The sequence below is a fragment of the Lissotriton vulgaris genome, chromosome 7 (assembly GCF_964263255.1).
Source record: "Lissotriton vulgaris chromosome 7, aLisVul1.2, whole genome shotgun sequence".
NCBI lineage: Eukaryota > Metazoa > Chordata > Amphibia > Caudata > Salamandridae > Lissotriton > Lissotriton vulgaris.
The window spans coordinates 711,981,361-712,053,449 of record NC_141695.1 but is presented as its reverse complement, the minus strand read 5'-3'; positions in this window follow the sequence as shown (position 1 = coordinate 712,053,449).

Genomic DNA, 72,089 nt, shown 5'->3' with positions numbered 1-72,089 from the left:
CATCATCTTCACGGTGTCTATTCTCCCCCACCAGGTGAGGAACTTGGGCGACCAGGTTTCCAGGAGCACTTTGATCTTTTCTAGGGTGATTTTCTCATTCTGTTCTAGAGTGATTCTTAGGCTTTTCCCAAATTGGATCCCTAGAAACTTGACAAACCCTGGTTACCAGGCTAGCCCTGAGTCTCCTATTACCTCTCTGGTTGTGTGTATGTTGAGGGGCATGCATTCTGATTTATCTCTGTTGAGTTTGTATCCTGAGTGTCTAGCGTACGTCTCTATGGTGTGCATGAGTGATTGTATGGAGTGCTCAGGATCCTCCGTTATTATGAGTAAGTCATCCGCACAGGCTGCGAGTTTGGCAGTGGTATTGTTGATGGTAACTCCCGCTATATTTCTGTTTGTTAGGATGTACTTAATCAGAGGTTCGATTGCTAGTAGGAACAGCACCGGAGATAGCGGGCAGCCTTGTCTCGTACCCCGCTGGAGGCTAAATTGGCTTGATGTTGTACCATTATTAGCAATCTGTGCTTTAGGGCTTTTGTAAAGTGCCATGACTTTCTCCGTGAATCTTTTTCCCAGGTTGTACGCTTGCATGCTCTTTTCTAGGAAATGCCAGGATACTCGGTCAAAGGCCTTTTCTGCGTCTAGCGTAATTGCTACCTCCTAGTCTTATGATTTGGAGGAGTGCTCTATTACCTGGCATAGGAGTCTTGTGTTGTCATGAGACATGCGTGTCTTCAGGTAACCTACCTGTGTATTTCCAATCAGCTGTGGGAGCACCTTGTTTAATCTTATGGCAAGGATTTTGGCATATATCTTGCAGTCTATGTTGATTAGTGAGATAGGGCGGTAGTTTTTGGGCCACTGTGTGTCTTTGCCATCCTTGGGTATGACTATTATGTTGGCTTGTGGCATAGATTCTGTTACCTCCCCCTCCCTTTTGCAGTGGTTAAAGACTTTAATCAAGACCGTAAGTAGCTGGTCTTGGAAGGTTTTATAGAAGGGGCTGTGTATCCATCTGGCCCTGGGGTTTTGTTATCCTTTAGGGACCTAATAGCTGTATTGATCTCATTGGTTTTTTATGTCTTGACCTAGTGCTCTTGCTTCTTCTTTTGTTATCTTGGGTAAGTTAAGTCTGTCTAGGTAGGCCATACAGCTTTCCTGCTCCAGATTGTCTTCTCTTTTGTAGAGCTCTTGGTAGAAATCCATGAACGTGTGTAGGATATACTTATGTCGGGTGTGTGCAATGTTGTTTGCATCTGTGATTGTTGAGATGCAGTGTTGTCTTTGTTTATGTTTGAGATATGACGCTAGGATTTTCCCTGCCTTATTTGCCTCGCATAAGATGATTTGTTTGTATTTTCCTATCCATAGTTCTGCACGTTCACTAAGAATCCTGTTGAATTCGTACTTTTTCCCTGTGAGTTCTACAAGCGCGACAGTGTTTGAAGTGTCCCAAATATGCTTAGTTTCTAGTTGTTTGATGTCTCTTTCCAGTTGGTCTAGCTGTGCTTTTGTTTCTCTGTCATGTCTGGCTTTGATCACTATATATAAAAATATGATCTTAGATGCTAAGAAGAAGTTCTTTTCAGAGAAAATTGAACTCTCTAAAAACTCAAGCAAGGCTTTGTTTGAGACCACTAAACAGTTGGCCGGATGCTTACCTAACCTACAACCTCCCTCTTCCCAATCATTTTGTGATGCATTGGCTAATTATTTTTACAACAAAGTCAATGATATTTACGCCGTCTTTGCCAACTGTGTAGAAACACAACAAAACATTGCTCCTGAGATGGTGAGCTCCTCCATGGCTGGCCCATCTCTTCCACAGTTTAAAGAGGTCTCTATTAATCAGGTCAGGGACATTGTGTCATCCATCAAATCAGGCTCTGCCCTTGATCCCTGCCCCTTTAAAGTACTGCTCCCAGTCTCAGAAGTACTGCTTCCAGCTATTACAACCATCTGTAACACCATGATTAACACAGGTGTTTACCCCTCCGACCTAAAAAAGACGCTACTAAAGCCGCTACTAAAAAAACATAACCTAGATAGGAACGAGCATAAAAATTACCGACCGATTGCCAATCTGCCTATCTTGGCTAAAGTTGTCGAGAAGGCCCTAAATATTCAACTATCAGCCTTTATAGAAACCCATAATCTACTGGATGACTCCCAGTTTGGTTTCCGCCTAAATCATGGGACAGAGACGGCCCTAATCAAGGCTACAGAGGACATCAGAACCATTCGCGACGTGGGTGGTACAGCAGTCTTGATACTGCTGGACCTTTCAGCGGCATTCGACACGGTCGATCATGCCATCTTGATCGACCGTGTCGAAGCACTGGGGATTAGACACAGGGCTAGGACTCTCCTGGCTTCCTTCCTTGCCGAGAGAACTCAGGTAGTCACCATAGGGCCTTTTCAGTCCACCACCCTGTCCTTGCCGTGCGGTGTACCTCAAGGCTCATCCCTGAGTCCGACACTTTTTAACATATATGTGTCGGACCTTGCCAAAACCATTCGTGCCCATGGGATGAGCCTTACATCTTACGCCGACGACACTCAGTTGGTTCTGGCCATCAGAAATGACGGCCAAAAAATCGCAGATAATTTCAATCTGGGCATGCAGGCCATAGGGAACTGGATGGCATCCAATTGCCTCAAATTGAACTCGGATAAATCCGAGGTGGTCATCTTTGGAAGCTTAACCCCTGAATGGTCCTCCCGCTGGTGGCCACAGTCTATGGGTCCCCCCCCATCCCTGTCAGCAAAGTGAGGAATCTAGGTGTCATGTTTGACGATCGTCTCACGTTTTTCCCCCATGCAAATCAGATTGCCTCCTCTGCTTTTTATAAACTACGAATCATTAAAAAAATTCTCCCCTTCCTTCCTGTCTCTGCTGGTAAAACCCTGATCACGTCCTTGGTCCTGTCCACCTTGGACTATTGTAATGCCCTATTTCTGAATTCCCAAGAAAAAGTTCTCAATAAGCTGCAAACCATCCAAACTGCGGCTGCTAGACTGCTGGGTGATATCCCCAAGTTTCAATCAGTCTCAGGAACCATCAGAGAACTTCACTGGCTTTCCATCAGGAACAGATCTAAATTCAAAGCTTTGTGTATTGTTTATAAGGCGTTGCATTACCAGGGACCAGCCTTTCTTACGCAACAACTTGTTCCCTATCGGCCCACCAGATCCCTGAGGTCTTCTGACCTCCTTCAACTGGAAATACCCCGTACCAAACTGGTTTCATGGGGCGACAGAAGATTTCTCGTTTCAGCACCCAAGCTCTGGAATACTTTGCCACTATCTATGAAGAGCAGCCCCTCTCTGTGGTCTTTCCGAAAGCATCTTAAAACGTGGCTATTTGATCAATAATTACATCCCTCTCTAAGGCAGATTTCAGCAAATACTTAGCGCCAAGATGCCCACGGGCCTTCGCTGCGCTTAATAAGTGTTTAAATAAATAAATATTAGCGTGACTCTGATCGTCGCTTTAAGCGCGTCCCACAAGCTTTTAGGATCTATGTCTGGTGTGTCATTGTCCTTGATATAGTTCTTAATGGCATTCTCAATTCTAGTTTTGTCCTCCTGTTTTGTCATGACTATATTATTGATTCACCATCTGCGGGTGATGTGTTCATTGTGTCGACCAGTTAGATGTAGGCTGATGCATGAGTGGTCGGAGATTGTTCTTGCCACGATTTCCGTATGTTCTGTCAGATGTGTGTGTGAGCCTGAGATGAGGATGTAATCTATTCTACTATAGGAGTTGTGTGGGTTGGAGTAGAAAGTGTAGTCCCTGGTGTCGGGGTGTTTTAGACACCATGGATCTTTCAGGTTGAATCTGTTACATAAGTTCTTTAGAGTGTTGTGGGATGCGGGAGGCCAGGCTTGGGACATCGATTGCCTGTGATCTAGTGCTAGGTTGAAGTCACCTGCCAGTACAGTCATGTTGTTCGATTGCCTCTAGTTCCCTCGTTACTCCCTCCCAGTATGTTGTGTCATCTGTGTTCGGTGCGTATATGTTTGCTACGAGTATGGTTTCATCACCTCTTTTCAGCTGAGTTTTCAGTAGTCTCCCTTCATTGTCGTACTGTTCTTTCTCAATGATCATCTTGGAGTTTCTGTTTATCAGTGTGATAACTCCTCGTTTCTTGCTCACCGCCGGTGCGCAGGCTACCTGACCTATCCATCTCGCCCTAAGCTTGTTCGCGTCCTCCTTGGACTGTTTGGTTTCCTGAAGTAGGATAATGTCCCCTTTAGTCTTTGCCAGGTAGTCTAGTACTTTCTTTCTCTTAATCGGGTGGTTTAGACCTTTCACGTTGAGGGAGACAATCTTTAGGTCTGCATGCAGGGCTGTGTTGTTATTCAGAGCCATGACTTATGGTGCGTGGGATTTGCTATCCACCTCTTCTCAGGCTCTCCATGGGTGTGGTGTCTGCCGCATTTGGGCATGTGTGGCCTAACTGCGTGTGACAGGGTATCTGGTTGTAGTGGCAGCTTTGATCCGGTCGGTCTGCCTGGAAATTTGGTGTGGTCAATAACGAAGACGTGGACCAGACATACTTGGTGTACAGAACAGACAGGACAGACATGACAGACAAGATAGCCCCTCCTCTCCCTCACCCCCTCACCCGCTCCCAACCCTCCCCCACAAGCTAAAGTGTCGTACTGTAGACGTGCGACAGCAAGGTCCCTCCCGCCCGCTTCTTCCCCGGAATAGTCTATCGCACTGTTATAATTTGCTTATTCTAATCTTTCAACATTATTAGACAAGTTTATCTATTACGCTTATCTGTGTAGTAGCTCTTAATTAACATAGAATTAAAGGATATAGGCAGTCTTATATTTGATCGAGTGTTTTTTTCAATGGTCTTTCCATGAGGTAGTTTCTGTTGTAATTTGCTTTGCAGTCTTGGTATACACATGAGGTAGATTCCTTTAGTTGTCTTGAGGTGTTGTGTTGTTCCTTACGTTTGTTTCCCTTTAGGCCGTTTGATCGCTGTCCTTGGCCCCAGGGCTCGCCCTGAGATGCTCTCGTATTGCACCGTGTGGGTTTTGCCTAGTCTGTCGTGAGGTCAGCTGAGGCGCTTCTCTTGCTCGACATGGTTGTCGCCTCCATTTTCTGTAGGGCTGGACCCAGTAGGTATCTTGACAGTACCACTGGATCCTCGAAGGTCTGCATGTTTCCTTTGTTGTTTGTTCTGAATCTGGTTGGGCCGGTGAAGGAGAAGGTGATGTTTTCTTTCCTTAGCTTATCTCTCGGGGCAAGAAATCCTTTACTTGTGTCCAGTTGGGTCTTCGAGTAGTCCTGAGTGAGGATAATTTTGTGTCAGTTCTATTGTAGATTTGGGTTTTTCCTTGCAACCCCAAAGATGGCGTCTGTTTGATGTGAGCGAAGTGGTTTGCATATTATGGGTCTTGGGCGAGATCTGTTAGTTGTTCAGAAGGCTGGGACTCTGTAAGCTTTGTCAAGCTCGAAGGGGTTCTCGAATTTGAGGTTTATCAGCTTAGGTATGAGGTTCTGTATGAGTGACACACACGAGCCAGCTTTTTCTTCCTCTTCTTCTGGCACCAAGAGAATTCTTATATTTCCTTTCCTGCTTCGATCCTTGAACTCCGCTGCTTGTTTTCGGAGCTCTGTGGTTGCCTTTGCAATGGTGCCGATCGCCTTGCCTGTGTGCTGTGCTCTGTCCACTGTATCGCTGACCCTCTGTTCCATTGCTGATAACCTGTTGTTTGCCCCATGGATGTCCACTCTGACTGCAGCTAGTTCGAGTTGGATTGCGTCCGTGGTTTTTTTTGTGGTTTTGGCCAAATCATGGACTTCAGCAAGTTTTTTAAGTATACTGTCCAGTGTGCTGCTGATGTCCGACTTTTGTTTAATGGGAAACTCTAAGTGACCTTCAGGCTTAGTTTTTTTCGGCTGTTGAGATAGTTTCCCTTCATTGCCGGCCATTTTTGTTAGCCCTGTCTTTGCTTGTAAGAGATTGAATCTCCTGTTGCTGCTCTGTGGAGTAGGCTGGTTTGCTTTCCCCTGTGGGAGTTCGTACTGTGGCACGTTGTCACTCTGCTTGTGTAGCTTTCTAATGGATTTTGGCTTCAGTCTTTTTTGCTTGGCTCTCCTTTTTGGCTCTGGCACCCCAGGTACGTTTTTTTTTTCCTTATGTGATTGGTCTCTTTGATACGTGTTCTCTGCCGTGACTGGGCTTCTTTGTTGGTGTGGGGAAGACTTCTCCTATTAGCAGCCCTGTTGGCTTTGGCGCTTACCACGTACCTCCTGTGTTTGTGTCGGCTATGGTGGGCTCCTGGATGTGCCTCTGTTTATAACTTTCTTATGTTCCCCTGTAGCTGTGGAGGCTCTGCACCTTGTGTCCTATAGTACCCTTGTCAAACACCCTCTCTGCGGTTGTTTCACTTATTTATCTTTGTGGCGCTTGTTGCAGCTGTGCTTGAGTGAGGTTATGTCTGCCTCTGTTTGGCTTTTTGGTGCTTTTTCTCTTGTGGGGTATTGTTTTGTATCTGCAAGATGGCCGCAAGATGGCGGCCCCCAACGCACCCCTGACCAGTTTCGGTTTTGGCTTTACGGGTGTTTCCATTGTTTTTCCAATGCTTGGGGGTGGCCGACTTGTGGTTATTATGGTCTGGTTTCGTAGCTGGTCGGATTCATCAGATTGCCATCTTAAACCTGTACCCGTCTGCACAGCTGCCCTGCTGTGTCTAGCACATTGCACCGCAGCAGCTTGGCGCCATCTTACTGGTGAGTTTTCAAGGAAGGTCTCTTTCGTTACGCCACACGATTTGCTTGCTCTCTGGTTTGTTTTCCTCCCCGGTTGTAAGCGCTAGCGCTGCCTGCCCTTTTTTCTTTGTTCTCTTGTCGTTCACAACCTTCATTCCATGCTGAGGTTTCCTCTGCTGCTGCTCCGCCCCCCTACACAAAGATGGCCGCTCCCTTCTGCTTTCGGTTTCGTCTTTGTGCGGCGCTTTGCACAGGGCACGGGGGGGGGTTTATCACTGACCTTGCCTGCTATGTGTGCACCTTTTTGCTCTGTCATTGCTATTGGGCAGACCTTGTAGATCCTTTCACTTTCCTCGCCTTTGAGCGTCTCTTGGGCAGTCGTTACAGCTCCTCAACGCTAGCGTATGCAGCACTGTTTTCCCTTGTGTCTTCTTCCACGCAGTTTTCCCCCTTATTTTTAAGATTTAATTTGGCGTCCACCTCTCTCGTACGGCTTTGCTGCTCCACAATGCCCCTCACGTCCGCACTTTCAGTTTCGCTCTTGCTCACCGTTCTGTCACAGGTTTGGGGGGCCTTTTAGGGTCTTTCTTAGTCGGGCGGCGGTGGTGTCGGGGGTAGGGAGATGTTAGCACTGACCTTGCATGCTGTGGGGACTTTCCTTGTCTCAGATGACTGCGCGTCATCACTCGAACGGGTCTCTTAGATCGCCACATTCACAATTTTGGATCTCTCCTTTCTCCAGGGCAATCAGTTTCGTTAAGTCGCTTTTTGGTGCCTTCCCCGATTTTTTTTTGCTGTCGAGTAGGTCTTGATGTTCGCTGGGCTCTCCAATTGCCTCAGCGCTAATTCGGTTTTTTAGGGTGTCTTGGAGCATCGCTTAGACTCGCTTTTTATCCCGGGGTGTAGCGGAGCTCCGGACTCAGGCAACTCTACTCATTGCCGTCCAAGCCACACCCCCGGAGGCACATGTTGACTGTGTGGAACTGCTATATGCAGGAGTTATGCAAGCACTGTAAGGATGTCAGAAGTATCAGTAGGAGTATTTAAACGAATAACTATTTATATAGCACTCGCTACTTTATTTCTTAGTATGTTTCTTGCTTTTCATACAATCAATGTTAATTACAAGGTGCCGGAGTCACGCATCCAAATTAGTAGGTATTATATGCTAAGAGTGCTTGACCTGAAGAATACAAAGACAGGATTAAAAAAAAAAAGTAGTGACCCAGTGACAAAAGCAGTGACCCATTGAGCTATCCATAAAACACAAATTTGTGATCTTCATGTTGCAGGTTGTGTTTTATAGCATGTGCATTAGCAAACCAAACATCCAATGACTTCAGCAAATGCATTAACAACCAGAATGTTAAGTCCACAGACTTCGAGGTGGGGTGTGGAGGGGTGAGCCGGTTATTCCAAGCAGGAAAAAACACATTAGACATTTCTGTCACAGCACAGGGAAGCAGGACACCACAGAAGTGATCCAGTGTCTGCTTGTAAACTCAACCATCAGGCACGAGGACAAATCAATAGACTGAAAGAGGAAATCTTGATAGTGTTGAGAGCTGTCTGAGCTGAGGGGGTGGATTAGACCAGGGATTAAAAACCAGTATGTCAGGTTGTATTAAACGGCAGATTTGTATCACTAGGGGCATGTCGAAATATGTATGCTTTGAATCATGTAGAGATTGATGTGGTCCCCATCCATTTGTGGAGCAGAAAACGTTATCCCCAGATTTCTCCCTCGTTGAACAATGGATTTGTTTTTATTATAGGTTGAAAGACCCGGTTTAAACTATGTACAGCTGAAGGGAGTTTGTGAGTGCTTTCCCCACACTTGGAGTTTTGGGAACTTTTGCAATTTATTGTAAAAATTGTTTAGGCTTTTAAATAATAAGGGTTATCATTTTTTGTAGCATTTGTGGGCCACCTGAGCAGTGGGGGTGAATGGAGAGACGTCCTCGGTGCTGAATTACAATTAGAACCAAAGGCCATGAGTGGAGGCCTGCATCAGAACTGGAAGCACTCAAACCCTTGAGTATTGATGTCTGAGGGGGTGGAGGGTTTGAGAGTCTCTACTCTGCAGACTAGAGGCCGGACGTAATTTAGCTTGGGACAAAGTACAGTCCCTATTCAGGTCTGCTGGGAGAAGTACACATGGGCCTGGAGCTGTTACACTAATAAAGCTGCAAGGAGGAAGGGTCAGCTAGCTCACTCAGTCAGTTCAGATCGATATTTGGGCAGTGAGCGGTTTGGCTTAACACGAAGCCTGCAGCCTGCCGTCTTCAGTTGAGGATCAACACCACTGATTGTATATAAACATAGGAAGAGAAGGCCCTTGTGTGGTAAGGGACTACACGGCCCAGAACAACACCCTCCTTTCTTTGCTCAGTTGTGTCAGTCTTGCCAAGTGGCGCAATGCGCACATCAACGTGCTTCTAACACACACTGTGCAAGCTATTTAAGTGGGCCATAAATAAAGTGAACAGACCAGCATGGCGAGTGCTTAAATGCTTAAATATGTCACGTGCGGGCATGCACGTGTGTACTCTGGGTAACAGCACACCAATGTCCTAGGGACACGCACTGTGCAAAGCATAGGTATATGTAGACACATTGACATGCTGGTGCACACACTGTGCAAGCCATATACGTAATCCATAAATAAAGTGCAGAAGGAGGAGTTGGAAGTTAAGAGGGGAAGAGAGTAATAAAAATAAACAAGAGGCCAGGAAATGCAATAAAATCCCTCATCGTGCATGCAGATGGCTGCATCTACAAACTTGGGTTCATTCACTGTGAAGGGAGCACTGAAGTGGGTCCCTGCTTTGGCCCTGGTGGGACTGGTGAAGGGGGCACTAGAGTGGGTCTCTTCTTTGGCCCTGGGGGGCTGGTGAGTGCATGGTGCGATCAAAGCGTTGGTTTCCCAACAGATGTGCTGACATGCTTAAAAGACGTTCCAGCAAAGCAGATGAAAAGGGTACTTGGGCCATAGGAGACTGATAGGAGAAACACAAGGAACAAGGGGAAACAGTATGCTACAGCCAAAAGAAACAGAGAAAAGCTAAGTAGCAAGCACAGGAACCAATGAAAAGAAAGGTTTGGATGTAAGCCCCTTTATAGGTTGACATTAAATACGATCGATTTCACAAGCACAGTGCAAGTGCTATGCAGGCGAAACCTAAAAAAGGGGTAGATACAAACTGCCTCATAAAGACATACGTTCCTGTGATGTTCTGAGAGGCATTATCACTGGTGGTTGCATTTTTTACATTTGTTCATATGAAGAAATGTATCATGCACTGCCAAGTTTTTAGTCACCTTTTTTTCTATGTACGCACACCAGAGAACCAGAGGTGTAAGAGACTGTAGGAACAGAGGTGGTGTTGGAGATTGGCAACAAACCTATAGTGATGAAAACTTTTAGTACGGCTGGGGTTCAGTAGCTCACTTACAACTAACCCTACTCTAGCAGTCTCGTCACAGAAGCCAATAACAGAATGGGGCTGGCCTCTGAATTACCATTGCCTCTTTCCTGGAAAAAGTCGGTTGCACACTGACAGACACCAACAGAACATAGCATTCCTATGGAGGACATTGACATCTTCCACTAGCACAAAATCCATGCCTAAAATTTTTGCCAGCACCCAGCGGGCATGCAGCTGGCAGTGTGTGCAATTAAAAAAGCACAATCTGTGTTTCATACCAGCCAAATAGACTGGGTCAAGGATTGGCAACTGCAAGTAGTTCTATTGGATGCTGACCCCCTGGTTTGTGTTATGAATTATCATTAACTTATTTGTTCATACTGGGAGTTTTTTGCCTTATGTTAGACGGACAACTGCTCCTTGCCATAATGCAGGCCTTCCCAGCCTCGCGGTGGGGGTCTGGAATATCAAGACTAGAATATAGTGCTACTTTAATAACGCAGCCAAAATAGCGAGAACAAAAATATTGACAAGTAAGAATGTATACATTTTTGATACCTACCTCCATATATATGTACCTTCACAGCAGCATAACAAACCTAAGGGGCCCCCGGCATAGTAGCCTAAGGGTCCCCCTCATGCCCTCATTCTCTAACCCAGTTCTCTCACTTCAGTGTTCGTGTACCTAACCACTGCAACCAAAACCTGCAACAACAACAAGAGTTTTAGTGATCCAATTGATGTCAAAGAGATTAAAAGACAGAGTGACAGCAGAGCATTAAAAACTATTTTCTGGGTTATTATTAATATGCAAAATTGGGGTTGAGATGCTGACTCTGTGTCCTTGGATTCAGAGAAACTTAGATCAAACAGTTCTTAAGCAGATGATCTTCATGGGGCTACTTGGAAAGGGATGTGGAAATGTAAACTAAGTAGACTGAATTCCTATAGCACCCACCACCCTATAATGATCTCTTGGCGCTGTCACCATCACTACCTCCACCACTTGATATGAAATGACAAAGCATTTTATTGTATAGTTAATTAGAATCATGACACTTGGTTCTCTAGAAAATATAAAGCACCTTAAACAAATGGTAACATTCCTTATATATTTTTATATATTTCACCTTCTCTCCATTAGACAAATCTGGGCATCCTTCCGTCACATGTTAAGTCCTTGCTCTGCATTTGACATTTTATAGAACAATAGTCTACCTAGGTTTGCTACCGACAAACCACTGGTGAAGAAACTCTTACTGACATATCTCAGTAGCTACGTGGCCCGAGTTCAAATCCCAACAAACCTATTTATCTTATTGTGTGATACTGGGAATATCACTGTACCTCCTTGTACCTTGGTCTCCTTGACCACCACAACCGGGAATGCTGGAAATGATTCAGTTTGCATAACTATCATCCCCATCTTGAAAATAGTTTGAGAAGCTGGGTGGGTCTTGTTTGAAGAAAACTTGGGAAAAATGTGGTCAAACTGTGATTTTTACTGCATAGTTTTCTAACGAAAATAACTAGTAACCTATAGCTTTTGGAGACCATACTGAAATGGAAATAATCACACATTCCTCTCTTGTGGATCAGCCACAGTACCCCTAAGCATTATTTCTTAACATAAGGAAAACATTTGTGTATAGTTAAACCACTTAGTGCAAAAAAGACAAATAAATATGCCACCCGAGAGCAGATTCAGCATGACCATTTGTACTCCTTTGCCAGGTCTTACCCCATAAAATAGTGTGTGCCAGGGAAAAAAAGCGATTGGATATTGTAGCGAAAAGTGTATGTAAGAGTGCAGCCATCGATGTGTCCTTGTGTAACGTAACTGGTGCTCATGTAAAGCGCTCCAATACCTTCGGGTCGAGTTCGCGCTATATCAATTTGAAAAAAAATCAATGGCAGTCCATTTCAACAATTGATGCCTCTTGCTTGAATATTCCAGGCAGCTGCTCAAATATCCTGGGGTACTCCTAATAAGGGAAAGCCTTATCTGGCAAATTACCTGTCAGGGTTATGTTTAATGAAGGTAGGCATGCTCAGTGTGAGAGAAGTGCATGTGTCGGATGCTTATTGTTCATGGAGCTGCTCATGGCGAGATAATTTTAATAGTCTATCCATACATCACAGGTCCAATGCAGTTCTGCTAAGTGTCATGCCTTGAGGGTTATATTAACAGATTTGGGCCCTATGCCCACATCACTAATTACCCGATGACAAGTCACGCATTTATATATTTATATATGTTTGTGGATCTGTACCCAGACAATCAGAACTCTTCAATAATATGTTCTCCGATAGTTCATTCTTTGTATTAACAACAAGAGAGATGTGCCTCACAGCCAGCTCTCCTTCATGCTGTGACAAGCTGCAGTCCCCAATCAAGCTAGAATGGCAGGCGGGCGCAGACACAGCTACAGATGTGGCATTGTCTCTGGAACTGCACTTTCTTCTTCCACAGTTCTCTTTTTAAGAATATGCATCTTTTCCCATATCTGCCAATATTCAAGTGTTGTGCGCCCACGGTCTTAGAGGAGCTCATGGTGAAGGGAAGTTTGGGGAGTTGGAAGAGGGTGTCACAGTAATGTGTTGGCATAGTGGCCAAACATTCCCTTATCATTCCCTTATCATGCAAGACATATTCAACCATTCCTGGGTTTTAAGCCAATAGTATTTTGCAATTTCTCATTATAGGTGTATAGAGCTCTCAGGTTTCTCATTTCCATTACTGACTAGCTCATCTAGCCCCGATTTTTTTGGGGGATAAACTAGATTTATTGTTTTCTAAAAGCATTTACAAACTACAGTCAACTTAACTGTGTCACAGTAAATCCACGCATCATATACAGAATTGGTCAATCTCCCATAATAATATCATGATAATCCTACCATTTGCCCTAGATCTTCCTATGCTTTTGTGGCCAGCCACGGGCTGTGTCGATGGGACTTTCCTATTGAGGACACCAGTCCACCCCCGCCCGCCATTCAGCCGCAGTGGTAGGGTTTGTGAATTTCTAGTTCCAAGCAATGGCCCATTTGGCAACCAACCCTGCGACCCCGATGAACATGCGTTCCAGTCTCGGTCCTCCCACATCCTCCAGCAAACCCAACAGGACGACCCTAGGGGAAGTTCCAGTGGATGGTCTAGGACTGATGAAAGTTCTTGTTCTATCTTGCGCCAGCACATCACAGGGCAGGACCGGACTATGTGGAAATAGTCATGCCTACCGGGGATCAACAGAAGCAATTAGCTCGGGGAGTCTTACCAGCCCAATGCAGCTCCAGAGGGTTCATATAGGTGAGGTGCAAATAATTAGTTTGAAACAGTCTGAGGCGTGTGGAGATAGCCACCCTGCACCATTCAGCTTGTCTCCCACTTCTATTTTACTAGGGATTTATGGTTTAAATCTCTTTGTTCTGGTTTTATGTATAACACATACTCTCAGGTACATCCAGTGGCTGGTGAGGTAGAACAGGAAGATTGGGGAAAGAGGGAGGAGGAGTTAAAGGGAAGGGGAAATTGGGGGATTTGGGGGGAGTGGGGGAAGCGGAGGGCAGCAGGATCTCCATCTTCTAGGGTATGGGGGTCCACATCATCCACATTGTGAGTGGATAGGCAGCTGGAGTCCCAGAATATAGTTGGAGGGTCAACCTGGGTGGGTGCTCCTTTGTTCTTTCATTAGGTTTGTGTCTGTTCACCGACTGTGGGCCTCACCTCCTGTCAATCTGAGCACCCAGAGGTATTAGGGGAGGTGAACTCTCAGAAGTCTTGAGCAAGTAAGTGTATGCATGGTCCCCACATTTTGTCAAATTGCAGAAGTGTACGCGGTGAGCTTCTCCATAGCCACCGTGTCTCACAGTTTGTGCAGCCAATCTGTGAGGGTGGGCGTAGTGTCTGTGCCCCATTTAGCTAGGATTGCTCATCTGGTGGCACAAAGAGCAGGGTCATGGTTTTTCCCCTGGCGGGGCAGAGAGGGTAGGTCAGGGGATTCAGCAGTCCTAGTAGAATATAGCTGGGGAAGCAGGGGATGTCCATGGTCAAGATTTTATCAAGGTCTTTAACTACTTCCTCCCAATATATCTTTAGTTTAGGGAATCGTCAGAGTAGGTGGGTGAGAGTGCCTGTTTAGCCACAATTCCGCCAGCAGGTGTCCAAGGTGCGGGGTTTCAACTTCACCAATCTGGCTGGTGTGTAGTACCTGTGGTGGGTGGTTTTCGATAGAGATTCCTTTGCCGTCGGCCCTGTCGGTTCAAGCCCTATCTATATCAGACCATTCCTTGGATGTGAAGGTGTGATCCATTTCAGCTTCCTACCGTCGTTGGGCGGGGGATTTGGGGGGGTCAGACTGTGGATTTAGGAAATTGTAAATGTCAGAAATGATGTGTTTATCATACGAATTGGTGAAGATACATTTTTTGAATTTCGTCAACGGCCTGAAAGCATGTGGGTGGATTGTAAGCTCAGTGCCCCAGTGCTTGGTGGCTGTGCGGTGTCAGTGTTGGGAATCAGGCAGATCATAATTTGCTTGGAGTTGTGGGAAGCCCAGTGCTCTTGTACTATCAAGCAGGTCACATGAGATACTCTGAGGTTGCTTAACTGGGAGAATGCAGGGTCTCCCATGATGGGCATTAAGGGGTAAATGTGGGGAGGACAGACCTTTCTTCACCATATGTCCCTCCTATGCTGCCACAGTTGCTCACGTGATTGGTGAAATGTAAAACCCTATGGTACGGTGCTTTTCGGGAAGCCACAGGATTTCCCAAATATGTACCCATGCGATGGCCTGATCAATGAAACACCAGTGTGTTTCTCTGTTCCAGGGAGACTTGAAACTGTCAAAATGAAAAAACAACACAGACTCCTCTTGGCAATGCAAAGGCAGCTCTTTAATGACTGTCACGACATGGAGAAAGACCTTACACACAGATAAGCTGCTGGTGTCTCTCAAATTGCTGCTTCACAGGCATCTCTTTTTATACACATCTTTCACAAAACTTTATTACAAACAGTAAATAATAATTGACTTGCAGGTCCCCTTACGTATCAAGGGTATTTGATGTAAGCGAGTGGTTGAACGCTGGGCATTGTACTTACATACTCTCAAATATTTCAGCATGCCAGGGTAATCCCAGTCTGGGTCTCCCTCAAAATACAGATGCAATCCTCAGCATTCGCCATATCGCGTGGGTCAAAGGACCCTTCTTGTGGTCATGGGCTCATTTGTGAACCTATTCGCTCAGTCCAATCTACCAAATTATCTACATATGGCACAACATTGTACCAGCTTTTCTCACCTTCAGTGACTATCTCACTAGAAGTGGGATCTGCGCTGCGCAAAATTGATTGAACGCTCATTTAGTGTACTGGTCTATTCTGCAGTGTCCTCCCATGGCCTCATAAGATCCTATCCTGGGGTCTAGCTGGCCATGTGTCAATCGCTCGAGCTCTGTCGCTGGATTTCTCTTACCACTAGGAAGCACATCCTGGCCTCTTTCTGTAGTATTAATAGGTGTAGAAAACTACTTGCATTCCTTGTGTGGTTCAAATCAACAGGGGCTCTTTCTTGAATATCAACATTATAGGTAGGGTGCCTAGCTTTTGGTGTTTGAATCAGTTCACCCATACTATCCAACTGCTCATGTGTCAATTTTATTCTATCTGTTATTCTCCCAAACACTACCTGAAACCATTTTGATTACTCATCGTGAAATCCCTCTCTCCTTTTTTCACGTGCATCTCTCCTACTCTCAATTTGTGATAGCCGCACTTGAACAATTTCTGGTGAAACTGTTACATTCTGCTTCTCCTTTTGCCAAGATGGTATACTATCTCCAATCTTTTTAGGATCCCCATCTCTTACTTGATATACTTGCCACAATACCATACCTTCAGCCCTATCCACATAGTCACTCCATCTTGCATCATCAGCATCCCTTTGCTGTGGGGTAGAAGCTCCCTAACAACCCTTCCTCTGGTGTCCCTTCTCTGAAATAAATTCAATGTTGCTGATGATACCTATGACTAGTCATCACTATCTCCCAGGCTTTGCTTTTATCCTTCTAGGGAGAGGCTGGATCTAACTGTAGTGTAAACTGCGCTTCTAGTTGTCCTGAAAACTGGGAGTCGCCTCCCCTCGTTTTCTGCCTAGGTGTACTCACATGTTTTATTGCTTTGGCGTTTGTGGGGTGATATTAGCGGTGGCTCTTGGAGATTATGGAAGGATCTCAATTTCAGGGTTCTCAAATCCTACTGCGGCTTATTGTAGATGCACGAGTGGGTAGATGCTAGGTACCTTGGGAGAAGTGCCCATGATATCGTATGGAGGTGAAGAACAGACTGGTTACCAGAGGCACCGTCTTTTGAGGACTTTTTAGATTTATCGCAAAAAACTTTCCATAACACTCAAATAGCTTCTCTCTTATGTAGTTTGGTCCCTGATATTTACTTCTTAGTTGTGTAGTAATATGCTGAATTGTTGTGTTATTGAACGTACCCTCTTTTAACCAGGGATAAGTATGTTTTAGGGTGGCTTTAGAGCACTCCAAGTTATATTGTTGTAATTTTCTCTAATCATGTGGAAAAGTCTTCTGCATATGTGCTAAAGTAGTCTCCATGATGATTCGTGTTTCTAGTGCTTTTTACAACCATTTTTTTTTATCAATCTGGACACATTGTATTGCTCTTTTTAAATGACTTACCCACGTATTTAAAAAAAGAAAGAACAAACAATCAGGGAAATTCTAAATTATGCGATGCACATTTAGAACATCTGGTTTCTTCTTACCAAGTGTGTGATTTTTTGTTTTAATTCCTATTTTCTATTTTACAGAGTTTTATATAGCGTGAACTTGACCCGATATATCAGGTATAAGAGCGCTTTACACGAGCACCAGTTTGTTACATGAGGACACATTCATTTTTGTTAGGCATGGGGAGATTAAGTGATTTGCTCAGAATCACAGGATGTTGCGTGTCCTTGCCAAAACTCGAACCTGGATCCCCAGATTTGAGGTCAACCACCCTAGCCATTAGGCCAACTCGCTTATATGCGAGGCATATTAAAGCATCATTTTTGTCTTTCTAAGTACATCTTGCATGTTTAAACCTCGATTTTATCTTACCAAGTACGTGATGTACATTAAAACATCAATTTTGCCTTACCAATTTCGAAATGCACATTAAAACATCAGGTTTTGTCTCACCAAGCACACGAAGTACATTAAAACATCAGTTTTGCCTTACCAATGATACACATTAAAACATCCGGTTTTGTCTCACCAAGTACACAATGCACATAAAAACATTAGGGGGCATATTATCAAGGGGGTCATCTCCGCTTTTTTGGCTTTAAAAGCCAAGAAAGCGGAGATAAAATTATCTCCCTATTACCTAGCTGTCGCTAACACCAGTTAGCGACAGCTAGTAGGAGATAGCGACCATCTTGGGCCCCACTTTGCATGTCAGAGAAATTTATCACTAATGACATGCAAAGTGGGCGTGCCAAGATGTTAGCGACTGGAAACAGTTGCTAACATCGCTATCATCTATTACCAACTTTTGGAGATATTCGCGCTAAGCGCGAATATCTCCAAAAGCTAACACCTGCCCTGAGCAGTTCTTAGCCATGTTATCCAATGGGAGGTGGATAACATGGCTAAGAGCATTAGCTCGGTAATGCATGAATATCGCTGACTTTTCAGCGATATTCATGCATTGCGGCCGATTTTTATCGCATTTGCGATAAACCTTGGTAATACCAAGGTTTATCTGCGATAAAAATCGCCGCAGGTCGGCGATACATTTTTGTCTCTAACCAAGCAATAGCGATAATTATCGCTATTGCTTGGTAATATGCCCCTAGGTTTTGTCTCACCAAGTAAGCGATGGTCTTCAAAACATCAGTTTTGTTTCACCAAGTACATGATGCACATTTGAGCATCAGGTTTTTTTCTCACCAAGTATGCGATGCACATTAGTACATCAGATTTTGACTTACCAAGTACGCAATGTACATTAAAATATCAGTTTTGTCTTACCAAGTATGCAATGCACATTAAAACATAATTTTTTTCTTACCAAGTATGAGATGCGCATTAAACCATCCAATTATGTCTTAGCAGTTATGTAATGCAAATTGGAAACTTCAAATTTTAGTCCTACCACTTATGGCGTGAGCATTGCAATATCCGATTCTGTATTACCGATTTATGCAATGCACATAAAAATGTCTAATTATATCTTAGCAAATATGCGATGCAAATTTGAATGTCAGTTTTGAGTTTTACCGCTTATGCGTGGCACATCACAATATCCAAGTCTGTCTTATCGATTTATGCGATGTACATTAAAACGTCCAATTATGTCTTAGCAATCATGCAATGCAAATTAGAATGTCAACTTTTAGTCCTACCACTTAAGCAGGGCACATCGGAATATCCAATTCTGTCTTACCAATTTATGCGATTATATGATATTGCACAACAAACCTTATACTGTGGCCATGTTTCATTCATACATGCACGCACTCACTATTGGCATAAACAATATGAGCGCTTCTACTTCTTCTAAACGATAGTCAATATTTCCTTTTCTACTCTGTAGGTGCAACTAGCAACCCCAGGCCACTTCCCTCCACGCTTGAGAGGGGATTCCTTTCAAACCAGTCATCTTTGAGACAATAGAGTGACTTCTGGATATTAGGTCTAGGAGAGTAATTTGAGTGTACAGATCGTACCTGGAGGCAAAGCTTAGTGACACCAGCTTTTCAACTGTCCTTCTGTGTCAAGCAGTAGAACACTTTTTGTTGCCTTCCAATTTCAAATTACCCAAACTGACCACTTCTAACGTTGTATTGGAAATATTGTTAACTAGTTATATAGGCACCTCAACTGTTGTACAACACATGCACACAATCTCGCATGCGGCACCCTTATGTTTCTTACAACCTTCTAATTTCATTATCTATACATCTGCATTTAGCATTGCTGAGAAAAAAACACATCAATATGGAAAACAAGGATCATAAATTGCTCTGTCCTCACCTATAAAAGACGGCAGTCCCAAAATCCTCCCCAACCTCCATGCACAGGCAGAGCTTCAGCAGAACATGGAGTCTGCTTACCTCATCAAAAAATGTGCAATGATCTATGCAGTTGAGGTAGGCGGTCTTCCGGTACCAGCAGTCAGGTGAGAGCAAAAAGGGATCTCTTAGACTGGCTTGCCAACTGTTGCAGGGTGACTTGAGACCGTCAAAATGAAAAAATGACACAGACTCCTCTTGGCAATGCAAAGACAGTTCTACACTGACTGTCGCGACAGGGAGAGAGACCCTCATTACACACGGCTGGTGGTCTCTCTCAAATTGCTGCTTCACTGCAGCTCTTTTTATACACATCTTTCACTAAACTTTATTACACACAGTAAATTATAATTGACTTGTAGTTTATATAGATTGAAGACAGCAAAAATATCAAAGACCTGTGACCCCATGAGCCCAAACTCTGACCTAATCCTCTACACATTATTTATTGTACTTCCAACAATGCTTAACAAATGAAGCCTTCTTCTGCTTGCAAAATGCATGTGTAATCGCTGTAAATGTAACTTAAATGGAGAATATGCTTTTAATATTGTGCACCTAACACCTCTCTGTGTTACAAGCTGATTTACTTTTCCTGCACCCATCGTCTAATCAGGTTACAAGCTGTTTGGAAGCATGGAGTGCGTGCTGGTGATCTTGTGTGCTGAAACCATAAATATCTTCATGCTTGATTAAGTCGAGTTGGCCTTTAACTGAAACCCTTTCAAGTTACTTATTCCATTGTGTCCACAAGCAAACTTTTCACCTTACCCTTGTAGGTGCAAGACGTGGGCCTGAACTGATTTTTAATCACGTACAGGGGTGTGTTTTCTACTTGTGTTTGTTGCTATGATATGTTCTTGTGTTTACATTTTCTGCATGATTTATATTTACTGTGGTGTGTTCATATTTTACATTTCCTACAACATCTCTGAGCAGTCTATTCCATTCAACTGTATATTGGAGTTGAGCAGCTAATAATGAGTAAGATTGGGAATGCCCAGGTCTCCATCAGGTATGTGTGCAATCTAGCCATGCTGAATTTCTTCCCATCCGAAATGTAGAGCTCCACTATATGTTGGAGTTTGCACAGCAGGTGTGGTGGCGGGTTTAAAATGAGTGTTTTCCTAATGTAGAGTATCTGAGGTAATAGCATCATTTTCACCAATGCTATCCTACCCAGCCAGGAAAGACCTCCGGCCTTCCACTTAGTTAATTCTGGGGCATATTATCAAGGGGGTTTATCTCCGCTTTTTTGGCTTTAAAAGCCAAGAAAGCGGAGATAAAATTATCTCCCTATTACCAAGCTGTCACTAACACCAGTTAGCGACAGCTAGTAGGAGATAGCGACCATCTTGGGCCCCACTTTGCATGTCAGTGATATTTATCACTAATGAGATGCAAAGTGGGCGTGCCAAGATGTTAGAGACTGAAAACAGTCGCTAACATCGCTATCTCCTATTACCAACTTTTGGAGATATTCGCGCTAAGCGAGAATATCTCCAAAAGCTAACACCTGCCCTGAGCAGTTCTTAGCCATGTTATCCAATGGGAGGTGGATAACATGGCTAAGAGCATTTGCTCGATCATGCATGAATATCGCTGACTTTTCAGCGATATTCATGCATTTCGGCCGTTTTTTATCGCATTTGCGATAAACCTTGTTAATAGCAAGGTTTATCTGCGATAAAAATCGCCGATGTGCGGCGATAATTTTTGTCTCTAAACAAGTTAGAGACAAAAATTATCGCTAGTTGTTGGTAATATGCCCCTATATTCCTTAAACAAGGCACCTCCTGTTAAACATGGTAGTTTCTGTAACAATAGTAAATTATTGCGGAGCAATTACACAGCTTTTCAAAGATGGAGGTGTTCCGATGCAGAGTGTACAGTAACTTTTGTGATTAATGCACATACTGCATGTGCCTTTGAGATTTTTGACTACTGGGTGGAGTTTGATCATATAGATGCAAGAACTGGGCATTTCCTTACATACAAAGCTGCAGTGGTTCCTGCACAATACAAAGAATATTAGTCCTTGGTGGTCCCTTGCACTGATCAATAACACCAAAACTGGTATGGTGGTCACTTACACAACACATCTCAGAATGTCAGACTGGGTCACTTCAATATTAAAGGTGCCACTTGGCCTGTATTGGACGAGTAAACACGTTTTTAGTAATCCACAGCAATTACTGGTTCAGGGTAGTAAAATAATTCGTTCAAATAATAGCACTATATAGGTGAATCATATAGTATTCAGAACATAGCAGGAAGCGCAGTTCCCGTAGGATCTGTTTATGCAAAATATCGAAAAGTTAAAATGTGAAAATAACATAAAATATTTTGGTGCCCATAAATCAAAAGTGAATACTTAGGCTCAGAAAGGTTAATTACAGAGGGGTAGGCAGCAGGCAAATAGTGCACTCTTGGGATAATTAGACAATTGAGAGGAAACATAATACAGACTAGTAGATCCCAGATCGTAACGCTATGCAAAATAAAGGAAGGTGAGCATTGTTTTAGTATAGAAAATCAGGTCAGAAAAGGAGCTTTTTCATCACTGTAAAGTTAAAACAGGAAAGAAACAATACAAGGCCGAGGCCATGGAGAAAAGGAATGGCAAAAGCATGCATTTTGCTAGTCTTAAGAACAAGGAAAAAGCCACTGAATTTCATCCTTGAAGGTTTCTTTACAGGGGCCACTCACTGACTTAAAGTACCACACAGCCCACTTAGCAATTTTAGGTCATATGTTCGAATCACTCCTCGAACACTCTTTCCCTTGAGCAAAAAAAGGCCTTCTTCATATTTCTGTCTAGGGCTCATGAAGCATGATTTTGGGGACATTTGCAAGGATGATTCTTCTTCCGTCTTCTATTAGGACAGTATATATTTAACTCAAATCCTCAACATTTTCCTTATCTTTCATGTCCATTAAAATTCTTAGGTCTAGTCTAGTGTTTCACTTGTAATTTCACTTACACTGGGATAAAAATGCATGCTGTTAGGAACTACTGGGGAAGCACGTGCTTAGTACTTAGAGTGGGGAATAAGAAGGGGGAGTTTGTTTATCTTTTGAGTTGGTAGTGTGGATTGTACTTCTCCATTTTTATTCTATCCAGTCGAACCGAAATCTAATTTCTATGGTGTAAATGACAGGTTTCTTGGAGAATGTGTTTCTTGCTGCTGAGTGATTGGCTGGTTCTTCACAATTTCAGTACTGGCAGCAGGCCATTGATGCAGCTGTCCCCAGAGTCACAAAGTGTTCTCCCTTTGGGAATCCACTTGTAATTCCAAATCTGTAGGCGGTAATTGAGTTTTTCTGGATGCCCCCTTCTACTTTCTTGATGGTGAGGCCATCTGCATACTGTGCCTCTAATAACTTTTCCTTACTCTACGAGTGAGGAATAAAAGCCTGCAGAGAGATTCTGCCAGACATTGGTGTATCCAGCTTTAGAGGCACCTGTAAGGCTCTAGAGAAGCTAGGGATATGAGACAAGTGACTCTTAAGGAATCTGTAGATTGTTGCTTGCCCACTATTGCTTGTCCCCTCCCAGCACCATTCTTCCTCCCAGCTATTGTTGCTTGGCCCATCCCACCAACACCCCTCCCATTCAAAAATAAAAACATTGACAAAGCCAAATAGCTCTCAGATATATGAGGGCTGTTTTGGTTTACCAATGTGTTTTTAAGCGATGTTGTACACCTGCGTGGTTGCTGTGCAGCATGGTTGATAGTTAAAAAAAGTGTTCTTTTTTTAACTTGCAGTCTTGCTGCTAGCAGCAATACTGCCAATGTATCTTGCTTAGGCGAGACCTACTGGCTTTCCAATGCTTGCTATTTAAATGTGCTACACTTCTTCCCCACCATTTTGTCCATCTACTTTCAACTTTTCATTCACCTTATACTGAATACCTCTACCCCTCTCCCACGTTGGCTTTGCATCCAGCTATCACTTGGTCTCCATCAAAAAGTCTTCCTCTTATGCACTTTTTTCATTCCTCGACTTTCTTCTTATAATTGACTCTATCCTTTCAGGCCTTCATTTCCTTACTCAAACTCAAAACAAAGCAATGAATAAACCTGAGAGAAGACAAGAACAAAGACGAGAAAGAAAAAGGAGAGAGAGGAAAATAAGAAATTAAGTAAAACCCCAGAAAAATAGAGAAACAGAGAAAAGGGGGAAATGAAAAGAAAGAAAGAGGAAGAGAACAAGGACAACAAAATAAACACCAAGAGAAGTCTATGTCGAAAAACTGGTGATATTGATATATAAACCTTGGAGGATTCACTATAAATAGAAAGCAACAATAATGACATCAAAGCTTACATGTTATCAGCATAGTTATTACCGAAAGTACAAACAAAATAAGTTTAATGTGACGGTCTGTGGGTAGTGAAATAAATGTCCAAGGATTTCCATAATGATCTAAACGAGGGTTTCCAAGGAGAGTTCTGTAGCGCAATATTGTTAGCACCTCTAAGGTGAGTAACCCAGTTCATCCATCCTCAATATAAAATCTTGTGTGTGGCTTTCCAATTATTGAGAACCATTCTTTACCGCTGACATAAGTAAAAGGTCCAAGAGATCTCTATCTGTGTCGCTACATGAATCATTCGTTAAAAAAACAGTAGTTAAAGCAGAAAATTCTCTTTTTAACTCACATTTAAATACTTTGAATAGAAAAGCATAAACCTTGTCCCAAAAAGACGATACAGCCTTACAATATAAAATTAGATGTGCTAGATCTCCAGTTTCCTCTTTACAATTCCAACATAAGAATTCTCAAAAATGCCAAGAGAATGTAGTCTAGCTGGTCCTAAATGCTTTGTACAAAAGCCAATATTTTGTTTGAGATAACACTGGGGATATTTTATTTGTTGTTACGGAGTTCCAAATAAGTGGCCATGAAGAGTCTGTTATTGGCAGAGAGGAGTGTGATTCCCAAAAAGCAACCAAATTGTCATTAAATTTAGAGGAGTTAGGGAGAAGCAGTTTATATATATACTAGCAGCCCGTCCCGACGTTGTCCGGGTATGAATTGCTGCCGGCTAGTAGTATATTGTTTTGTAGGATTTCGTTTTGATAGCATGTCTTATCTGTGACAGGCCTGTGAAACGCTCCGATTCACAGTGCACTGCTGATGCACTTAAGAGTGCGCGTTCAGTAGTGTGTGAACTCGAGTTTCCCTACTTTATTTTTCCTTGCAATATTATATAGCGCGAACTCGACAACATGGCATGAGCACAATTTACATTACAGAAGAACACATTCATTTGTGGGAGGCACGGGGAGACAAAGCGATTTGCCTGGAATCACAGGATGTTGAGCTGATGCCGAGATTCGAACGTAGCTCCCCAGCTCTAAAGTTCGCAAATCTAGAACTTGTGGCGTGAGGTGTGTCTAAAAGTGTGTGTCAGTGCTGGCCATCCGTGAGAGAGACCTGTGCATTTTTCAAATGGGTGGTGAAAAAATATAAGTATGTTGCTGGAGATGTGGGCCGCCGTGCCACCAATGTACTTACCGGGGGAGGGTAAACACCCATTATTCCGCAACTTTCTTTCCGCATACTATCACTCCGCATACTTTCATTACGAAAGTACCATGACTCCGCAATGCCATTATAAAGCATGGCATTACATTTTATATGCTTTTACCACGCATACATTTACAACGAAATTCGTTGTAAATGCATGAATGGTAAAAGCATGTTTTTTTTAATGTTTGGATAAGGTAAGTATGGGTACTGAGGTATATGTTTTGGGGTGTTTGGGTATTTTAAGGGTTCAGATATAGTTTTGGGTTATGGGGTAGTTTTAGGGTTTAGGAATACGTGTGGGTTTTGGGGTACAGGGGTATTTTTAGGGTTCGGGGCTAGGTTTGGGTTTTGGGGTATAGGGGTATTTTTAGGGTTCAGGGGTAGGTTTGGATTTTGGAGTACAGGGGTATTTTAAGGGTTGAGGGCTAGTTTTGGGTTTTGGGGTACAGGGGTATTTTTAGGGTTCAGGGCTAGGTTTGGGTTTTGGGGTACAGGGGTATTTTAGGGTTCAGGGGTAGGTTTGGGTTTTGGGGTAGATGGGTATTTTTAGGGTTCAGGGCTAGGTTTGGGTTTTGGGGTACAGGGGTATTTTTAGGGTTCAGGGGTAGGTTTGGGTTTTGGGGTACAGGGGTATTTTAAGGGTTCAGGGATAGGTGTGGGTTTTGGGGTACAGGGGTATTTTAGGGTTCAGGGGTAGGTTTGGGTTTTGGGGTACAGTGGTATTTTTAGGATTCAGGGCTAGGTTTGGGTTTTGGGGTACAGGAGCATTTTTAGGGTTCAGGGGTAGGTTTGGGTTTTGAGGTACATGGGTATTTATAGGGTTCAGGGCTAGGTTTGGGTTTTGGGGTACAGGGGTATTTTTAGGGTTTAGGGATAGGTTTGGGTTTTGGGGTACAGGGTATATTTATAGGGTTAAGATGTGTTAGTGTTTAAGTGTGTTGGGGTATTTTAAGGAGTAAGGGTGGGTTATGATTATGGGGTGCAGGGGTATTTAAAGGGAGCAGGGTGGGATTAGCACACAATATGATACATGGCATGAAGGGCGAAACGTACCACACGCCCCCAGCGTTTGTCACGCCCCCAGCACACGCCCACAGCACAACGCAGACACGCCCACAAGGGACTACTTTGCTGGCACGGTTCTTTTACCTTTTAAATGTATATGGTGGGAGTCTGCATAGCCTATGTCCTTCTGCTGCAACTGCCCTTTCCAACGCTGTATTGGGTGTTGTGATTGGTGCTGTGGTTCCTGAGATTACCCGCCTCAAAGGTTTGGGCTCTCTCTTTATTATATTAGTATAGATGTGATACTTGGTGACCTAGTTTATTAATCATTGCCACAAACATCGGTAAGGATGGAGGCATATTATGAAATTTGTCTCTAGTTATTGCAGCTCTCACTTTAAAAAAATTATAAAATTCAATGTTATCTAATCTATAGCTGTTTTGAAGATCTACAAAAGTATCTGGGTATTGAGCGCGTTCCAAATGATATGGGAAAAAGATATTCTTTTTAATCCAATTGTCCAGATTTAATGATTTCCCTTTGTAAAGTACCCTATGATTGAGCCATAGAGATTCCATTTTGGACCCTCTAATACTTACATCTAATTTCTTATCTATCAACAAAAGTGCTAGTGTTGTGTTTTGGAAAATAGATTTAGATCTGTTTGGGTAAAGCTGATTAGAAGTAAGTAACACTAGAGGATTTAAATTGTCCAGAATGGATTTTTCTACAACTAGCCACACCTGGTTATATTGAGCAGGAGGCGAAATCCAATAAGAACCTTGCTTTGCAAGAAAAGCTGATTGATATAATTTAAAGTCCGCTAAATTGACTCCCCCCAAGGATTTATCAGGTCTCAATTTTCTTATGACAATTCTGGCTTACCACGCCATAAAAACTTTGTAAGAAGAATGCCTAGTTTATGATGAAAGTCCTCTCTCAGAGGAGGCATGTTTATAAGGAAGTTAACCAGAGGTGTGATCATCATTTATATAGTTTCTTTATATAGTTTCTACTCTTCCCACACCATATGAAACATTTTGGTGACCAAGACTCCAAAGGTTTTGTTATTTTTTCCAAAGTTATTTTTTTGTTGTGATGAATGGTGTCCATAATATTGCAACCAAATTCGATCCCTAAATACTTTATGTATTCCGGCTGACAAGCTAATCTCAAATTACCTAGAACATCCCATGTACAATGCACATTCAGAGGTTTGACTTCTGACTTATCCCTGTTAAGTTTATAGCCAGAGTGTACAGAATATTCTGCAATCGTAGCCATCAAAGCCGCAATTGAAGGACCCGGATTTTCAGTCATAATAATATGTCGTCCGCATAGGCAGTTAATTTAACTTGTACATCCTTAAATCCTACCCCCTTTATATCCAAATTGAATTTAATGTATTGAATAATGGCTCCAAAGCCAGCAAAAACAGGGATGAGGACAAGGGGCACCCTTGTCTAGTGCCTTGGTGGAAATTAAAAGATTCAGAGGGAGATCCATTAATCGCTATATGAGCCGATGGTGCTGAGTAAAGGGACATTACCATTTTTATAAATAAGTCTCCCAAATTAAATGAGTGCATACATTGCTTTAAAAAGGCCCAAGAGACACTATCAAAAGCCTTTTCTGCATCCAATGTGATAGCAATAGCCGGCTCTGATGTAAATGCCGTATTTTCTAGAACATGGCACAAAAATGCGTATTGTCTTTTTAAAAAAAAATATTTTTTATTAGGGTTAGGATGCATGAAGGACAGAGTATTTCATTACAAGTATACCTAAAATCAATATACAAAAGAGCAGCAATAACAATCAAGGAATAAATACATGCACTGTTAAAATAGAGACATACACTTATAAAGGCCATCTTATAAAACATTCTTTCATTAACATTACATTGTCATACAGCCATAAGGCCTGATCTAGCTTCCCTCGAGTTTGTTATGGGGGCCAATATGCGTCTTCCCATCTCCCGTTTTTTTAACCCCCTTTAATTCATATAAGCAGGATTCTACATTGTGTATACCTAATAATCTAGAGACCCACATCTGGTAAGAAGGAGCTGTAACATCTTCCCAGCCTGCTGAAATTAAAATCCTTAGTACGGCGACTGACATAAAAACTAGGGCTTCTTCTTCCTTCCCGAGATTCAACTTAGAGTCCGTACCCAATAACATCAGAGTCGGGGATAGATCGATCTTATGACCTAGCAGCCCCTCCCAAAATTTCATTATCTCGTCTCTTATTGACTCTAGCCGATTACAGTGGAAAAACATATGTAAGATATCTGCTTGGCTATCATTACATCGCGGGCATCTATCATTTTCTCTTACTCCCCAGGCGAATAGTTTTGCGGGTGTATGATAAAGGTTAAAAACTGTTTTATGGTGCTGGGCCCGTAAATTAGAGGCCCTAAAAATCTTTTTATTCAGACATAGCGCAAGATCCACATCAACATCTGGATTACCCAATTTTATAGCCCAATTATGTTCCGTCTTCTCGATATCATCCTGGATCTTCATTAACAAAAGATTATACACTGATTTAATCTTCTTACATCCTCTGACTAGTACCTCGACTACGGGAATATCCAATAAGACAGGGGGCTTTAGTCTTTGAGCCGTAAGAGTTCGAGCTATTTGGCCGTACGTTAGCCAGTGGTCAGTTGGAATTCCAAACCTGCTTTGTAATGCATCAAACCCAATTAACTTATCATCCTCCAGAATATCCCCAAGAGTCTTAACTCCTAAATCTTTCCATACCTGAATGTTCCTATCGGTTCTCAGCTGAGGAAAAAGGCTAGAGTTTCCAAGATGTAGATGTGAATGTATCTTTGAAGCATTAAAGAACTTTAGAATAGATTTCCAAATCAGCACACACCTCCAGGTAAACTTGCATGGGTCAGCGCTGCAGTCAGTCGCAAAATTACGAAGTTGAACTTGTCAATCAGGCAGCAGGCGGCTTTACCCCATATGCAGCAAAATGGGGGCAGCCAACAGGGGTGGTTTGGCAAGGGTAGAGCCATGCTCTTCAACGCTACACCACCATCTCATACCACGGTGGTGCACGCTTGCCCAGTTCCTGCGCTCAATGTCTGTATTTTTCACGGCCCCCACAGCACGTTATGTGTCCTGCTATGTTTTGGCCCCCACGTGTGAAATCACACTGTGTCCGAATGGGTTTGTGGGTGCCTCCCGCTATCTCCTTTAGTTGGAGTGCCGGCCCACAATACATTTGAGGCTCCCCGCCGCTGCCGGCCAACATGCATCCGTCACCTCACCGCTCTTGAAGTAGCACTCCAGTGGTCATTACTCCGGTAGCGTCCACTGTAGGCTTTGTGTTATCCGGAGTCTTTTAATGGTCCAGCCTTCCCTTGGATATCACGTCCCGTTGGAGCATGAAGGCAGCCGACGCGGCCATGCGTGCCTTGCATTGTGGGCTTAACAAATGCAAGCGCACAGCTTCATAGTTCAACCTTTTGGCACAGGCCTCCACTGCGCAGCTCCGCCGTCTCTCTCCAGCAACCACAGCGTCTCAAAAGCAGATCACTAATAGCCTCGATTTTCTAGTGCAATCGTTTGTCAAATTTAGTGCCCTACATGCACCCAGTGAGCAGGATAACTTCAGGATTTTACAGCGACCGAAGGAGCTCGCTCAAAGAGCGGCCATCTTCCATCATAGCTAGCTCCGCCCCCAACAAAGGAAGATATGCTGGCAAATGCACCGGGGAGATGACACAGTTTGTCTTGTATCAGAGAAGGATTCCCCGATGATTAGGTAGAGCATGTGCCACTGCCTGAATTTCACTATAGCAAGGTGAATCAATCAATCATCTATACTAATATAATAAAGAGAGAGCCCAAACCTTTGAGGCGGGTAATCTCAGGAACCACAGCACCAATCACAACACCCAATACAGCGTTGGAAAGGGCAGTTGCAGCAGAAGGACATAGGCTATGCAGACTCCCACCATATACATTTAAAAGGTAAAAGAACCGTGCCAGCAAAGTAGTCCCTTGTGGGCGTGTCTGCGTTGTGCTGTGGGCGTGTGCTGGGGGCGTGACAAACGCTGGGGGCGTGTGGTACGTTTCGCCCTTCATGCCATGTATCATATTGTGTGCTAATCCCACCCTGCTCCCTTTAAATACCCCTGCACCCCATAATCATAACCCACCCTTACTCCTTAAAATACCCCAACACACTTAAACACTAACACATCTTAACCCTATAAATATACCCTGTACCCCAAAACCCAAACCTATCCCTAAACCCTAAAAATACCCCTGTATCCCAAAACCCAAACCTAGCCCTGAACCCTGTAAATACCCATGTACCTCAAAACCCAAACCTACCCCTGAACCCTAAAAATACTCCTGTACCCCAAAACCCAAACCTAGCCCTGAATCCTAAAAATACCACTGTACCCCAAAACCCAAACCTACCCCTGAACCCTAAAATACCCCTGTACCCCAAAACCCACACCTATCCCTGAACCCTTAAAATACCCCTGTACCCCAAAACCCAAACCTACCCCTGAACCCTAAAAATACCCCTGTACCCCAAAACCCAAACCTAGCCCTGAACCCTAAAAATACCCATCTACCCCCAAAACCCAAACCTACCCCTGAACCCTAAAATACCCCTGTACCCCAAAACCCAAACCTAGCCCTGAACCCTAAAAATACCCCTGTACCCCAAAACCCAAAACTAGCCCTCAACCCTTAAAATACCCCTGTACTCCAAAATCCAAACCTACCCCTGAACCCTAAAAATACCCCTATACCCCAAAACCCAAACCTAGCCCTGAACCCTAGAAATACCCCTGTACCCCAAAACCCACACGTATTCCTAAACCCTAAAACTACCCCATAACCCAAAACTATATCTGAACCCTTAAAATACCCAAACACCCCAAAACATATACCTCAGTACCCATACTTACCTTATCCAAACATTAAAAAAAACATGCTTTTACCATTCATGCATTTACAACGAATTTCGTTGTAAATGTATGCGTGGTAAAAGCATATAAAATGTAATGCCATGCGTTATAATGGCATTGCGGAGTCATGGTACTTTCGTAATGAAAGTATGCGGAGTGATAGTATGCGGAAAGAAAGTTGCGGAATAATGGGTGTTTACCCTCCCCCGGTAAGTACATTGGTGGCACGGCGGCCCACATCTCCAGCAACATACTTATATTTTTTCACCACCCATTTGAAAAATGCACAGGTCTCTCTCACGGATGGCCAGCACTGACACACACTTTTAGACACACCTCACGCCACAAGTTCTAGATTTGCGAACTTTAGAGCTGGGGAGCTACGTTCGAATCTCGGCATCAGCTCAACATCCTGTGATTCCAGGCAAATCGCTTTGTCTCCCCGTGCCTCCCACAAATGAATGTGTTCTTCTGTAATGTAAATTGTGCTCATGCCATGTTGTCGAGTTCGCGCTATATAATATTGCAAGGAAAAATAAAGTAGGGAAACTCGAGTTCACACACTACTGAACGAGCACTCTTAAGTGCATCAGCAGTGCACTGTGAATCGGAGCGTTTCACAGGCCTGTCACAGATAAGACATGCTATCAAAACGAAATCCTACAAAACAATATACTACTAGCCGGCAGCAATTCATACCCGGACAACGTCGGGACGGGCTGCTAGTCGTATTTATAAAGCGCACTACTTACCCAGAGGGTCTCAAGGCGCTGGGGGGGACGGGGGGGTGGGGTCTGCTACTACTCGAACAACCAGGTCTTGAGTTGCTTCCTGAAGGCGAGGTGGTCCTGGGTCAGGCGAAGGTGGGTGGGGAGGGAGTTCCATGTCTTGGCGGCGAGGTAGGAGAAGGACCGTCCCCCTGTGGTGGCTCTACGGATGCGGGGAACGGCGGTGAGAGCGTGGCTGGTCGATCGAAGCTGGCGTTTGGGAGCGTAGAAGTTGAGGCGGCTGTTGAGGTATCCTGGGCCTTGGCTGTGAAGGGCTTTGTGTGCGTGGGTAAGGAGACGGAAGGTGATTCTCTTGTTGACCGGGAGCCAATGCAGATCTCTCAGGTGTCCGGAGATGTGGCTGCGACGGGGGATGTCCAGGATGAGTCGTGCTGAGGCGTTCTGGATCCGCTGGAGTCTCTTCTGGAGTTTGGCGGTGGTTCCGGTGTAGAGGGTGTTGCCGTAGTCCAGACGGCTGGTGACGAGGGCCTGGGTGACCGTCTTCCTGGTCTCGGTGGGGATCCACCGGAAGATCTTACATAGCATGCGCAGGATGTTGAAGCACGACGAGGAGACGGCGTTGACTTGTCTGGTCATGGAGAGGGAGGAGTCCAGGATGAAGCCCAGGTTGCGTTCGTGGTCTGTTGGTTTGGGTGCGCTGCCTAGGGCGGGGGGCCACCAGGAGTCGTCCCAAGCGGCGGGTGAGGATCCCAGGATGAGGACTTCCGTCTTATCTGAGTTCAGTTTCAGGCGGCTGTTCTTCATCCATTCGGCTACCTCTTTCATCCCTTCGTGAAGGTTGGCTCTGGTGGTGGCGGGGTCGTTGGTAAGGGAGAGGATCAGCTGGGTGTCGTCGGCGTAGGAGATGATGTTGAGGTTGTGCTGGCGTGCGATGTCTGCGAGGGGGCTCATGTAGATGTTGAAGAGGGTTGGACTGAGCGAGGAGCCTTGAGGGACGCCGCAGATGACTTCGGTGGCTTCAGATCTGAACGGGGGGAGGCGGACTCTCTGTGTCCTGCCGGCGAGGAAGGAGATGATCCACTCCAGTGCCTTCTCCTGGACTCCGATGTTGCTGAGGCGTTGTACTAGGGTACGATGGCAGACAGTGTCGAAGGCCGCGGAGAGGTCGAGGAGGATGAGGGCTGCTGTTTCTCTGTTGTCGAGCAGCGCTCGGATGTCATCGGTGACTGCGATCAGGGCGGTCTCGGTGCTGTGGTTGGCCCGGAAGCCAGACTGCGAGGGGTCGAGGGATCCGTTCGTCTCGAGGAAGGCGGCCAGCTGCTTGTTGATGGTCTTCTCGATGACTTTAGCAGGAAACGGGAGCAGCGAGATGGGGCGGTAGTTCTTGAGGTCGGTGGGGTCAGCCGATGGCTTCCTGAGTAGAGCGCTGAGTTCGGCGTGCTTCCAGCTCTCCGGGAAGGTAGCGGTGTCGAAGGAGGTGTTGATGACGTCCCGCAGGTGGGGTGCGATGACAGCGTTGGCCTTGTTGAAGACGTGGTGAGGGCAGGGGTCGGTCGGAGATCCGGAGTGGATGGAGTTCATCGTGCGGATAGTGTCTTCGGTGCTGATCGGGGTCCAGGCGCGGAGGGTGGTGGGGGGCGGTGGTTCAGTCGTGGCGTGCGTCGGTTGAGTGCTGAAGCTGTTGTGTATGTCCGCGATCTTGTTGTGGAAGTAGGAGGCGAGGGAGTTGCAGATGTCTTGCGAAGGGGTGATGTCGTTGTTTCCGGCGTTTTGGCCTCTACTTCAGCACACCTGACAATTATGTGTATGCGTTGGAGGCACTTTTCTGACAATGATTGAGACCCTGAACCAGACTTTGAGGTCAGACACCATGTGCACCCTCTTTTTGATGATCATTACTACTGTCAGCTGAATGTGGTGTCAGTGATATGATCTGTGTGGCAGAACAGTTCTTTTTATTTGTCACCTGCTAAGAAATATGGCATACTAGCCTCGTTTTTAAGTTGGACTGCCAGTCCCTAGCTACCAGATCCTCCACTTACCCAGGACAGAAATGGATGTAGCATATGTTTACCATTCAGTGTATAGTGGATGCACGTGCAGCATGTGTGACACATATGGATTCAGCCCCACTAGGATCTGTTTTGTGTTTGCAATTTACTATATTCTCATGGTAATTAGATGAAAGGATGGAGGGAGAGCTTAGACAGCAGATGTGTATTGCACATCCACTCCCAGTGCATTCCAGGGATACTTTATAGTGGTTCGGACTGAGGAGAAGTAAGGAAAGGAGACAGGGGATCCATTCAAAGCAAGAGGGTTTCCCCCTGCACTTTCCTAACCCATCGTTCACTAGAAGGGCTACCCTCCCCAACCCACAATTTAGCAGGTAATTATGTGTGGTAGCCTCCCTTGTTTTTGTGCCTTTGTTTTGAATTTCTCCAGTCTGGGGAATTACAGTTCCACCCCACCTTCCTGCACATAGCTTGTGACAAAGACCTTGGCAGTACCAGTGTGAGTGGAATAAGCAAAAGTGCAGAACTACCCAGGACCGGTCTCAGAAATTACTACTAAAGTCCCAAACTGGCAGAGAAACTTATACCCAGTGTGCAAAGATTTATCTACAAGTAACCAGGGATCCCACACAAGTGATGACTGAAATTCCTCTGTGCTCAAGGGTTACAGTAACTACTACCAAAGCTTTATGCCTGGTTCGGGACCAGAAACCCAGCCAGGGAAAGCCTGAGTGATTAACTGCTCAGAAGGCACAGAGGAGGTGCCCCTGCAATAGGAAAATGATGTTGGCTGCATGTCTGCATGTGGGTATCAAGAATTGATACAAAGATTGTGCAACATTGTGGAAGAAATAAAACACACAGAGTTTATTTATTTATTTTATTTATTAAAACATTTGTAAAGCGCGAACGAAGGCCCTTGGGCATCTCGGCGCTAAGAATCTCTGCAGTGTTTAACCAACCAGGGGAACTAGAGTTTATTGATTAAAAAGCCAGGTCTTGAGTTGCTTGCGAAAAGACCAGAGAGAGGTACTCGTTTTGATCGAGTATGGCAAGGTATTCCAGAGTTTAGATGCGGCTACAAAGAATCTTCTGTCTCCCCATGAGACAGATCTGGTACGGGGTACGTGTGAACTGGATGATTGTTGCGTTCTGGAGGGACTGTAGGGAATGAGATTTTGAGTAAGGAAAGCAGGTCCGACATTGTGTAGAGCCTTATACACTAAGCAGAGGAACTTGAACTTGATTCTATTCCTTACAGGCAGCCAATGCAACTGTCTTATAGTTTCTGATGCAGATTTGTGTTTAGGGATACGTCCAAGGAGCCTGGCGGCTGCATTTTGAATAATTTGCATTTTTTTGTAACACTCTTTCTTGGGCACCTAAAAACAGAGCGTTACAGTAGTCTAATGTAGACAAAACCAAGGAGCTCACCAGGGTTTTTCCGGCATTCTCGGGTACAAATGGCAGGATTTTTTTTATGAGCCGTAATTTGTGGAAGGCTGAAGAGGAGATCTGGTTTGCGTGAGGTAGGAAATTGAGGCGATTGTCAAACATGACTCCCAGATTCCTCACCTTACTAACCGGAACCGGAGGCTGGCCCATAGATAACGGCCACCAGAGGGAGGACCATTCCGGGGTTAAGTTGACAAAAATGATAACTTCCGATTTGTCAGAGTTTAATTTCAGGCAGTTGGAGGCCATCCAATTCCCTATTGCCAGCATGCCCTGATTAAAATTGTTGGCAATTTTGTGCCCATCGTTCCTGAAGGCAAGGACCAGCTGGGTGTCATCTGCGTAGGATGTAAGACTCATCCCATGTGCCCGAATGACTTTGGCAAGGTCCGACACATAAATGTTAAATAGTGTCGGACTAAGGGATGAGCCTTGATGAACTCCACATGGCAGTGACAGCGAGGATGATTGAAAAGATCCAATAGTGACCACCTGGGACCTGTTCGCCAGGAAAGAAGCAAGAAGTTTCTTGGCGTTATGTAGGATGCCCATGCTTTCGACACGATCGACCAGAGTAGCATGGTCGACCGTGTCGAAGGCCGCAGATAGGTCCAGCAGAATCAGGACTGCTGTTCCTCCAACATCCCGGATGGATCTAATGTCGTCCGCCGCTTTAACCAGGGCGGTCTCTGTTCCATGGTATTGGCGGAAGCCGAACTGAGATTCATCCAGTAGCTTGTGTTCCTCGATGAAGGTTGATAGTTGGAGATTCATAATTTTTTCAACTATTTTTGCCAAGAGTGGGAGACTAGCAATTGGACGATAGCTTTTTAGTTCTTCCTTATCGAGGTTCGGTTTTTTGAGGAGGGGTTTTATAAGGGTCTTTTTTAGAGTCTCTGGGTAAACGCCTGTACTAAACATGGCATTACAGATTGCAGTCATAGCCGGGAGAACCACTTCAATGATCGGGAGCAAAACTTTCAGGGGACTTGGGTCTAGAGCAGAACCCGATTTGATAGAGGATATGATGTTCCGTACCTGGGGGCAGGAGACATCTGTAAACTGCGAGAAAGTAGGACCAGAGTGGGAGGTAGGTGGTTTCAAGGAGATGTTTGCGTTGTTTGCGAAGACTCGATAGATGTCCTCAACTTTACTAAAGAAAAATTTAGACAGATCGTCGCAGAGTGATTGGGAGGGGGGAGGTGTCAGGTTGGGAGAATATCCAGCTAGCTGTTTGGTGAATTCATATAATGCTTTGTTAGAGTTTTTTGCTGATTCAAGTCTCTCACAATAGTACTTTTTCTTTGCCTCACTAATTAAGATTTTATATTTGGCCACCGATTCTTTATACTTGGTTTTGGCTTCTTCTGCATAGTCTTTCCGCCAATGCCTCTCTTTGTTCCTACACTGTTGTTTATGGGTACGTAACTCCTCGGAGTACCAAGGAGCCGGCGGGGCAGATCTATTGCGGGACCGTTGTTTGACCTGAACCAGTTCAGTGGCCGCAGAGCCCACCCAGTCGTAGAATTGAGTAGTAGCAGTATTGGGATCAGTTGATAGCAAGGGGATAGAATCGGTAAGGAGAGTTTCCAGACTGGGAATATCGATATCATCCCATGCCAAGTAAGGTTGGCGGGGATTAGGGCATGATTTGACGGAATGAGAGTCATAAAAAGACAATGATGCCAGGATGAGATGATGATCAGACCAGGTGAGGGGAAGTATTTGGGTGACTTGCACGCCAGCTGCATTAGTGAAGATGCCATCCAATGTATGGCCCCCTTCATGCGTGGGTGAGTTCACCAGGAGTTGGAGTCCAAAGGTGGACATATCTGCTAGAAAGGTAGCGGTGTCTGGGTTTTCAGGTTTGTCAAAGTGAAAGTTGAAATCACCTAATACCGTGAGGGAATTGTCGAGGGCGGATGCTTCCAACGTAGACCTGAGGTCTGGAATAAAATCAGTCCTGGACCCCGGGGGACGGTAAAGAAGAATCCCTTTAAATGTGTAGGATGGGGACAGCTTGATGGAAAAGGCTAGGGCTTCACAGGATGATAGTGTGATCATTTTAATCTTTACTGAGAAGGTATCACGTGCGATGATAGCAATGCCACCACCTTTTTTCGTTGTCTATCCAATCTATGTGTGGAGAACCCTTTAGGAACAGCGATCGCTAGATCTGGATCGGATGCATTGTCCATCCAGGTTTCTGTCATAAAGAGTAGGTCCACTTTATTGTCCTCAATCAGCTCGTATATGTCCTGTCGGTGTTTACCGAGCGAGCGGACATTGGTAAGGGCGAATATATAAGATTTCAAGGATTTATCCTTGTTACAGGGGGGTGGTTTGAAAATGGAGGGTATAGAGGCTTTGCAGCCTGAGCATTGTGTGACTGGGCTATTGGCCAGGGAATATGGATCAGATATGAGGCAGGAATGATGGGTAGGGTGATGCAGCTGCATTAGCTGGGTGGCTGAGTAGTAGTCTCGTGGGGGCAGAGGGTGGGAACCAGGGGGGGTGGCCCTCGGCCCGGGCCAGGCGCGGACGGGTGCAGACGGGCTTGCCTTTGGCGCGCCGCCGGCGCGGTCGGGCGGGTCTGTTGTTTATATTCATAGTTGGGGGTGGGCGGGAGGAGGGTGGGAGGGGCGCAGAGCTATCCCGCCAGCCTTCCCTTCCCGAGATGGCTCCTAAAGCCTAATAACGGCGGCGTTGAGGGATGCCGTGTAAATAAGCCTCAGGCGAAGTAGTCTCGCACCGAGGTGGGGGCGGGTATTAAAAAACGTACAATTTAAAATATTATACAATTTTTGAAAAAAGATCAAAATTATTACGTCAATAACAATCTTAATCACGGAAAGGTGCAAGAGAGCGTAAGGTACCTCCGGCTTCCGCCTCAGAGGGAAAACAACAGAAACCTCGGGGAATGATAAGCCTCGCCCTTAAGTATCCTGGGAGGGCGGGAGGGGCACAGAGCTATCCCACCAGCCTTCCCTTCCCAAGATGGCGCCTAAAGTTGTGCAAAGGGGTTCCCAGCGCCTAATAACGGCGGTGTTGAGGGATGCCGTGTAAATAAGCCTCAGGCGAAGTAGTCTCGCACCGAGGTGGGGGCGTGTATTAAAAACATACAATTTAAAATATTATACAATTTTTAAAAAAAGATCGAAATTATTACGTCAATAACAATCTTAATCACGGAAAGGTGCAAGAGAGCGTAAGGTACCTCCGGCTTCCGCCTCAGAGGGAAAACAACAGAAACCTCGGGGAATGATAAGCCTCGCCCTTAAGTATCCTGGGAGGGTGGGAGGGGAGCAGAGCTATCCCGCCAGCCTTCCCTTCCCAAGATGGCGCCTAAAGTTGTGCAAAGGGGTTCCCAGCGCCTAATAACGGCGGCGTTGAGGGATGCCGTGTAAAAAAGCCTCAGGCGAAGTAGTCTCGCACCGAGGTGGGGGCGGGTATTAAAAACGTACAATTTAAAATATTATACAATTTTAAAAAAAAGATTGAAATTATTACGTCAATAACAATCTTAATCACGGAAAGGTGCAAGAGAGCGTAAGGTACCTCCGGCTTCCGCCTCAGAGGGAAAACAACAGAAACCTCGGGGAATGATAAGCCTCGCCCTTAAGTATCCTGGGAGGGCGGGAGGGGCGCAGAGCTATCCCGCCAGCCTTCCCTTCCCAAGATGGCGCCTAAAGTTGTGCAAAGGGGTTCCCAGCGCCTAATAACGGCGGTGTTGAGGGATGCCGTGTAAATAAGCCTCAGGCGAAGTAGTCTCGCACCGAGGTGGGGGCGGGTATTAAAAACGTACAATTTAAAATATTATACAATTTTTAAAAAAGATCAAAATTATTACGTCAATAACAATCTTAATCACGGAAAGGTGCAAGAGAGCGTAAGGTACCTCCGGCTTCCGCCTCAGAGGGAAAACAACAGAAACCTCGGGGAATGATAAGCCTCGCCCTTAAGTATCCTGGGAGGGCGGGAGGGGCGCAGAGCTATCCCACCAGCCTTCCCTTCCCAAGATGGCGCCTAAAGTTGTGCAAAGGGGTTCCCAGCGCCTAATAACGGCGGAGTTGAGGGATGCTGTGTAAATAAGCCTCAGGCGAAGTAGTCTCGCACCGAGGTGGGGGCGGGTATTAAAAACGTACAATTTAAAATATTATACAATTTTTAAAAAAAGATCGAAATTATTACGTCAATAACAATCTTAATCACGGAAAGGTGCAAGAGAGCGTAAGGTACCTCCGGCTTCCGCCTCAGAGGGAAAACAACAGAAACCTCGGGAATCATAAGCCTCGCCCTTAAGTATCCTGGGAGGGCGGGAGGGGCGCAGAGCTATCCCGCCAGCCTTCCCTTCCCAAGATAGCGCCTAAAGTTGTGCACAGGGGTTCCCAGCGCCTAATAACGGCGGCGTTGAGGGATGCCGTGTAAATAAGCCTCAGGCGAAGTAGTCTCGCACCGAGGTGGGGGCGGGTATTAAAAACGTACAATTTAAAATATTATACAATTTTAAAAAAAAGATCGAAATTATTACGTCAATAACAATCTTAATCACGGAAAGGTGCAAGAGAGCGTAAGGTACCTCCGGCTTCCGCCTCAGAGGGAAAACAACAGAAACCTCGGGGAATGATAAGCCTCGCCCTTAAGTATCCTGGGAGGGTGGGAGGGGCGCAGAGCTATCCCGCCAGCCTTCCCTTCCCAAGATGGCGCCTAAAGTTATGCAAAGGGGTTCCCAGCGCCTAATAACGGCGGCGTTGAGGGATGCCGTGTAAATAAGCCTCAGGCGAAGTAGTCTCGCACCGAGGTGGGGGCGGGTATTAAATATTATACAATTTTTAAAAAAAGATCGAAATTATTACATCAATAACAATCTTCAATCACACCATTACCTTACTACTTTAGTGAACAGACATATATTACTGTGGACTTCTCTGAGTGTTTCAGAATTGTCCTTTAATAATAGGAGAATGCTGCCCAAATAATCTAGACCTCTAAGGAGCCAAGTGGAGGGTACCACTAGAACTTGGAACAACCTGCACTATTCGAAGTGAGGTCTTTGAGGTGTCACCAAAGCACCTGTTTTGCTTTAAAAGTGCTGGATCCATGGATCCTTCCTGAAAATTACTCAATGTGCCCTGTGGTGAACCCACTGGGTGAAGAAGTGTGTAGCGCTAAAGACAAAACCCCAGTGTCCCATTGTGCCCAATGACAGAGCTGTATTCAAGCGCCAGTGTCTCGTGAAAAAGATAACCTTTGTTGAGATCAGCTTGGCAGCCGGGGTGAGGTCCTAGCCTAGTTTTGGGTCCGGCGCCTTTGTCTGAGCTAGTGAAAGAAACTGCAAAGCAGAGGACCTCCAGACCACTAGCAGCGCACTTCAAACACAGCCCGTCCATCACTTGTGTTACTGCTGTTCATTTGACAGGACATGTTCTGGGGTTGAAACTGCACTCTACTAAATATTGGCCTGACTTGGCTGACAGGCTGCCAATCCTACTCAGTGGGACATACACGGAACATTCTACTTGGAGTGGTAAGCTCACTAACCACCAAGGGAAGTCCAGGATAGGGTGCAGTCATCACCCTGCAGGGGGAACTTTCATTATTCAATGTACAGGCCTTGAACTTAACTAAACACCTGACCATAGAGGGGGGTCGTGGCAAGAACTCATGGGGAGAAGGTGGGAGAGCCTTGTAAGGACAGGACTGTTCCCCAGGTGAAACTCTTAAGAGAGGAACCTAAACAGAACATTGCACACTACCCTTAAGAACTCTGGAGGGATCAGCAGGGGCTCTGCCTCAAGAGCATCAGTGTAACAAAACAGTGTGCCTTTATGAATCTTATGTATGTTATCATGGTGTGTGTGTGTAAGACTAGAATGCATTGCTTTTAGGTAAAACCCTAGGCTGGACCCAGGTTTATTTATTGCTGTTAGATGGCTTTTGGAGTTCTGAGTTTCTAACTTCACAATACCTGATTAATCCTTGACCTGCTCAACTCCGCTGCAGTGAGGGTGAAGTGCTAAAGGAGTGCAGTTGGTGTTCAGTCTCAGGCTCAACAGTAAGGTAAAGCCTCAGGTCAACAGTGGTAAAAGGCTCTGGTTGTCACAATCTGATCTCAGTAACTCCTGCCCTGTTTCCATAGTTCATTCATACTAGACAGGGTTTACATGCACACCACCTTTAAGGCCAAAGAAGGTCAGTAGGCCCCTCTCCCAGGTAAAAAGGTGTTTGACTCTCAGTAGAACATCAGCTGCCACCATCTGTGAGCCTTCTCAATGATTTGTGAGGGGGATTAGCAATCACACTGCACCATAGGGATACATTCAGTTCAGGTGTCGGTTGTTCTCTGCTATTGAGCAACACAACTGTGCAATGAAGTAGATGTAGAGTCCACTGAGGGTAAAGACAAAGTCTGCCAGAAAGTTGCAGGAATGGGCATCTATGTTCAGCTGTACAAATTATATGAAAGCATTCTCTATTACAGCAGTGGGTTCATGGGTGACTTTATCCAGTCAAAACTCCAACTGCATCCAGCACCAGACAGTTCCAAGAGCACTACAGTGGTGAAACCTGGGGCAGGCTCCATTTCGCTGAGTGTTAGGGTTGGAAAATTCATATGCGCAGCAGCACTCGACCTTTCAATAGAGAAAACTACTACCAAGGTTACTGCAAAGAACTATCAGTGCTTCAAAAAAGCAAATGATGCACTTTAGAGATAATTTACAAATAATATATTGGACCATAAAGTGAAAGCTCTTTAGGCGTAGCAAGCAGTAAGAAAGCACTCTACTATACCTATAAAATGCTCATCGGTGTGTCTCTAGTACCTGATTAAACAAACACATTTCGCTTGGTCTTGCCAAAAAAAAAACTATCACTGTGAGCCTTCTGGGAATTTCGAAGAGCTGACCTAGTTGTATAGCTCATAATGAAAAAGGGTGATGAGGGTGTAAAGTGAATGCTCAGCAGCTTGCTATCTTCATCTCTCCTGCACTGCTGGCTTTTTGTTTTGTCACCCTTCAGCTACCTTCATGGCGCAAAAGAATTTTCATTATATATGGCATGAAACCTAAGACATGCGTGCAGGAGATGGATCAGCTGAAAACATGAACCGGAGATGCAGGTTTGCCTACCATAAGTGCAGGAAGCAATCACTCTTAATTATCAGGTGGCTATTGTGCCACTTATTGGGGGAGGACACTATCCTTTAGCCTGCAAGACATATCAGTCCATCGCTGGCCTACATCATGCCAGGCAGTTCCCTAGACTTCCAATAGCGTCCATATTTTTAAGAAAGTGTTCCGCAGCCTATTATGTTGCCACTAGGCCACATCACTGTAGTCTTAAAGTGACTCGAAATAAAAGATAAACCAACATTTTACTCGAGTCACGTGGTAAGACCACCATTTGACAGCTTTCTACCATAAAACACTGCAAAGCAACAAATCTTAAACCTCCTTACATGCATTCACATTTCGACCATGGAATGAACCCAATTTTGAATACTTAGAAACCCAACTAACATCCTACACAGATCTAGACACAATAAATTCCATTCAAAAACTATACGAGGGGCTACAGAAAGGTCTTGCTATCCTAATACCACTCAGAACAACAAAACAGGACAAAAGAAAACAGGCACCTTGGAGAAATACAGAACTACATGACATAATACATCAAATTAGAAAGCTGCAACACACCTGGCTCAAAACAGACAGCAATCAAGACAAACTGTCGCTCCAGAAACTTAACAGATTATACAAGTCAACAATTAAAAAAGGGAAACAAAAGTACTATTCAGACAGAATTCAAAATACTAAGGGCCAGATGTAGGTAAGTATATTTTACCGATTCATAAATACCAAATTTTACCGATTCGGTATTTATGAATCGGTAAAATAGAAGGGGGGAGATTTAGGAAGAATCGGTAATGCCCATTGATTCCTATGGGCATTGCCATAGGAATCAATGGGCATTACTGAATCGGTATTTACCGATTCGGTAAATACCGAATGTTGCAAGGGTGCAGGGGGTGTCACTTTGACACCCTCTAGCACCCCGATTTCAGGCATGTGTGACATGTGGCTCACAGACATGCCCTAAGGGCATGTCTGTCTGTCACATGCCATAGGTGTGCATGCACACATGTGCATGCACACCTGGAATCGGTATTTTACCACCCAATTGGATTGGGTGGTAAAATACCGATTCGGTAAGGCCTGTGGGACTCAGAAGAGTCCCACCTACATCTCAAAATTACCGAATCGGTAAAAATACCGATTCAGTATTTTACTGATTCTGTAAATTTACCGAATCGGTAAAATAGGGTCCCTACATGCAAATACTGAATACCGGTCGGTTACGGCCGAAATCGGCCGTTACCAACCGGTATTTTGGCTCCTACATCTGGCCCTTAATGTGTAAATAAAGAATTTTATAAAATTCTCACAGAATTTTGTAAACCTAAATGCCCAGAGGAACTCATCCCATTATTCAAGAATTGACGGACAAACTGGCAAATCATTACACAACCAAAGCAGGCACATTGGACTTAAAACAAAGGTAAATCACCAACACCAATGCAGTTCCAAAAATCCCCTCCAAGAGTAGGCTAAGCCAGCCTCTGCATTCCTTCAAAGAAGTATCACAAAGTGAATTTATAGATCTGCTCAAAGCAAGCAGGCCAGAGGCAGGCCTTTTGACCCCTGTACACCACAAATCTTCAAGAACATTCTTTTAACTACCATTGCTGCCACATCAGTCAGAAGAATTATCAATAATTCCTTAACTATGGGAACCTTTCCAGAAGACTTAAAAAAGGCATACATACGCCCATTATTAAAGGAAAATAACATGGGCAGTCTGGACCCTGAAAACTACAGACCAATCACATATGGACCTTTCCTGGGCTGATAGAAAGAGAAGCATTCGCCCAGATGTCACAATTCACTGAAGATAACTGCATACTTTCTGACTTTCAAACAGGAGTCCATCCAGGTAGAGGCACAGAATCTGCCCTCATCACCATCTGGGATGGCCTTAAAAACATAGTACTCTGGAACAAGATTGCTGCACTACTTCTCTTGGAACTCTCAGCTGTTTGACACATTTGACCATGGCACTCTAATACACAGGCTCCACGAAGCTGGCATACAGGGGACTGCTCTTGACTGAATCACATTCCACCTTCAAAATAGAACAAATGTTATCCATTCTCCCCCTTTCTCATCCCAACCATACTTCACAAACGCAGGAGTCCCTCAAGTCTCTATCATCTCACCTATGCTATTCAACGTTTATATGAAGTCCCTACTAGCAATGATCAATGAATTTCAGCTCACATGCTATAACTATGCAGATTACACACAAATAATCCTTACACTGAAATGCCCCGAAGACATTGGAAACTCACACATTTTCAGTTGCCTCAGAGCCGTTGGTCAATGGATGACATGGAGCCATCTAAAATTAAATGCTTCCAAAATGGAAATACTCACATGTGGCAATTGGAAAAATGATGACCCACTCGGCGCCCTGCTTGATGATCTGGAACCATCTCCTAAAGTATCTAAGGAAGTAAGAAACCTTATAAATACCATGGACTCCAAGCTATCGATGAATGCACAAGTGGGCAAATTAGTAAAATCAAGCATACTTGCTATGAAAACTCTGCAACGAATGTTCCCCCACCTGCGATTTGCACACAAGGTCCAGGCTGCTATTGCTCTTGTATTGTCTAAACTTGATTACGCCAATGACCTCCACCACGTATCATCTTTATCAACTATGAAAAGGCTATATTCGATTCAGAACTCTGCTGCCAGACTACTACTACATCTAAAGCCACATGCCCATATCTCCTTTCTGGTTGCCAGAAGATCCACATTCAAGCTGCTTTATATCACCCGCAAAGCAATACATGAAACAGGACCTATTTTCATTAGGGATACAGTCACCAAATACATTCAACATAGGAACATCTGCTCCAGATTGGCACCTCACCTCAAAATCCCACCATACAAGAAAAAAAACATAGGTGGCACATCCTTCTTTGTTCCAGCAGCCAAACTGGAAATAATTACCCCCAAACATAAGATCCGCAGATAACTATCTTATCTTCAGAAGACTACACAAGAGTTGGCTTTTCCCTACATAACCACAATATCCAAACACAAATGTACAGCATATCCCTGTGTATATAAACATTTAATTTGATTATATGTATGTATCTATATATGTATATTTATTTGTATAATTATGTACAATAATTATGTTTTTAAATATATAGATATTCTTTAGGTGTGCTTAGCAAATGTACATATTACTTATGGCTAAAATATATATACATTCTTCTGTGCTTAACATGTACATAGGTCACTGCATAATGTACATATGTAATTTGATTAGATGCTTATGGTTCTCCGTTTATCTATCACAATATTCACATTTTATCTTAACTATTTATCTTCTATTGCTTCACTATTGCGTTTTTGAAAAATTATTTAATAAAAGAAAGAATAAAACACAAATAAATTAGCTCAGAGTACGGCAGCACTTGAAAGTCTGAATTTATTAATACAACTTAAATATTGATATATTACCTTCCATATACATGTATACCTTTCATGTACTTATCTATTTTTATACTTATTACTTCAATCCTACTGTAAAATTAAAAACATTAAAAAAATCTGAGTCTCTCTAATGACCTTCTACTACTATGAACTCTAAACTAACCCTCTCTAAATTCTTCACTCATGTATCCCTCCTTAGACTCATCCGAGACATCATTTTACTACTATGATCTCCCTAATACATTTTTAGATATTCTTCCCTCCTCATCTCTTCCTTTACCCATCCCAAACCTTTACTACTACTATGACCTCCCATTAAACACTTTCTAAACTCTTCCCGCTTCTATCAATCCATTATCCTTTTCAATTCAACTAACAGACTCACATGTCCACTGCTTAAATTAATTCAAATTTCCCTATACTAATTCACCACTAATTCATTTCGATTCAGGAGTAGTGTGCTACTGGCCAAAAAGCACTTTGACAGTTCGTCAGGGGTAGTAACAGATATATAAATAAAATTACAATACATTTACAATAACGTGAAGATTCCATCTATAATTTTTTTGTTTCTCTCTGTGATATACTCTACATGCGAATGGTATACCCGGGCATGAGCACGTGCTCACTGCACTGTACAATTCAAGCTAACTGCACTGATGGGGCTCAAACAACCAAAGCCAATCCAGGGCTGCTTGTGATCACATTCAGAGGAGATATGGTCTGGCAGTTTGGCCTGAGCTGTTACTATTGGAGGATGACCAAAGCTGATTGGCATATGTCTGACTCCTGTCAGAGGTGGCAGTGTGGACAAAAATAACACTGGACTAGATTACTGGATTGAGTAATTGCCAGTGGCTGAGATTAATCCAAGCATCGCAGTACTTTTTTTTCTTGATTTGCTAAGTGGACAACCTGTGCAGAATTGACATTTTCTGTTTCTTGGTCCGTTCATCTTCATTTGGATTTTTCCCCAAAAGCTTGTCAGTGCTATAACGGGGTAGCTAGGGTAAGAAAATGACAACAGAGAACTCTGGTGACATTTTGGATGACTTACTATTGAACCAGTACAAATAGCTGCACATATACTGTTATAGCCTATGCATTTTAAGAGTGACTTGCAAGAGCTTTCTAAGTGCGCTGTGTGATACTCATCAGGTAAACAATGGTAGTGCTGTCAAGGTTTCTAAGAGTAGTATGTAATAGTGACTATGGGAAGCAAGCTCTTCAGCTTAGGACTGCCCTTCTACTGCTTGCTAACAAGAAAAAAGGTCAACTTTGACATAAAGTGTCCAATTTAAAGCAGCATCAGGTGTTTGGACACATAAAGTAATTCCTTTAAGTAGTTATTTAACCAGTGGTTTGTCTTGTGACAAGTTCCTTTGAGTCCACCTTGGTGCTCCCCATAACATTTAATAGTAGCAATCCAAGCAGTTAAGTAATTGAAAGCCTCATTTAGAATTGTGGCAAGTGGCCCGCCATCCACCAGGGAGACCTCAGTCATCATACTAGATTATAGGTCGATCAGCTCCTCTGAAGGCATTGTGAGTTTACAGAGGAGCTGCAAAACCAAGAGTTTGTTTTGGAAAATAAACAAATAATGCCCTGACACTTTGGGCAGTCTCTACCAGGTTGTGGGGGGAATTCTTAGGCCTCGCCTGATGCTCCATTGTTTACAAGACACTTTGTGTACTTACATGGAGCTTAGTGCCCACCCATTGATTACCATTGGTTGGCTTTAATGTCACTCTCATTTCATTACTTCTCTTTGCTCAACATGTGCCTTCCTCTTTGTGTTTTATCCCTCCCCAATAACATGGCCCAAGACATGCTTCATTGCCCAGTGGGTGTCTTTCTACTGCTGGTGCTTTTGGACTTTGGAGGTTCTTTTTAGAATGTTATTTGCAGACATTCATAAGAGTGCATGTGTTTGCAGGCTGCCCCCTGCCCTGCTCCACCTTGTTGCTTGCATCCATCCGCTCCGCATCCCTTGGCCTCTCTCACATTGTTACTTGACTACCCAGATTGCTGCATTCTCCCCCCTTGTCTCCCCTCACGCATTGGTGTTGCTTGAACTCATTCCTCCCTGTGTTTCCTTTCTTGTTTTTGCTTGCCCTCGTCCCTTGCATCCCATTGTTGCTTGTCCAGTCCCTCCTGCCCCGTACCACATTGTTGCTACTTGCCTCTGTTCCTCAGGCATTGTTATTTATTTATTGATATATTTATATTGCACAATTAATACCCTGAGGCGTGCTTGCTTGCCGCATGCCTCTCTCGTTGTTCTTGTTTGTCCTGTCCCTCCCTCTCCCTCCTGCATTGTTGTTACTTGTTCCCTCCCTCCCTCCATCCCCACCCGCATTGTTGCTTGCCCTGTCCCTCTTATCCCCTCCTGCGTTGTTGTTCCTTTCCCTGTCTCCCCTCCTGCAGTATTGATTGCCCCATCCCTCTCACGTTGTTGTTGTTTGCAACCTCCCATGTTGTTCTTGCTTGCCCTGTCCCTTCTATCCCTCTTGCGTTGTTGTTGCTTGCCCCATCCCTCCCACCCCATCTGCATTATTGCTGTATGCCCTAGTCTCTCCAAGCCCCTTCCATGTTTGCCATGTACCTCTCACCCCCTCCCGAGTTGTGCCTGCAACCGTCCACCCCACCATAAATAAAGCAATATGAAGGAACCAGTGCTGGCCGTGTCATAGCAAACTTGTAGCCAGGCTGCACAGCAGCCGGACTGCTGTACAACATGACCAGAGGGGAATGACAAAGCAAACAGCTGTTGCGTAGGAGAGACCTATTGACTTTGCCAACATTTGTTCTATTTTTCTATAAGGGCCCTTCAGGCTTTTTCCTGGAAGTACCGAACAGAAAAAAGTCAATACGACCGTCCACCCAAAATAGAGTGGACAATCTTATATACTTAAACCGAAAGCTTCAATTTCGTTGGAACGTGGGTGTTAGGTTTCCACTGCAAGAGCCAGTAAGGGCACTGCCAGAGGAAAGAGGAACACCTGCCTAACTCTAAACAGAATGAGTTTTATATGTATATTGTGATGGTTTTTATTAACTGATAACAATAAACTCTTTTTTTGATTTGATTTGATTTGATTTGAATGAGTGGGCTGACCATCAGTTTGACGGACGAGGCCAGGGTCTGCCACGTGTTCAGCGTAGCACCCTATTCTCCAAACTCTAAAAGTGCCTGTAGGAAGGTGGCTACCTGACTATGGTTACCCCAGATTTTTTGCCCTGTGTTTAGCTGGTTTTCGACTTAGTTGGCCTGGTTCCCTGCTAATCAGGGCCCCAGGCTATCTGCTCTCTCTGTAAAATGGATTCCATGTACCCTAGGTGCATAACTAGATTGGCTTGGGTCACCTTATCAGCCCCTGTACAGAGCACTATAGGTGCCCAGGGCATAGGTGCATCCAAGGCCTACCAGGGGCTGCAGCATATATTTTGCCACCCCTGGCTGGCTATCTAAATTGACACAACTGGCTGATCACTCAGCTGGGGCAAGTGGGTGTAATCACCCCTTGCTTAGATATAGTATACCTATATCTAAACCTATATCTGGACACATATATAGCCTGTAAGCCACTCCTATGGAAGGCCTCATCAATCCTGGAGGCAGAGTGCGTGGTTTTATGTGAGATGGTGCTCTGGCATGAGCTGAGCCTGTCTGCAGCTGTCGGGAACAACTCCCTTAGCTGATCCGGGATAATGCCAAAGCATATACTATTAAGTGCATTATAATCCTCGCGGTTATATGTTAACTTTGGTTTGGCTTTATCAAAACATGTTGTGTAAGGTGTCATACGAATTGGAATACTACCCCCTCGCCAGTCCTGGCGACGGGGGTAGCATTCCACCCCTCTAGAGGGGACGACATGTTACTTTTGCTAAAATGCGGTTGATTTTTAAAAGAGCCTCAGATCCACAAAATGGATGCTTCTGCCACAGACACATGTCTGACCTCCTGCTGCTGACCGAAACTCAGCAGAGGAGGCCTGGACAAAGGATTTCCTGTCACAGGGAGGTGTGACACCACCCCAGACAGGAGATAGTGGATTGTAGCGAGAGGTTTGAATGAAACCAGACAGTGCCTGGGGAGCACAAGGCTTCCCCTTGCATAATCCTGTCAAACCGGTTCTGGGGCAGCCCAGCCCCAGCTCCAGTGAGACCTGGACAAAGGAAAGGGGGTGTAACCACCCCCCTTCCTGGTCCCACCCATAGGGGAGGGACCTAGCAGGAGATCCACCCCTCAGATTGGAATAAGAGGGGGAGCAGTGCCAATGCAACTCAGATCATCCTGAAGAAACATAAGAAACGAAATCTGGACCCTTCGACTTTCTACACGACGTGAGAAGACTGAAGAATCTCCCTTGTGGTCAAGGAGTGACCACCCTGTGCAAACAGGCACCATCCAGCCCTCGACCCTTGCTTTGTTGCAGTTCCCGCCGGAACTCGAGCGACAGAGATCGACGAGATCAAGCTTGCCTGCCTTCTACCTGCCCGATCCACAGTCCCTGCAGAGCTGAGACCCGTGGAGGCCACCGGGAGCGTGGGGCACGCCATCTTGAAAAGGCCACGAGACGCTGACCGTGCAGCCCACGAGTGACCCTCGAAGCTGTACACCGGGGTTTGAGAAGCCCCAGCCCCGAGCTCCACTTGCACCAAAGCTCACCCCTCCACACTCGACGAGTGCTGCGTGGGGCCCTTCTGCTTGTGTGGACTCGACGCGTTGGCCCGGTCACTTGCCAGCTGGCTTGTGGCCCCTGTGCCGACGAAACTTGAAATACGACTTGCTTTTCTGGTTGCTCCAGATCTGCACCAGCTCCTGTGAAAAGGAGCACCCACTCTGACCCTCCTGGTTCGAGTGATAAGCAATCTCCCGGTTCCGCGTGGATTGCTTTTGCCAAGTGCTGTTTGCTGCAATCTTGAAGCCGACGGTGCTGACGGCAAGAGCCTACGTGGGACAGATCGTGACCCGCTCCTGGACGTCGCAGATGCCCCAGAGCCCACGTGACAGCGGAGAGAAGCCTATCGACAACCGCCTGATTGCGCCCGACATTGCCTGGTTCCGTCCTGGTTCCACCCTGGTCACTGCTGAGTGACCCAGACTCTGTCCCCTCTGCTTTCAGGTACTTTTCTACTTCGATCCACCCTTGGATCGCACCGGACACTTCTGCTTCACAGCGCCTGCAGCTGCAACAGCTTCAAGCACCAAGAACCTGCGTGACAGAACCCGACGCCACTTCGACCCTGTGCACCCACGGCCTGTGGGTGAGGTAACTTTGCAACGCCGGTGTCCATACACTGGTACACACCTCTAGGGTCTGTGTCTAAAGTTTTGTGTTCCTAGGTTCAGCGGAAGTATCTTTTAATTCACTTTAACTGACTTTTACGCACCATTGACAGTGCATTGGTGCGCGCCGCACTTTCCGTGCTGCACCCGTCTCCTGTGGGCTACTCCCGACTTCATCATTGCTAGTCCTGACTGCTCCCAGCGAATCTCTAGGCCCTAGGCCTAACCATTGTTCGATAAGTGTTACTTATACCACTTTTTTAATATATGGTCTGAGTGGCCACCCGCCCTCATCCATATACGTGCAACTTTATATGTGTAACAGTGCTTTTGATTTAACGCTTATGCCCCTTTCCTCATAAAGAGTACTGGGGAGTAATTTAGAAATAAATACATATATTTTTATAATATATACTTGTGTGGTGTCCTTTCATTTGATTACAGGATTGTATGTGGTAAAACAGCTCGCTTAACACAACCTCTTAAGTTAAGCCTTTAAGGCTGCTTAGTCCATGCTACCACTAGGATAGCTTGTCTACAAGGTTGACTTACAACCTGACATCTTTGGGGTTTGTTTGGACTGATACCCAGTGGTTCCAGAATTGGAAACACTACATATCAGGCCAACTTCTCACATTGGTGTGCAGCGGTGCGGATTTGAGCTTGCTGTTTGTTTTACCATTGCAATCTTTATCAAATTGAAAGATCACATCAAGTACCTCTAGGTACATATAAATCAAAAGCTTAGCATATTAAGTTCTACTGAACTTAGTAGTTGTAGATTAAAGGGATTAGCACACCCTGACTACAACTCACTAGCAAGGTACAGTAGGAAACCACTTAGTGTAGGTAAGTGCATCACTTACACCTCACTAGCAGTCATGTCTGATACAGGTAGAGCCTCAGGCTCTGCTCCTGTAATAGTTGATCCTATAGGGACAACATCCAGATATGACAACCTTAGCCACAAAGACCTGAGTGCCTTGTGCACAGCCAGGGGGCTAAAAAAGGGCAGAGGCCCTACCATTCCTTCCCTAATAGCTCTCCTAGAAAAGGATGACCTAGATAAGGTGAGTCAGGCTCCCTTAGAAACAGGTGAAGGGATAAACTCCCCTGAGAATGAGGATCTTCCAGAGGAAGTAGAGGAGGAGGAGGAAGACCCAGAGGAAGGCTCTGATTTAGAAGAGCCTGAAGATCAGGATCAGAGGGGAAACCAGGTACAGGTTGCCAGGCTTAACCAGGCCAACTTGGACCTACATGAGAATGGAGAGGGCCAGCACCACTCCATATCTCATAACCACATTCTCCCAGGTAACAGGAGGGTGAGATCTCTATCAAGGGATTCTCATCTTTCTAGTGCCTCAAGAGAATCTCAAAGAGGGATGACTTCCTCCCAGAGAAAAGAGCATAGGGCCAGGATGAGGGCTGTCCAACTCCAAATAGAAAGGGAAGAGGTAGCCTTGGCTCAAGCTAAACTTGCTTTAGCAAGAGAAAGAAAATTGTGTGGCTTAGATGCCACTGGTGGCAGCAAAATTCCTAAAGAGAAACCCAGGTCCTATGATAGTAGAAACCTGACAAAGATTGTGCCCCCCTATCAGGAAGGGGATGACATCCACAAATGGATGACTGCTCTGGAGAGAGCCTGCATGGTACAGCAGGTTCCTGAAGAACAGTGGGCAGCAATCTTATGGTACTCCTTTTCAGAGAAAGGGAGGGATAGGCTCCTCACTGTCAGACATGAGGATGCCAGCAATTACAAAGTCCTGAAGAGTGTTCTGATAGATGGGTTTGGCTTAACCATTGAACAGTACAGGTTAAAGTTCAGAGATACCCAGAAGACACAGACTCAGGACTGGACTGATTTTGTTGATTGTGCAACTAAGGCTCTGGAGGGTTGGCTAAATGGCAGCAAAGTACATGACTTCACAGGATTGTATAATTTGATTATGAGGGAGCAGATCCTTAGTAATTGTCAGAACCAGCTCTTACACCAGCACCTGGTGGACTCAGATTTGACCTCTCCCCAAGAATTGGGAAAGAGGGCAGATAAGTGGGTCAGAACCAGGATTAGGCCTAAGAATCAGGACAATAACCAGAAGAAGGAGTCTACCAAGCCTCAAGATAAGGGTGGGGATAAAAGTAAAGAAAACACTTCCCCAGGGCCCCAAAACTCCAAAAAGGGGGGTGGGTCCCAAGACACTTCTTCAACAGAGAAAAAGCCTTATTGCCATGCCTGTAAACAGGTTGGGCATTACAAAACAGACAGCTGTTGTCCCAAGAATGGCAATAAAGAAAACATTCCTCCAAAGCCAGCTCCAACACCTCCTGTTACTGTCAGCAGTAATCCCTCAGGAAGTGGGAGCACACCCAGGAATCTGGGTGGGTTTACTTTTGGAGCCCAGGTAGACCCTGGCCTATCCAGGTCCCCATCCCCAAATAATCTTGTTTATGAGACTGGCATGGGGTTTGCCAACTTCTCTGTTTGCCCAAATACCTTGAGCAAATATAGACAAGAACCAATCATCAATGGTTTGAAGGTTGAAGCTTTTAGAGACACAGGGGCTAGCATCACCATGGTGGCTGACTGTATAGTCCCCTCTAAGCAACTTTTACCTGGTGCCACATACCAGGTAACAAACATTGATGGCATCCAAACAAATCATCCAATGGCAGTAGTAAGTCTCAGCTGGGGAGGTGTCATTGGCCCAAAGAGAGTGGCAGTGTCACCAAACTTGCCTGTAGACTGTCTACTGGGTAATGATTTGGAAATCTCAGCCTGGGCTGAGGTTGAACAGGAAATCCATTCTAGAATGGTAAATTCCAATGGAAAGGTTAGTGGGACTGTACTGGCTATGGCCCCAATTCAAGATGTCCTTCCTGAAAAGGTTGGTAGGGCTGAGCAACTCTCTGCCCCATCTTTACCAGAAGCTCTTCCAAAACAGAGTAGCAAAGCTGTTATGATGACAGCAGAAACCCAAACTGAGTCTCCTCCTGAAAAGGTTGGTGGGGCTGTGATGGCCACAGCCCAAACTCAAACAGATATGTGTGTTGTGAAGCCTGAAATGATGGATCACTCCACCCAAACTGAGAGCATGGAGGAGGAAGAGAAATCTCCCCCTCACCAGACAGTAGGACAGGATCAGCCTCCTCAGGGAACTGATCTTACCCCTGATGAAGGAACTGCCCCAGAGGTTGTTAGGCCTGGCCTGACAGAGCCTCTGATGGCAGTGGACCCTTCTCAGGTGGGATCCAGTCTGGAGCAGGTAACCTGCCCCTCTCTACCTTGCCTTAGTCAGCCCAGGGCTGCAGAGGACAAGAAGGACAGTGAGACCCAGAGGGCCCCCTGTCAAATAAAGCACCCCCATCAACAGATTAGGGGCACCGAAACTAGTAGGCCTAGTAAGGTGAAAACTTTAAAAACTCCTGAGGGAGCCCCCTTAAAAACAGTTAGGGACCTCCCACAGATGGATTCTGTTGGGCACAGCCAAACCTGGGACCCAAAGGGCCCAAACCTGAACTGTCCCTCCAGCAAGCCAAACAGAGGGACCCAGCCTCCAGCTTTAGGTAGCCAGAGGTTGACCCTGAGAGCTCAGTGCAACTCAGTTGAAGAAAGAAAGGCACACATGGTGGAAGATAATTGGAGGAAGTTGAGCCCAAAAATAGTGGAGCCTCACTTCAGTACTCCATATCCAAACCAGCCTTTAACTTTGCATAAACACACCCAAGGTAGTGATTCCCTATGGTGGAGACCCTCTAATACCCCTAGGGTGAGGGACTGCTTAGTGGACCATGAGACAGGGGGTACCCATGCTAGTGCAGGTACTTCCTTATATGGCCACTCAGGCAATAAAGGCTTACCTGGACAAGGATAGCCTTATCTCCTTTCGTTTGGGGGGGGTTATGTAGGAAGGTGGCTACCTGACTATGGTTACCCCAGATTTTTTGCCCTGTGTTTAGCTGGTTTTCGACTTAGTTGGCCTGGTTCCCTGCTAATCAGGGCCCCAGGCTATCTGCTCTCTCTGTAAAATGGATTCCATGTACCCTAGGTGCATAACTAGATTGGCTTGGGTCACCTTATCAGCCCCTGTACAGAGCACTATAGGTGCCCAGGGCATAGGTGCATCCAAGGCCTACCAGGGGCTGCAGCATATCTTTTGCCACCCCTGGCTGGCTATCTAAATTGACACAACTGGCTGATCACTCAGCTGGGGCAAGTGGGTGTAATCACCCCTTGCTTAGATATAGTATACCTATATCTAAACCTATATCTGGACACATATATAGCCTGTAAGCCACTCCTATGGAAGGCCTCATCAATCCCGGAGGCAGAGTGCGTGGTTTTATGTGAGATAGTGCTCTGGCATGAGCTGAGCCTGTCTGCAGCTGTCGGGAACAACTTCCTTAGCTGATCCGGGATAATGCCAAAGCATATACTATTAAGTGCATTATAATCCTCGCGGTTATATGTTAACTTTGGTTTGGCTTTATCAAAACATGTTGTGTAAGGTGTCATACGAATTGGAATACTACCCCCTCGCCAGTCCTGGCGACGGGGGTAGCATTCCACCCCTCTAGAGGGGACGACATGTTACTTTTGCTAAAATGCGGTTGATTTTTAAAAGAGCCTCAGATCCACAAAATGGATGCTTCTGCCACAGACACATGTCTGACCTCCTGCTGCTGACCGAAACTCAGCAGAGGAGGCCTGGACAAAGGATTTCCTGTCACAGGGAGGTGTGACACCACCCCAGACAGGAGATAGTGGATTGTAGCAGGGAGGTTTGAATGAAACCAGACAGTGCCTGGGGAGCACAAGGCTTCCCCTTGCATAATCCTGTCAAACCGGTTCTGGGGCAGCCCAGCCCCAGCTCCAGTGAGACCTGGACAAAGGAAAGGGGGTGTAACCACCCCCCTTCCTGGTCCCACCCATAGGGGAGGGACCTAGCAGGAGATCCACCCCTCAGATTGGAATAAGAGGGGGAGCAGTGCCAATGCAACTCAGATCATCCTGAAGAAACATAAGAAACGAAATCTGGACCCTTCGACTTTCTACACGACGTGAGAAGACTGAAGAATCTCCCTTGTGGTCAAGGAGTGACCACCCTGTGCAAACAGGCACCATCCAGCCCTCGACCCTTGCTTTGTTGCAGTTCCCGCCGGAACTCGAGCGACAGAGATCGACGAGATCAAGCTTGCCTGCCTTCTACCTGCCCGATCCACAGTCCCTGCAGAGCTGAGACCCGTGGAGGCGACCGGGAGCGTGGGGCACGCCATCTTGAAAAGGCCACAAGACGCTGACCGTGCAGCCCACGAGTGACCCTCGAAGCTGTACACCGGGGTTTGAGAAGCCCCAGCCCCGAGCTCCACTTGCACCAAAGCTCACCCCTCCACACTCGACGAGTGCTGCGTGGGGCCCTTCTGCTTGTGTGGACTCGACGTGTTGGCCTGGTCACTTGCCAGCTGGCTTGTGGCCCCTGTGCCAACGAAACTTGAAATACGACTTGCTTTTCTGGTTGCTCCAGATCTGCACCAGCTCCTGTGAAAAGGAGCACCCACTCTGACCCTCCTGGTTCGAGTGATAAGCAATCTCCCGGTTCCGCGTGGATTGCTTTTGCCAAGTGCTGTTTGCTGCAATCTTGAAGCCGACGGTGCTGACGGCGAGAACCTACGTGGGACAGATCGTGACCCGCTCCTGGACGTCGCAGATGCCCCAGAGCCCACGTGACAGCGGAGAGAAGCCTATCGACAACCGCCTGATTGCGCCCGACATTGCCTGGTTCCGTCCTGGTTCCACCCTGGTCACTGCTGAGTGACCCAGACTCTGTCCCCTCTGCTTTCAGGTACTTTTCTACTTCGATCCACCCTTGGATCGCACCGGACACTTCTGCTTCACAGCGCCTGCAGCTGCAACAGCTTCAAGCACCAAGAACCTGCGTGACAGAACCCGACGCCACTTCGACCCTGTGCACCCACGGCCTGTGGGTGAGGTAACTTTGCAACGCCGGTGTCCATACACTGGTACACACCTCTAGGGTCTGTGTCTAAAGTTTTGTGTTCCTAGGTTCAGCGGAAGTATCTTTTAATTCACTTTAACTGACTTTTACGCACCATTGACAGTGCATTGGTGCGCGCCGCACTTTCCGTGCTGCACCCGTCTCCTGTGGGCTACTCCCGACTTCATCATTGCTAGTCCTGACTGCTCCCAGCGAATCTCTAGGCCCTAGGCCTAACCATTGTTCGATAAGTGTTACTTATACCACTTTTTTAATATATGGTCTGAGTGGCCACCCGCCCTCATCCATATACGTGCAACTTTATATGTGTAACAGTGCTTTTGATTTAACGCTTGTGCCCCTTTCCTCATAAAGAGTACTGGGGAGTAATTTAGAAATAAATACATATATTTTTATAATATATACTTGTGTGGTGTCCTTTCATTTGATTACAGGATTGTATGTGGTAAAACAGCTCGCTTAACACAACCTCTTAAGTTAAGCCTTTAAGGCTGCTTAGTCCATGCTACCACTAGGATAGCTTGTCTACAAGGTTGACTTACAACCTGACATCTTTGGGGTTTGTTTGGACTGATACCCAGTGGTTCCAGAATTGGAAACACTACATATCAGGCCAACTTCTCACAGTGCCTGTCAGTTTTTATTTATTTATTTATTTATGCGTTTTTATATAGCGCAGACTTTACCCGAAGGCGTCAGAGCGCTTCACAATAGGAACAGAAAATTACAAATGAACAAAATTACAAAAGCAGACGATAAGTTACATGAGGTAAAAGTGACAATTGTGAGCAAACAAAATACATGAGGTAGCAAACAGTGCAATACAGGAGGAAAAAGTGACAAGTGTGCAGGTTACAAAAGAAAACAAAGTACAATTAGAGGTATAATACTGCAATATATGCTAGACACAGAGGCACAAGAACAAACGTTACGTAGACAATGATGGCACTTGTGCACGTATCAACAGCAAACAAAATGTGAGAGGTAGCAAAGCAGTGTGTTACAAGAGAAAAGTGACGTGTGCAAGTTACAAAAGGGTACCATACGCAGGCACAAGGTACAAGGACGCCCCAAAATGTGAACTGAAATTCTGGTGGGGCAAGACAAAGTTCAGTACCCCTGTCCCACGTTGACTGCCGAAGTCCTTGCATATCTCAGCATCGGAAGTAGGGCTACGCGGGGACTTTGGCCTACATCCGCTCCATTTTAAATATGCCAAACAAGCTTGGAACTCCATAGTAGAAGCAAACACAGCTTGCACTGCGCCCTAAGATCAATAGCAACGCTGTACAGTGTTACAGAGCTTCGAGCCTGAAACCAGAGCATGTGCTGCTTCTATTTTGCTATGCTGTGCTCTTTGTTTTCAGAAAGCGAATATTGGCCTAAAGGCATCTTGCCTTGGAAGGAAGGAACGGTTACAACAATAAAAACGGTAATTTAGCAAGTAAACAGTGTGTTTTGTTCCTGCTGTCTGAAGTTTAAATAACATTCCAGTTTGCAGACATCCAGCAGTAGCAAGTTTTTGGCCGGAATACTGCTACAATGAACTACTGCTAACGAGGGCGCCAGCAATTCTGAGGGGTGAAGGTGGATAATAGAGAATAAAAGGGGGACATCGATATCTTCGTTGGAATTGGTGGTTTTGCATCGATTCCTGCCTAGTTTCTCCATTTTCACCACCTTTCAGCAGGTGGGTGAGTGTAGAATGTGGAGTGTTTTTGCATTACTTATAATTAGGGCTACTGGAATTATGAGATTCTGCTGCCGTATTTTTTTTCACATAATTGTGGATTTGCCATGTGCCACATCAGCCACCGTCTGCTGCACAATCTGAAGATTTGAACAAACAAAATTGTTACCTGCACATTGTGCCACTAGAGCCAAGTTGCACCTGGCTGATGAGTTCTAACTAGGGCGAAACTGGTCCAGGGTTATTTGTGTTCAGGAAGACATGGCATGGCAGTTCAGGCTGGACTTCCCACTGGAGGTGGGTCAATACTGATTCGCATGTGGCAGGATCCAATCTGAAGTGGCATGGTGTACAAAATAATGATGGACTGGGATGCGGCTCCAGTAATTGCCAGTTGCTGAGATTAATTCAAGGATTCCATCCATCACTTTTTTTGTACACTTTAGTGTGTTACTCTAGGTGGGTGGGACGTGCATGTCCAGAAGTGGGTCCTGTGGACAATGAGCCATTGGAACCACCTGTCTCATGAGCTCTAACTAGGGCGAAACTGGACCTGGGTTGATTGTGTTCGGGTTCAGGGAGGAAATAGCCTGGCAGTTCAGAGTGAACTGTTCCTATTGTAGCATGGTCAATAATGATTGGCATATTTATTCCATATTATTCAAAAACATCAGCCGACGCGTTTCGTCCTCTTGACATATTTCTTCTTCAGGGCAAGATCAAAGATCAGCCACAGACTAATCCAATTGCAACTGATGCTGTGTCATACAGATGGAAATGACAACCTAGTGGTTTCTGTTTTACTACGTAAACAAATAATCCAGAAGTGAGCCAAATAAAGTTATGCAGCTGTTCAATATCCAAACAAGTGCATGTTGAAATGTCCGAGTGGCATGATAACCATAACATTAGGATAGCGCAAAGCCAGTAAGTTCCATTAGGAATTTGTAGCAAAAAAATGGATAATATCCATATCAACGTGTATCCAGATCAAACACAGTCTCCAAAACAGCCAGCGGACTGAGGTGACATGTGTGCAAAATAGTGATGAACTGGGAACAAGCATCCCATCCATCACTTTTCATACACTTAAGGATAATCTCAGATGGGGCTTTTAACTTCTGTTACTGGCCACAACGGGATTAACAGGGCAGTACCACAATAGGTAGAATGCACTGAAAGCCATGTGCAGACTTGGTAAAATAGTCTGCATGTTCAGATAGACTCCTCCTCAAACAACCAGACTATATCTAAGATCATTTATTGTAATCTGGTGCCCTCGTGTTGCTATTTGTGGTAGCGCCCTGAAGCTGCTGCCTAACATGGTATTAATGTAGATCCGGCACTGACAAGTCAGGCACATTTGGAAATCCACATCACCAGCTAAAACTTGGAGGATTTTAGGGGCTTCTATAGCAAATATTTAGTTATGTCCTTCTGAAGCAGCTTTGGGCCATTCCCATATACTGCTCTATGTACACTAGGCATCAGCTCACAAGCGAGCAGTCACATTTTGTAACTCTTTCATTTTTGCAAGTCCATTATTGGCAATTCTATTTAGACTTTATTACAATAATCCAATTGTGAAGAGACAAAGGCAAGTATAACTGATACTTGATGTGGAATGGTCAAGTTAGCGTGGTGTCTGCCCAACTTGAGCATTTGCCTGTATGATGATTTGTTATGTTTTCCTATACTGTGCTTTGTCAGGATGAATTTACAAAGAGCAGTAAACTTTCTGCCATCACGTCCCTTGCTTTTTTAGCATTTATTTTGTCTGGTACAAATTACATTTTTGGTGATGGTTTTCCTGTATCTTAACAGTTCTCAGATCAGCTTACTAATAAAGACTTTACGAGCTAGCCATCAAGTGTCTAACTAAGGCTGGACAGACCATCAGGCACTTTGGCATTTCCTCAGTGACTGCAAGTTGTGGGTGCTTTGAGGGCTCAGTGGGCTTCCATGATCCTGCCCTCAAGGCTCCATTGCCAAATTGGAGCCGAAGAGTCATGCTGGTGACCACATCCAAAAGTTTGTCCTTTCCAGGCTGGACAGTGAGGGACCTGAAATCGGTAGTACTGCGCATGTGCATTGACTTACTCATAGGTCACATTTGTGGGATCTGGAGCATAAGCAGGAGGAAGGAATAGGACTGCTGCTTCTCCCTGCAGGAGAGAAGCAGAAGTACCATAACGGACGGAGATGCACAGACTTCCGTCCGTCTCTGTAGCAGAGTACTAAGCAGCTGTCACCCGATCCATCAGGGGGGAGATAATCCTGCAGACCCTGCTATATGTTGCAGTCCAGGCACCTCTGGGGAGAAGAGAAAAGAAACAAGCACTGGCAAAGTCTGTAGGTCTCAGCAATCCAAGAGCTATTGCCTTCGGCAATGTCAATGTAATTTATCCGTGGATAAAATATCTGTTATGTGCTCTGCGGTGGTGCGCACATGTGCAGTATTGGATTTCTCAATACAGTTGTACAAGCTTTGAAAACCAATCCTTTTAACAATCCCCGACCCTTCACCTGGCTGTGATTGGCTTGCTGCATAATACGTCACACAGTACTTTGTCTAGGGAACCCCTTCGCTTGACAAGATGGCACTATCCGAGCCCGTGCACAGGCAGCTGAACATCTTCATATGCACCGTGTTTCCCTACACTAACTGGGCCCGATAGGTTGCTGGGACTCTCAGTGAGCATTTCAGGGATCAGTAGGGTTTAGCCAACAGTGTCGCTTACGCCAATGACCTTAGCGGAAGAAGTGTGAGTGACGCCATCTTTAGAAGGAGTGGAAGAGGAGCGGGGCAGCAGTGGAGCCAGAAGCAGTGGGAACCAGACAGTGGCCTGAAGTGGTTGCAGTGTTTGCCACTCCATGCTCATGTGTTAAGTGCTCCTAATGTGCGAGCTAGGTCCTCTCTTGTTGTACCATGCTTACAATCCCATACAGTAGCGAGCAGGCTACAATATACATTTCTCCCAAAGCGGCCACCATGCTGAAAGATGAAGCACAGCAGCCGTGAATCAGGCGCCATGCTGATTAAGGGAACCGCTGCCGCTCTAGTTGCCAGAGCCTCAAGCTGAGTAGTAAAGATGGTGAGGCACTGGGGCAGGAACAATATACCATAAAAGATCGCATGGCGAACGCTAATACAGTGCTCGAAATCGAAGAAAAAAGTAGTTCTGAAAACATTTGTTAAAATGGGAGCTGGGGAGGGATAGTAGTCATTGGTACATGTTCTTTGGGCGGGCTAAACACAGGAAGAGGCATGAGGCATGCATGCCAAGCACAAATGGGGAGAACGAACATAAGACCAACAATAGAGCTAGCAAATGAGAAGCCTCTGGGCGGGCTGAAACCCACAAAGTATTTACATCATGTCACTCTGAGACAGCACATGCGCTGTCTAGAGCCAAGACCTAAAAAAAAATAGGAGGGTTTAGGAGGTGGAATGTGTAGCATGCTGACAATGGTGCTTTCACTGAAATGTGACTTAGTATCACTTGGTAGTGTCATTTACGGCATGACAATAGGGATGCTCATACTTGTTCTCTCACCTGGGCAATGTAAATTCTAGTATGAATGCCAATGTGAATTCTTACACTGCAATGATGCTTTAAGTAGGGGGTAATTGGGGTACTCATAGCTGTGCTGTATTACAATTTTGCACACTTAACAAAGTGCCATTGCATGTGGGCTTTCATACACAGACATGGTAGACTCCGGTATAATAACAGTGCCTGGGACCTGGGCCTACATAATCAATCAATCTATTTGTAGAGCGCGCTATTTACTCGTGAGGGTCTCAAGGCGCTGAAGGGGGGGGGGTGGAAGCTTTGCTACTGTTCGAAGAGCCAGGTCTTGAGGAGTCTTCGGAAGGCGAGTAGGTCTTTGGTCTGCCGTAGGTGGGTAGAAAGGGTGTTCCAGGCCTTGGCGGCGAGGTAGGAGAAGGATCTGCCGCCTGAGGTTGCTCGTTGGATGCGGGGGACGGCCGTGAGGGCGAGGCTGGCAGAGTGGAGCTGGCGGTGAGGGTTGTGGAAGCTGAGTCTGCTGTTCAGGTAGACCGGTCCGGCGTTGTGGAGTGCTTTGTGTGCGTGGGTGAGGAGTTTGAAGGTGATCCTCTTGTCAACGGGGAGCCAGTGTAGGTTTCTCAGGTGGGGGGTGATGTGGCTGCGGCGGGGGACGTTGATGATCAGTCGGGCGGAGGCATTTTGGATGCGCTGTAGTCGTCGTAGGTGTTTGGCTGGGATTCCGGCGTAGAGTGCGTTGCCATAGTCCAGCCTGCTGCTGACGAGGGCCTGTGTCACTGTTCTTCTTGTTTCGGTCGGAATCCACTTGTAGATCCTGCGGAGCATGCAGAGGGTGTTGTAGCAGGAGGATGAGACGGCGTTGACCTGTTTGGACATGGAGAGGGAGGGGTCGAGGATGAATCCAAGATTGCGTGTGTGGTCGGTGGTAAACAGACATAATATCGATTCCAAAATATCGATTGGACAAAATATCGAGTAAAAAATATAGACAGGACAAAATATAGACTAGACAAAATATAGACAACAAAAATATCGAGTAATATCGACTAGAATAGCCAAAATATCGAATCAAAAATATAGACTAGACATAATATAGACTAGATAAAATATAGACAACAAAAATATCGAAAATAAGGTAAGTTATTAATATTTAATAATATTTGTGTAATATAAATCTGTAGCGGGTTGTGGGTTTATAGGGGGAAAGGGTGGGAAGTAATTTAATTATAAATAATTAATTATGTAAATTTAATCTAATTGTTAATTAAATAATATTTGGTAATTAATTAAAATATAATTGTTAATTAATTAAAAATGAATAATTGATAAATAATTAATTTTTAGTAATTTATTTTCTGTAGCGGGTTGTGTGTTTACAGGGGAATAGGGTGGGAAGTAATTTAATTATAATTAATTAATTATGTAAATTTAATCTAATTGTTAATTAAATACTAATTGGTAATTAATTAAAATATAATTGGTAATTAATTAAAAATAAATAATTGATAAATAATTAAATTTTAGTAATTTATTTTCTGTAGCGGGTTGTGTGTTTATAGGGGAATAGGGTGGGAAGTAATTTAATTTTAATTAGATAATTATGTAAAAAAATTATATTATTAAATTAATTATTAATTGGTAAATAATTAAAATATAATTGGTAATTAATTTAAAATATTTAATTGGGAATAGTCATTTTCACCCCTACGCTATCCAAAGCTTTCCCTACTGTTGCACCCACTGGAGTTGGAATAGTAATTTTTACCCCTACGCTATCCAACGCTTTCCCTACTGTTGCACCCACTGGAGTGGGAATAGTAATTTCTACCCCTACGCTATCCAACGCTTTCCCTACTGTAGCACCCACTGGAGTGGGAATAGTAATTTTTACCCCTACGCTATCCAACGCTTTCCCTACTGTAGCACCCACTGGAGTGGGAATAGTAATTTTTACCCCTACGCTATCCAACGCTTTCCCTACTGTTGCACCCACTGGAGTGGGAATAGTCATTTTTACCCCTACGCTATCCAACGCTTTCCATACTGTAGCACCCAATGGAGTGGGAATAGTCATTTTTACCCCTACGCTATCCAACGCTTTCCCTACTGTTGCACCCACTGGAGTGGGAATAGTAATTTTTACCCCTACGCTATCCAACGCTTTCCCTACTGTTGCACCCACTGGAGTGGGAATAGTAAATTTTACCTCTACGCTATCCAACGCTTTCCCTATTCTTGTACCCACTGAAGTGGGAATACTAATTTTTACCCCTACGCTATCCAACGATCTCTTTAATGTAGCGCCCACTGGAGTGGTTACATTAAATTTAAATCTTTTGCTATGCTACGGTAAATATATTCTATATGTTTTATTAATAACATGTATTTATATATATATATGTATTATTATTATTAATTTTTAAAGTTACATTAATTATGTAATAATGTTACATTTATTTAATAATTTTAACAATGTTTATATTAAATATATTCAATATTATAATAGTTTTAACTTATTTTAAAGACATAAAAAAAATCGATATTTTGACAGTCTATATTTTTAACACTCGATATTTTAAACTCGATATTTTTGTACTTACCTTAGTGAAGATAGAAAGTCGATATTATGTCCCTCGATATTTTCTCATCGATATTATGGGAACTCGATATTTTGGTAGTAGATATTATTTCAGTGATCCTTGGCCAGTGGGTGTCGGTGCTGTCCCCAAAGTGGTTGGCCAGCAGGAATCATCCAAGGCTGAGGGGTTGGGTCCGAGGATGAGGACCTCTGTCTTGTCCGAGTTCAGTTTCAGATGATTGCTCCTCATCCAGTCGGCGATGGCCTTCATTCCGTCGTGGATGTTGGTTTTGGCTGTGCGTGGGTCCTTGGTGAGGGAGAGGATGAGCTGACTGTCGTCAGTGTAGGAGATGATGTTGAGGTTGTGGTGGCGGGCCACTTGTGCGAGGGGGGCCATGTAGATGTTGAACAGCGTTGAGCTGAGGGAGGAGCCCTGGGGGACGCCGCAGATAATGTCGGTGGCTTTGGATCAGAAAGGTGGGAGGCGGACGCTCTGGGATCTGTCGGAGAGGAAGGATGTGGTCCAGTCGAGGGCCTTCTCTTGGATACCGGCTTCTTGGAGGCGTGCTTTTAGAGTGCGATGGCAGACCGTTTCGAAGACGGCCGATAGGTCCAGGAGGATGAGGGCAGATGTTTCACTGTTGTCTAATTGGCGCCTGATGTCGTCTGTGGTGGCGATGAGGGCTGTCTCGGTGATGTGGTTTCGTCTGAAACCGGATTGGTATGGGTCAAGGATGTTGTTGTCTTCGAGGTGGCGGGTCAGTTGCATGTTGAGGATTTTCTCGATGACCTTCGCCGGGAACAGGAGCAGGGAGATGGGCCGGAAGTTTTTGAGGTCCTTGGGGTCCGCCTTGGGCTTTTTAAGGAGGGCGTTGACTTCGGCGTGCTTCCAGCTTTCCGGGAATGTCGCTGTTTCGAAGGAGATGTTGATGATCTTCCGTAGTTGGGGTGCGATGGCTGCGTCTGCCTTGTTAAATATGTGGTGTGGGCACGGGTCTGTCGGTGATCCTGAGTGGATGGAGTTCAAGACCTTGCGTGTCTCGATGTCGCTGACGTTGGACCAGGAGGTCAGGCGGTTGGTGCTGTTGGTGCTGTTGGTGTTCGGGAGAGGGGTGGAGTCTGGCGTGGTCGGGTCGGTCATGGTGTTGAAGCTTTCGTGGATGTCGGCGATCTTGTGGTGGAAGAAGATGGCCAGTGAGTCGCACAGTTCCTGTGAGGGCGAGATGTCGTTGGTGTTGACGCTGGGGTTGGAGAGTTCTTTTACAACATCGGAAGAGCTCTTTGCTGTCGTGTACATTGTTATCCGCGCGGTCTTTGAAGGAGGATCTCTTGGCTGATCTGATGAGGTGGTGGTCATGCACGTCCCGTGCTGGGCGTTATACTGGGGTGGTGACCTCAGGCAGGGGAGGGTCAGGGTGGGGGGGTTGTAAAATGTGGGATATGGACCATTAAAGGTTAGTACGGAAATAAATAAATAAAACGAATTTCGTTGCCCACGCTGCATCGCCAAACGTGATGCAGCATGGTGAACGAAATTCGTTGTTTTTTTTCCGGTACTTACCTTTAATGGTCCATATCCCGCATTTTACAACCCCCCACCCTGACCCTCCCCTGCCTGACGTCACCGCCCCAGTATAACGCCTGCCACGGGCCGTGCCTGGTGGTGGTGTCGGCGGGTGGCGTCCTTGAGGGCTGCGTAACATAACAAGTGACCGGCACAATTCCTAGTAGTCTAAAAAAAAGAACTTGTATTATTTGATGCTCTCTCACACTGTTAGCTACCTCTAGCCACACTGAAAAGTGGCTGATCCAGGTGGGTATCGGTGGTGACTGGTATTTTGAGATTGACCCATACGTAAGTGGCACCAACTCCAGGCTGGCATGTTCAGTATGTTTAATTATTAGCAGCACAGAATTTTTAAGGACTCTTAACTGGCATAGGATCAATGTTTAACTTTATGTCCCTACGGGTTAAACCTGCTATTAATTCTCTTCGGCTAGGATTTTGTTTCTGGATGTATTCAATGTGACACACTGTAATGCATAGGCATTGCATGTCTAATAACTCTAATACTTGCCTTCTGAGCGTTCAGTGTTTGTACCTTTAATATGAATTCCATAATTGCACATAAATGATTTTCTGCTTTTCAAAAATATTGTTCTTGGATATTGTAGCAGACCCTGAATAATTTAATTCATTCGCATCCAGACCTGCTGGACATTTTATGGCTTTTAGTCAAAGTATTTAAAGGAGTGTACTACATCTTGCACTGTTCAGTGACTTTACACAAGTGCCCTTCTGAGAACAGTCCTCTCCCCCAAACGTCACAGGAGTGGGTATGGCTTTCTCTCTGCACTTGCTTGCAAAGTGCTATATTGGGCTAGTCCAGCATTGTGTGTAACACTCACACAAAAATAATTTAAGCATTTCGTGCACTGCACCCTCCTACATGAGACAGCATGAAACAGTTGGGAAACATGTTCTGTGGGTCCTTGTGCACTCAGTGGGTAGTGGCCATAGCTTTGTGGATACTGTTATTTAAAGTGATTTAACTGGGCAGATACTCACAGGTACTCGGTACCTGCACTTCATTATTTTAAACAGAGTACTAGCACTTCTCAGCAGAGGGCCCATACTTTTAAAGAGAACAACCAGGAGAGTGAATACCATAAAGTTGGTATTTCCATTTCAAGCTCTGGGTCTCACTGGCGGCTGAGAACCCTTGGTACTGTTCTACACTCCCTTTGTACAGGTAACTCTCCGAAAAACAGCTAGGTTGAGCAGCCCGTGCTTACTACAGGAGATGGGAATAGGCTTGAAATTTGTGTGCACTAAATCCAATAACACCACAGAGCTGAAATGTAAGAAGGTGCAGCCAGACTGCAGGCGCAGCAGCTCTTCGTAAGCTGGATCTGGGCCGTTCCCAACAAATCACCCAATTGTGCCCCTGTAGAGTGTGCAAACACCCGGACACAGCAATGTCGCCATCACACATTTATTGTGTGCTTAGCAGTACCTGCAGGATATTAAAATTCCTCCCTTAATGGACCAGCGCTACCTTTGGTTGTGTTATGTCCTGGCTGGGAGCAGTTGGAGCCCATGCTGACCACAGCTGAAGCCTAAAGTATGGTCCAACAGCGAAACTTCACATGTTGCCAAGAGATAAGCTGAGAGCTGAAAGGATATTTATTTAGACTTTGGCAATGTTTCTCTGTGAGAATGCCAGAAATATTTTTGTGTAAGCAATCAATCAATCAATAAATCCATTTGTAGAGCGCACTACTCACCCGTGAGGGTCTCAAGGCACTGGGGGTGGCAGGGGTGCTGCTACTGCTCGAACAGCCAGGTCTTAAGAAGTCTCCTGAAGGACATCAGGTCCTGGATCTGTCGTAGGCAGATGGGGAGGGTGTTCCAAGTCTTGGAAGTGAGGTGGGAGAATGATCTGCCGCCGGCGGTCGCTCGTCGGATGCGGGAGACAGTTGCGAGGGCGAGGTCAGCGTAGTGTAGCTGGCGGTTCGGGTGTAAAAGGTGAGTCGTTCGTTGAGAAACGCTGGTCCGGTGTTGTGGAGTGCTTTGTGAGCCTGGGTGAGGAGCTTGAAGGTGATCCTCTTGTTGCCGGGGAGCCAGTGCAGGTTTTCAGGTGGGCTGTGATGAAGCTGTGGCGGGGAATGTCGAGGATGAGGCATGCAGAGGCGTTCTGTATGCGTTGTAGTCATTTCTGGAGTTTGGCTGAGGTTCCCGCGTAGAGGGCATTGCCGTAGTCCAACCTGCTGCTGACAAGGTCCTGGGTGGCCCTCCTTCTGGTTCTGGATGGGATCCATCTGTAGATCTTGCGGAGCATGCAGAGGGTGTTGAAGCAGGAGGAGGAGACAGCGTTGACTTGCTGGGTCATTGACAGCAATGAGTCCAGGATGACCCCTAGGTTGCGTGCGTGGTCAGCGGGCATCAGTGCAGCTCCCAGTGTGGCCAGCCACCATGAGTCGTCCCAGGCAGAGCGGGTGGATACGATGATGAGGACCTCCGTCTTGCCCGAGTTCAGTTTCAGGCGGCTGTTCTTCATCCATTCGGCGATGGCCTTTATTCCTTCGTGGAGGTTGTTTTTTTGCAGTGGTGGGGGCCTTGGTGAGGGAGAGTATCAGCTAGGTGTCGTCGGCGTATGAGATGATGTTGAGGTTGAGCGATCGGACGATGTTAGCGAGCGGTGCCATGTAGACGTTGAAGAGTGTCAGACTGAGGGACGATCCTTGGGGCACGCCGCAGATGATCTTGGTGTCTTTAGATCGGAAAGGAGGGAGGCGGACACTTTGAGCACACTCAAAATAACCATTTACAACACACAATACTCTCAAAAGTCCTTTCAGAGGGCCATGGGGCAAGCAGGGGTAACTGAGCCCAACATTGGTGGTCTTTTTCTCCTGATGTCATGGTGCCCGGTCTTCTCTGGAGCCTGCTCAACTGGGCCAAGTACCCCTCCTGCACTTGACTCTCAGTGGTAGCTGTGGTCCAGACCAAGAGGGGCAGGTGAACCAGGAGCGAGAGGATCCGTTCAGGAACACGGAGTGGGAAGCAAATGGAGAAAAGGGCAGTATGTCACTTGGGATGAAGCCCATGGGTGAGAAAAAAACACAGTGGGGGAGAAGAACACATGGGTAAGAGCATCACAGTTGCCCGAAGTGAAGAACACAAGCAGAGAAAGAGCAACATGAGCATAGCAGAGGGGGGACGAACATAAGAGAGACAGTTGGAAAACGTGTGCGCTCTTGTGGAGTGCTTAAACAAAAAAGTAGCGCCTTAAAATGTGAGCAGTATTAGGCCACATCCTAGATTCAAAGGAGGGACAAACAAAAGAAGAGGAAGGAAAGCCGACACCGGCTAACGAATAAGAAGCGAGCAAATGAGAGTGACAATATAGCCAACTAAAGATAAGCAAGCGGAATGTTCTAAGTCCTCTGTAAGCTAACAATATGTCTCATAACATACAGTGCATGCGCTTTCTAGTAGGAAAGATCGAAAAACAGTTTTGTTTGAAAACTTGGCATTCTTAGCATAGGCGCTGGAAGTAGTCGTGTTGGGGGATCTGCAGCACCCCCAGAAAAATCCATGCTGGGGTTCGGAAGGTGAATGAACAATAAAGATGACTTGAAATGTAGTCTTTATCTTGTTAAATTTACTGTAAGCTCAAAGTCAGAAGTCTAATGTCAGGCTGTCTTATGATTGTTACTTATTTGTTTACCATGGAGATTAGTCTTTACTTGTCATTTTCTGACTACAAAGTGAGGGGTTTTTCTAAAGTGAACTATGCAGCAGTCTTGCTGTAGAACAAGGAGTGTGAATGGAAAGGCTGTAGGATGTCAATTTTTTTCTGACACTAATATTTAAATACATGGAAATGTATTGCACATTTCCAAAATATACCAGCAGTTAAGAAAGCACATTTAAATTACTGTTTTTGTCATTCTGAACTGTGATGCAATCAAAGATTTTTAATACGATCAAAACAAATCAAGACACTTTAATTAGTGTTGTGCAAATTATAGTTGCTAAAACCTGGTTTCCACACATTGTTGTTTGTGTGCTACATAGCGTTATAAGTTAAACTGCTTATCTGTAAAAAAACATTAAGAGTCCATTTCAATGGAAAATATGTCCTTTGTAATTAATCTATTTACTACAGGGTTTCCCAAAATACACCACTAAATACCACACCTCTAATACTCTCCTGCTGAATGGGTGTGACTCATTTGCTACACATGTTCTTTGTTTGATGGTTGGATTTTTCACACTCTTTATGATGTCAGTGATGTAACACTGATGGCAGCTTCCGCACTCTGAAAATGGTTCCAGCACCCATGATTCTCGTTAGCTGCTGTAAAAGAATGAAGCATCCTCTTTTTAGAACGTCAGCCAATTCTTTCTCTATTTATTTTTCAAAAAAAAGTGAGTGATATTTTGTAACTTTTAATTGTTGAAGATGTATTATTTTATGTTTCTGTTCCTCGATAGCGCCAAGAAACCACGGTGTATTTGTATTGATAAGTAAAAAATGCCATCACATATTCATGACATAAGATAACATAACATAACTAGAAACCCAACACTCATTTCCACTTTCTATGTTTTCTATTCTGTTCATTCATATTCATGTGTCAGAATATCTGCAGGTATTTTATTTTCTAGCACTGGAATTCCATGAAAGCTGTGGTGGAAACTATACCTCTTTATTATACCTAACCTCTTAAACGGTGCTATATTTCTTGGCACCGAATTTATCGGCAGCATTTATTTTGGTCAGGGACAACGCATCAAATAACTACTATTATTTCTTCTCTTGCACAAAGATATTCCTGTTATTTTCTGAAGGGCCTAGATGGCATGGGCTATTCTAGAGGAATAATGCTTCACACAACATAAGCTAATATAGATGAAAAATGAGCAATACATAATTGTTTGGTCCGATTGTGTTGGCTGCCTCTCTGCACTCGCTTTGCGACCAGGATGTCAGCGGTCCCTAAGAGGTTGGTCAAATGGCGCCCGTGCCCTCACTTTACATGCTGGCATGTGAGGCAGGTGCTAGCAAGGACGACCTTTTCTTCCGTGGTACTGAATATTCATTCAAAACCCTGGGGTCACAAATGGACGTCTTCAGTTATGTCCTTTGCCCCCGAGCGAGTCTTTCTTCAGATATCTTTGTCTCGCTGTCCGCCATGTTCCTGCGTAACATATGCTGCATACCGACTGCCACGCTCGCCTGCATAATGCATGCCCTCCTGGCGGGGTCTGGGGGTCTTCTCAGCCCGGGACAGTTGGTGTATGGATGCGGACAGATGGGCAGTGAGACCATGGCCAAGGCGAAGAGGCCGAAAAAAATTCACGGCCCGAACAAAAGTCGGCTTCACAGTTCATAACAGCATGAGTCGGTTATTGTACTGACTAGTATGACTAGTACTGCAGCTAGTGTGATACCAGGGCAGGAAAGGGCAGCTCCAGGAGGAAGCAAATACAGCTCCTTGTGATGTCACTAGGGAGCTACCCGTCTGCTGTCACTGCATTAAAAATAGTTCACAGTGTGACATCACTGTGTGGTCTCATGGCGGCCCTGATACATGGAAGTATGATGACCCCACTGCCGTGTTGTCCGCTTCCGGTGTGATGTAACTACAGTAAAACGCTGATATGTATGTATATACCTCGCTGAAAGGTATAATAGCGCTGCATTGGGTCATGGGCAACATTCAGCGACTTATTGGAGGGGTTTCTGAGAATTGTGGTGGGATGTCCCTTCTTCGTGACGTAGGTGAGTCTCCAGCTCTTTCCTAAATTGGAGCAGGGCTCGTTGGTCCTGACGGATATAGGAATGTTTGTCTAGATCCTCGGTGCATGGGCAAAGAAAGCCTGTTGACTTGTTTTTTTTGTCTTTCTTTTTGGACTTCTTTGACTTCAGTCTGACTTTTTGG